General features: G+C 33.1%; 2 protein-coding genes and 1 long non-coding RNA gene across 4 annotated transcripts; 2 read left to right on the top strand and 1 right to left on the bottom strand.

Annotated features, from left to right (window-relative positions):
- Nucleotides 1-25,283: 25,283 nt before the first annotated feature.
- LOC126715013 (uncharacterized) lies at nt 25,284-28,614 on the bottom strand. Of its 2 annotated transcripts, XR_007651731.1 has the most exons (4): nt 27,544-28,614; nt 26,528-26,563; nt 26,354-26,409; nt 25,284-25,769 (listed from the first exon to the last, which is right to left on the bottom strand). It is a non-coding gene; the product is annotated as an uncharacterized LOC126715013 (long non-coding RNA). The 2 variants fall into 2 exon arrangements; XR_007651730.1 differs by lacking the exon at nt 25,284-25,769 and having other exon boundaries at nt 25,998-26,409.
- Nucleotides 28,615-46,847: 18,233 nt separating this feature from the next.
- On the top strand, nt 46,848-48,532 carry LOC126715012 (F-box/kelch-repeat protein At3g06240-like). The gene is made up of 2 exons (XM_050415440.1): nt 46,848-47,040; nt 47,224-48,532. Exon 2 carries the CDS (start codon nt 47,284-47,286, stop codon nt 48,466-48,468), a length of 1,185 nt encoding a protein of 394 aa, XP_050271397.1. The 5' UTR covers nt 46,848-47,040; nt 47,224-47,283; the 3' UTR covers nt 48,469-48,532.
- Nucleotides 48,533-52,358: 3,826 nt separating this feature from the next.
- Nucleotides 52,359-57,678, top strand: LOC126715011 (putative F-box protein At4g17565). The gene is made up of 3 exons (XM_050415439.1): nt 52,359-52,456; nt 55,301-55,484; nt 56,327-57,678. The coding sequence occupies exons 2-3, from the start codon at nt 55,310-55,312 to the stop codon at nt 57,550-57,552; spliced, it is 1,401 nt and encodes a 466-aa protein (XP_050271396.1). The 5' UTR covers nt 52,359-52,456; nt 55,301-55,309; the 3' UTR covers nt 57,553-57,678.
- Nucleotides 57,679-72,089: the final 14,411 nt, after the last annotated feature.

Genomic DNA, 72,089 nt, shown 5'->3' with positions numbered 1-72,089 from the left:
AGGAGTTACTAAAACTTATATTTATTGAAATTGGATTTCAATAAATGTGAATAACTAAAAGATTAAACCAGGTACTTAAGAATAAAATAGTTGTTTACAAAGTGACAGTTCATTATGACTTTGTTCACTATGGATATTTCATAGAAGGGTCAAATGATATCATTAAAGTCTTGGGATATAATTTATTAATAAGGCCTAGAGTGCAATTAAATTTATATAGTGGTATTAAATATAATTAATGGTAACTTTGGACTTGTCAAGAGTTGACAGAAAAGCCCAAGACCCATTAGAGCTAGAATCTTATTTGTTCTCTTTGGTCCCATCTCAAGCCACAACTAAAGCCTAATTGAGTAAGCCCAAAAGGCTAACCCAATTAGATAATCTGTTATGTATAAGGAGAGAAACATACAAAATTTTCATAAGTGAAGATGGAAATGGTGTATATGTGACTGTAAGCCACTCTCTTATTCTCCCTTGAACACATACATGAAAACTGATTGAGAGACCACACTTCTTGGGCATCATGTAGAATTGAGATGATGATTAGAGGTATTCTCAAGTCTTGGTTTTGAATTTCACTGCATCAAGGTACGCTTTCTATTCTTTGTTCTAGAATTCAAGGTTACATGTTATCTTTCATGAATGAAATAGATCCATGATTGTTGCTTCCGCTATGTGTTTTGTATGAGATGCAAAACCAGATTTTCCATAAATAATATGGAGGAGTGGTCTCTTTTCACAGAGCTGGAAAAAATCAGACTAAAATGACTAAAAAGAGTGTTTTCAATAATTAAAGGGTTCGAAAAAACACTCCCCTCACTGGTTTTAATCTACAATATTCTATTCCTAGCTCTTCTCTGCCTCACAATGGTCAGAAAGTACCTTGTGTTCCTATCACCCAGAACAATTCCCTTATTTCTGGCTTTTTGAGCCCATTTCAATTCCTCCCTATGCATAAGAACTTCCAACTCTTCCCTCAAAATGCTTTCCTTCCTAACATCCTCAGTGGTTAGGATAGAGTTTTGGAGATGCTGAAGTTCATTTTTTTCCCTACAAATATCTTTTTCCACCACACCAAAGAAATTCCTATTCCACTGGATAAGGTCCTTTCTAAGTTGGAAAATTTTGTTTTTAAATTGGAATGCCGTAGAGCCAGTGAATTGGGTATTCCGGGTCTTCAAAACAATATCTCTACAAGAGGGGTGAGTTATCCACATATGCTCAAAACGGAAAGGTCTATTCTTAAAGGGCAAAAGAAGATCAAAATCCAGTAAAACTGGTCCATGGTCAGAGTGTAAAATGGGTTGATTCTAAGCCCATAATGAGGATAGGAATTTATCCAGTCAACACTAGCAAAAGCCCTATCCAACCTTTCCATTACAAAATCCTCTTCCAATCTATTATTCATCCAAGTGTACCTTTAACCAGAAGGTGCGAATTCACATAATTCTAAGTCAAAAACAAGCTGTTAAAAGGCATCCATCCTAGTAGTTTTACAACTAGTAAAAGAGAATTTATCATTTACAGACAAAATTTGGTTAAAATCACCTATGCATAACCAATTAGGGTGGGACAGCAATTTAAGTTCTCTAAGTTTAGCCCACACAGGGTCCCTCTTGGTGTGATCAAGATGCCCATATACAAAAGTAATGGATAAAGGATTACCTATGTTGTCCACCAAATCAGTATGCACCAAGTTCCTTGATTCAAAAATGATGTGAAGTTGTTGTTTGGGCCTCCAAGCTAAGATCAGACCACCACTGAAACCCTCTCTAGGAAATTCCCAACCACAAGTAAAACCACATTTCTACCAAATTCGTTCACCTTTATCTTTAGCTAACCAAGTCTCCATGAGAAAAAGCATATTAGGTCTGGACTTGAGGGCTTTTTTCTTGCACTGTAGAACTGTAGAGGACTTGCCCAAACCCCTACAATTCCAGCTTAATATCCTCATGGGTGATGGGGAAGCTGATGAGAGCCAGCTTCCCAACACCCAACTTAATATAGTACTACTACTATTTGAAAATTTTTGAGAAAATTAAGGGTGCTTTGGAACATCATTCTCTCCCTGAAGAGCTCTTTCCTTCAGTTAGGCTTCCGCCGGTCTGCCTTGTGGCAGCAACCATAGTTTAATTCTCTAGGTTCTTTTGTCCACTTCCCTTTTCCTTTTCTTCTAACTAGTTGTACTTCTAGTTCCTTTTGTCAACCGTCCTTTTGTACGTAGTCATTACCTATCTTTTCCTTCAACTACCAACTTACTTTCCTTTTATTATTCTCGTTTCTTGCACATCTGGTGCATGTGTGAAGCGTCTCCTACCTTTTCCAGCTTCACAATCATCAGATTTCTCTTGGTGTCGTCCTTTTTGGCTCCTTCTTCCTCTTATCTTTGACTTTCTCTGAGGTCCCCCCTTTTTTTTTCTTTCCAGTTCTGCAAACTGCTTGCAGGCAATAGTTTTGTTTCCTGTTTCACATGGATGACTTTTTTAATGCTAGAGAATTTGGATGGACTGAGAGTAGCAACTCTGATATCGCATTGATCCTCTGGCTGATGATCTAGAGTCAGATTCTGGGTCCAATGGGGGCAATGAGGTCCCCTTTGCTTGGCATGGGCCTCTAATTGAAGTGGATCCATCTGATCTATCCAACCAAAGGGAGTTTTGGGGCAACTGTGCCATAGGTTTCATACTAGATTATAGGAAATTCTCTATGGGCTACAACATATTATCAACTTTGCATGGCTTATTAAAGGATCAGTAACCATCGTTGGCAAAGATTCTTACTTCTATATCCTGCATTTTGAACACATGGATGATCTTTACCATGTCTGTACCGAAGGTCCTTGGTCTGCGGATGAAGCACTGTTTATTCTAGAACAATGGAGACCGAACCTGGTGTTGGGAAGACTGCAACTTAACTTTGTCTCTCTGTGGGTACAACTTCATGGTCTTCCCCTTGAATATCAGTACCCAAAACTCGCTGAGCGTATGGGGGCAGCTCGTGGGCATTTTTGAAGATAGACTGCCACGTAATATACATTTTATGACATCTGCTCAATAATGATTTTTATCAGACCAAAACATCAGTTTTTTGTGTAAGTACATAAGAGTTAATGGAAGTTAGTCCCATGGATCCATTTTGCAAATATGGAAACCTCAAAGAGTTATAAATAAGAATTGAAACCCTAGGAGTATTTTTGCAAATGACCCAACCCTATCAGGTGTTTTTGCAAAATAAAATTTTGTTAATCATAAATTCCAGTGCGTAAATTATAGGTTTACATATACTATTAATGTAATCTTACATTGTATTTTTTTTAGAAACAAAATCTTATATTGCCAGTACAATGTAAACTAAGAATTTTCAATTTTTCAATTCAAATTATATATGTTCAAGTTGCATAATTTCGTTTTTATCCTTTTATTTTTTGGGTCATTGTGGTTATAAGTCAAAACATTAATCTATAATCAGAACTTATTGCAAATGTGTACAATATTGTACGCATTTGTTTACATATAATGTAAATCTTACGTTACTAGTACAATATAAATTAAGAGTTTTCCAATTCAAATTATAGATGTTCAAGTTGCATAGTTTCATTTTTATCCTCTTCTTTTTTGGGTCAACGTGGTTATAAGTCAAAACAAAATTCTATAAACAGAGCCAGTAATAGTTAACTCTGTCTCATTATCTAAAACATGCACATTTTTTTTAATTAAAAAAAAAGAGGAACAGGCAATGAAAATAAAAGGATTAATGGAAAAGACAAAAACATATTTGCAATTAAGATATGCACATTCAAGTGTAAATTATGTGGAAACAGATCTATTAATACCAGTAAACAAACAATTAATTAGAACTTAGTTGGCAATTGATGAATGATTATCCATAGAGCCCAGATTCAGATGGTTAATTAGTCTCCAAGGAGACACTTCTGGAATTGAGTTTTCACCCAAAAGTAACTGAGAGTACCAAATTCATTTTATGTACCAATATGTTGAGATTTACTGAACAAGTTTTCAGTTTGTCTTAAGTAGTTTAAAATCTCTTTATGCCATTTGATACTCTCCTGTGCTCCGAAATTTGATGCAATATCTTACGCACTTGGGTCCAGCCAACAGATTACATAAGTACTAGCTCAAGAATTACTCTTATGAGAATCATCCAAGTTTAGTGAAAACTGAAAACATGGAAACTTCTTTGTACCATTTAAGACTATCTGAAAGTCATGAAGAAGTAACAAGAAAGTTGATTATGCAAAATCAAATCAAATCATGTAATGGAATTCAGTGCTATGCATTTCCAAATGACAATGACAAGCACATACAAAATGGCCAATTCGACAAATTCGTGTTCATCACCTAACTCTAACAATGTGATAATATAAAATTCTTTGCTCTTCTGCAAGAATCCATTGCCCGAGCTGAAGATTGGCTAGGAAGGGAGAAGAAAAAGAGTCCAACAATGATATGTCACATGCTCTTATGCTCACTGCTCAGGTATAAATATGACCAAAAAAAAAATCACCCTTTTAAATTTCCAAGTAGAAAACTAAGACAAGCTTATTTCAAAAAATCTGTATTGGTCCGGGACGTTCCAGAATATTATTTACATGTTAAGATTCAATTATCTAGATTGAACACTGGTTCCAAACACAAGTATGAAATGTAATTGGCATTACCAAGCTCTTACTATTCCCCTGCCAGCTCCATAAGTACCATTCTATGCAATTTTTTTTTTTTTTTAGAAAAGTCTCCACTTTAAATTGATATTAGAACAATAGAATTATACTTGCACAATGTGTAACTATAAATAAGCATTGCTATTACAGTTCAAATATAAGTGGAAGGAAGAAAAAAAATGCTATCTATATAATATTTAAAAGTTGAAGTTTAGGATTTAATAATACCACTCTCCTATTGAGCCACAACATCTGCCCACCTCACCATTTTTTTTATTGATTTATTCCTCTAATTTTTTGGATAATATTAAATATAGTAAACTATATTAATATATATACAAGATGAATGTGTAAAATTAATCAATTAATATATTTAATATTATAAAAAATTAGAAGAAAAAATCAATAAAAAAAATTAGGCATCCAAATAATATTAACAAATTATAAATACACAAAATCATTATTTCTTAATACATTAAAATACAATCATTTACCAAAAAAGATATAAAAAAAATGTTTTATTTTTATTTTAATACTAGGCTAGCTATTTATTTATTTTTTTGAAGTTAGAGAATTTACAATAGTGGTGCTAAAAAAATTAGTTTTTAACACATCAAAAAACTACTTTATCTATTTTTACTACCTCACTTTACAATACACTCAGCATCAAATGTTCTATTTTTTTACCACTTCATTTAAAATAATACAAATAACTCATTAAAATAATATGGATGAGAGAGAATTTGAGTTTTTAAATTGAAAGAAGAGAGATAATATTAATAAAATATTTTATTTTATTTTTAACAACTTGCTATAGTCAACTAGTATTTATATTAGTTTACTATAGTTGCAAAAAATTTAGTTTTAGTTTCTCCAATAACACATGGTTTTTTGGTTCTTTGGTGGTCAAATAGTTTTTTTTTGCTAAAGTACAATCACCATTGTAAATGCTTTTTATTATTTTTGTTAAGTTTTTGGGCTGGATAGTTGCTAGTTGTGCTAAGCCGGCTAGGCAAATCGAGGAGGAGGGGGAGCTAAGGTTTTAGAAGGGGGGGCTAACTACAAAAATGAAAAATAGCATCTGTAAAAAATAAAAATAAAAATAAAAAGAGCTTGGGGGGCCTGGGCCCCCACCTGGGTCCGTCCGTAAGACGAGGTTACATTCAAGTTGTAAAATAGGGTGTCTATAGAGTACAGATAAATTTTGGTTGAAGTTGCTCATGGATGTCAGCTAAGATGAATAACAATGGATGGGCAATTATGCATAACTTTTGTTATGGTGAAACTAAGAATTTTCTAGTTAGAGGATTTCTAGAATCCAGATTGGTTTCATGAATCACGTACAGAGAGTTTTTTCTTTTAGAGAGTTTCAAACTATAACGTCTGCTTCAGATGATAGCTCTTTATTATCAGATTAAGACACCAATCAGTTTTTGGTATAGGTAAAGATTGAATCTCAAATCTCTTATTCAACCATCAAAAGTTTTACCAGTTGAGTTAACTGGAACTCACCACGTACGAAGAGTTTAGTTTCAATCACTAATAAAAATGCATTTCAAAATTAGTTTGTAGTGCAGACACAAGGTATAAGCTCCCAATTATATGCATGTATGGGAGGAAGAGCAAAAAGAAGATGGCCCAACCAGTGGCCTTATAGATGGAGCCTATTAATTATTGGGCTTGAGATTAAGCAAGTCCAAGCATTTAATAATTAGGGTTTCTTTATACATTTTATTGTTAACTATTTAAGCACTTTTTCTAATTATTGTAAGACAGCTTTTGAGAATTATTAAAAACGTGTGTTTTCTTTTCACTAGTGCCGACTCCAGTTTTGCTTGGTGCTGATTCCAAGCAGCCCTTAGGTGCTGATTCCAAGGGTTTATCCTTTTGTTCTATTGTTGTTTAATTGCTCCGTTGAAACAGTGTGGTTGCCCTACGTTAGTTTGCCTTGGCTAGTGGTGGCTCTAGGAATTTGTTTAAGGATGATCATTAAGAAACTTAAATTATACAAAATTTAATAAAGAGACAATTTGAATATATCAACATCACCAAAAAAAAAAAAAAAAAAAAAAAACACACGCAAATATATGAAATATTACAATTTTTTGAATTAACAAAGAGAATAAGAAAAAAAAATAAACTAATAAAAGATAAAGTGCAAATTGAAAATGGTGATATGATAATAATAAAATGACCACAACAATTTCATAACAAATCTTATGCAACAAGTTGTCAGCCTGTTATTAGTGAGTAAAACATGTCAATATTGAACTCGAATTAGATTAGTAATAATTTACCATATAAAATTTATTGTGAAAATGTAGTTGTCAGCTTGTTATTAGTGAGTGAAACATGTCAATATTGAACTCGAATTAGATTAGTAATAGTTTACCATATAAAATTTATTCTGAAAATGTTGTAAATGTAGCATTACTCTTATATTTATTGAACTTAAATTCTTATGAGTCTCAAGCAAAAGTGTTCAACATTTTTGTTAGAGTGGTCAAAATAGGTTAATTTAGTAAATAATATATATTTTTGAAGTATATATATATATCCTTTACTCTTTATTTTTTTATCTTTTTGAAGAAGGGCGTCCTTTATTTTTTAATTGGTAAATTAAGAAAATCTACAGAATATATATTTTTTAGTATGAAAGTTAACTTTGAAAAAGAATGGCTGTTGGACTTCTTTATCCAACTCTCCAAGAAACTAATTCATATCATTGTCATTAGCACCACAGTCATAAAGAGTGTTTTAAAATTATTTGCTGAGGATATATTTGGAAGACTATATTCCAACCATCTTCTCCTCACCTCTCTTTTCGTCTTCCTTCATCTAAACATAGGACGAAGTTATTGAAAAAAAAAAAAAAAAAAATGTAGAATCATATAAATGTTGGAAACTTGAAAATGTCTTAATTTCCCATATAAACTTAAAAGTTAAGTCAACAGTTTTGGTTAATGTCAACTTCTCATTAATATAAACTTCTTTTGGCACCATAATTATTATTTCAAGTGATAACTAGTGAATTAGTGATAATGACATCCTTTATAGTGGTGCCTCATGTTTGTGGTTCGAGCTGAACCCCCGCCCCTACCATAATTACAAATTATTGATCCAACAAATTCTTATTCGATCTTATTTTTGGCCCACTAGTAAATTTTTTTTTTCTTACAAATAACCACTTATTACATCGACTATTTGTAAAATGAAATAGTTTGTAATTTTAGTATTGTTTTATTTTTATTGTACACTAATCCCAAGCATAGGATTTTTTTTTTTTTTTTTTATACAAGATAGAAATTTTACTCTAACCTAATCTAAGTATATATGTGTGCAAAGCTCCCTCCTTAAAACTTAAACCCTGGCCCTTCCCTTAAACCCTACACCCTACAAGCACTTATATTTGTGGAGTGATCATCACGCCAATGATTGGCAGTAGCAAGAAAGTTCAATATATACATAATTTTTACTCAATAAACGAGTTGTTTGGTAGTTGGTATGCTCATTTATATTCGATGGTGTTAATAGTAGTACTACCACTGCATTATTTTTAGGTCAAGACTTAGGAATAGTACTTAGGTGCTATTCTCTAGATTCACTTCTTAAAATTCTACCATGTGGACTTTTTCTCGTGGGATGGAAGTGTATTTTTTAGTAAACAATCATTACATCGACCATTTGTAAAATAAAATAGTTTGTCACTTTAACATTTTTCTATATTTACTCTACATCAATCCCAATGTAGAGGAAAGTTTAATATATACATTATTTTTCCTCACGTTTATTATGTTGGTAAATATGAAATTCAATAATTATGATCAGTTTAATATATACATAATTTTTCCTCACATATATTATGTTGCTAAATATGGAATTCAATAATTATGATCATTATTTATATTAATAGATATTTATTATGATTTGTTTATATATGAAATTATGTATTCTAGCATTAGACATTATTATATAGAAAATTCTACGGCTACAACATTTTATAACACTTTCATAACAAATTATAAATTGCAAGTTGTTATTGGTTCTAATTTGAACTCACCATTAAAATTACTTTTTTGCTACTAGCAACAATTAATAACAACCTGCTACTTAAAATTTACTCTAAAAAATGTTGTGAACGTAATATTTCTCTTTTTGTAGTAGTTATATATTTGTGCTGCGGTGGGGACATAAGTGAAATAACCTTGTGACAGTGGTTTGTTTAGTGTATGTAGGATTCTAATAGCCCACTAACCACGACAACTCCTAAACTCTCGATCAAGGTTTTTATTTTTTCTTATTCTTTTTTTTAATAATTTGTTTTGTATAGGATTCTATAGTTCACTAACCACAACTTCTCGTCAAATCTCAGCCACAGTTTTTCTTTAAAAAAAATATAAAAAGAGATATATCTCGCACGCGTTTGATATAAATATATATATATATATATATCCTAAAAATTAGGACACACTATCTCTATTTGAAAATATCTCACTAGTCTCTTTTAAAGTTTCTCTGCACAGCCTTTTATATTATCTCTCCATTCATTCCAACGCTCATTTCTCTTTGTTGCTAGAGTCTGTCTTTGGTTTTTTTCTTTATGAAATTTACAATTGTGGTTGTCGTACTTAGTTTACTATGTTAACAATTATGAATTTTTTTCCCTTTTTTTAAAATTAATTTTTATGAACAAGTAGTGAGTATAGGATTGCATTGTTATTGGAGTCCAATATGCTATATAGGAAGTAAAGATGAGACTGTGAGGGTTTGGAAAATGTCTTGGTAGGATGTTATCTTCTTTTTATTTTGTTTTTTTTTGTTAGAAATACTGGAAGAATGTATTGTATTTCATGATCAGAGAATATACATCAGAGCCTTATATAGGAGGCGTAAGTGTGCGGTACAAGTAAAGTGTAGTACAAGTACAAGTATGCTATACAATAAAGGTAATTGGGCCTAAAGCCCATAATATAATATAATATACATTAACAGCCCCCCTCAAACTCAAGGTGGATGTGAGACCAACTTGAGGTTGTCAACCAAATCACGAGTGCGTCCCTTAGGAAGTGACTTGGTGAAGATATCTGCAAGTTGATCTTTGGAGGAGACGGAGAAAAGTTTAAGAGCACCATGGACAAGATGATAACGGATAAAATGACAATCAATCTCGATGTGTTTAGTCCGTTCATGAAAGACATCATTATGAGCAATATGAATGGCACTCTGGTTGTCACAATAGAGGGGAGTAGCAGAGGAGGTGGACACACCCAAATCCTTAAGGAACCATCGTAACCAAAGGAGCTCAGATGTGGTATCAGCAAGAGCACGATACTCTGCTTCAGTACTGGAGCGGGCCACAAAAGTTTGTTTCTTACTTCGCCAAGAAATCAAAGAAGAACCAAGGAGAAAACAGTAACCTGTAGTAGACCTGCGATCAGTAGGATCTCCTGCCCAATCAGCATCAGAGAATGCACGGAGTACAAGAGGAGACTGAGCTGAGTAGAAAAGGCCATGAAAGAGGGTGCCCTTCAAGTATCGAAGAATGCGCAGAACAGCAGCATAGTGAGTTGATCGTGGAGCAGACAGATACTGGCTCACCTGATGAACAGCATAGGAGATGTCTGGACGAGTAACTGTGAGATAAACTAGGCTGCCAACCAATCGTCTGTAAAGAGAAGGATTAGACAATGGTTTCCCCCCTGAGGGAGTCAGATGCGCATTAAGCTCAACTGGAGTGTCAACAGTCTTACTATCAGTGAGTCCAGCTCGAGACAAGAGTTCAGAAGCATATTTAGCTTGAGTAAGATAAAGTCCATCAGTAGAATGAGTGATTTCAAGACCCAAGAAGTAGCTGAGATGTCCAAGATCTTTCATCTCAAATTGCTGACTGAGAAAATTCTTGAGTTCTTGAATGCCACTGAGGTCATCACCAGTTATGATCATATCATCCACATACAGGAGAAGTAAAATAGTGCCTTTGTCAGTGCGACGAAGAAATAAGGCAGAATCATAATGACTGGCCATGTAACCCAAATGAGAGATGGTGGAGCTGAATTTGGCAAACCAAGCTCGTGGAGCTTGTTTAAGGCCATAAAGTGCACGTCGAAGGTAACAAACTTTATTTGAGTCAACAGAGAGACCAGGAGGAGGTTGCATATAGACTTCTTCATGTAAATCCCCATTAAGGAATGCATTTTTGACATCCATCTGAAAAAGATCCCATTTACGGGCAGCAGCAACAGCTAAGAGGGCACGGACAGATGAGATACGAGCAACCGGAGCAAAGGTCTCTTCATAATCAATCCCATACTCCTGTGTAAAACCTTTTGCAACAAGACGAGCTTTGTAGCGCTCAATGGACCCATCAGAGCGAGTCTTAATCTTGTAGATCCACTTACAACCAACCACAGATTTCCCGGGAGGGAGTGTCACCAAATCCCAAGTATGGTTTTTAGATAATGCATCAAGTTCCTCTTTCATTGCAATCTGCCATAAAGGGTCAGTGGAAGCCTCACGATAGGTGTGAGGCTCATGTAATGTAGCAAGAGCAGTGTAACAATGATAGTCAAGTAAATGTGTAGGAATAGATCTTACTCGAGTTGAGTGACGAGGTGGAATGTCTTGTGCAAGATCTTCAGGCGGAGCAGGAGCAGGGGACCCAAGCTCAGGGTTGGGGTTGGGTAGTTCGTCTTCAACCTGTTCATCTTCCACCTGTTCATTAAAGGGTGAACTAGGAAAGGGATCAGTGATATCTGGTGGTTGGACAGAGAAGTCTACAAGAGAATCAGGAGCAACTACAGGAGGATCAGGAGCAGCTACAGAAGGAATATGTGCCTCATCTGGAAAAAGATCTAAAACAGAGGAGGAAGATAGGGAGGCACGAAAGTGAGAGAGCTCGACAAAGAGGCGATGTTCCCAAAAGACAACATTGCGGGAAACACGAAGACGATGAGAGACAGGGTCATAACACCGATACCCCTTTTGAGTTTCGCCATAGCCAAGAAAACAACAAAGCCTTGACCGAGGCTCAAGTTTGTTATGCTCATGTGGCTGAAGAAGAACGAAACAAGCAGAACCAAAGGAGCGAAGGTGGTGATAGTCTGGAGATGACCCAAAAAGGCGCTCATATGGAGTTTGATTTTGGATAACCGGACTCGGAATGCGATTAATAGTATGAACAGCATGAAGAGCAGCTTCGCCCCAAAAAGGAGCAGGAACTTTGGCAGAGAGAAGAAGAGCACGAACAGTGTCAAGAATATGACGAAGTTTCCGTTCGGCTCTACCATTTTGCTGAGAGGTACCTGGACAAGTTAGTTGATGAACAGTGCCATAGGAATGCAAAACAGCTTGGAAAGCATATTGAGTATATTCAAGAGCATTATCAGATCGAAAAATTTTGATGCGTTTGGAAAATTGAGTTTCAACCATTTTTGCAAAATTAGAATATACTTGCAATAATTCAGAACGATGTTTCATATTAAAAATCCAGCTATAGCGAGAGTAATCATCAACAAAGACAACAAAATATCGAGACCCACCAATACTAGAGACAGAAGAAGGGCCCCAAACATCAGAATGAATAAGGTCAAAGATATCAGTGGATATTGATTCACTAGTATTGAAGGGCAAAGCTGGTTGTTTTCCTAATTGGCACGAAACACAATCAAAATTTTTTGTAGACACTGAACCTAACAAACCTCTAGAAGCTAATTGTTGTACCCGAGAGGAGGATGCATGACCAAGTCGAGCATGCCAAAGTGCAAGGGAAGGAATTGAAGAAGCTGTAGCAGCTGCAGCAACAGAAACAGGAGCAACAAGTGGAAGACGAAGGTTGTCGACGGGAAACATACGCCCAACTCTGGGACCAGTCCCAAGCTCCTGTCCCGTCCTCGGATCCTGCACAATACACCCAGAATAATCAAAGATAATGCGATAACCCAACTCAGCTAATTGTCCAACAGAAAATAAATTATAAGAAAGGTCAGGAATATTAAAGACTCCAGGAACCGAGAGATTGGAGGTCATAACGGAACCTATATTATGACCAGACATTGTGGAACCATTTGCTGTGCGAATATTAAGAGGGTGCGGTGCAGGTTTAAGCTCAGAAAATAAGGACGAGTGAGGTGTCATGTGATTGCAACAAGCAGAATCCATAAGCCAAGAGGTAGGAGACATACCAGATAAAGCTGAGAGAGAAGAGGAGTAAGATGCATTACCAACCGTACGAATGACATTGGCGATGATATTTATAAGGTCATCTCTGGAAATGGTGAAAGTGGATCCAGAAGACTGAGACTTTGCAGAGACGGGAGCCATAGGTTGGACACTCTCAGTGTTAGCAACAGTAACAGCAGAAATGGAAACAGCTGATTTGTTGCGTTGATAACAAGTCTCAATATTATGGCCAAAACGTTTGCAAAAATTGCAAAAACGTTTGTTGGATTGTCGGCGACGATTGTTACAAGAGGTAGAAGACTTGTCCTTATTCTTCATTTTGAAGCAAAATATGCAAAAATGGAGCGCAAAAATGAAATCTACGCGAAAAACTGGGCAAGGAGAACCTGGACTGAAAAAGTCAACCCTGGAAAAGTCAACGGTCAACGGTCAACGACCAGTCAAAGTCAACGGTCAACCTGAAGTCAACGGTCAAATCCAGATTCAGAAGGTGACGTCAGCGGATGACGCAAGCAGTGACGTCAGCAAGCTGTTAGGGCTGACGTCAGCGATGACGTCAGCGAGGCTGTTGAGGCGCGTGGAGGCGCGTGACCGCGCGTGGAGGCGCGTGACGGCGCGTGGAGGCGCGTGACCGCGAGCTGCTGGCGCGTGGTGGCGCGTGTGGCGCGTGATCGGCGGCACAGCAACTTTGAACGGCGCGTGGGGGCGCGTGCAGTCTCCGATGGCGACGAGGCTTCCACGAGTGTGTAGATCGGCGCTGGACGATCTCAGTGGTACCTTCAAAATCGTAATCGGAGCAATAATTGCAGCGGAGCAGTGGTCTGTGCAGTGTGAAACTCCTTAACGACACCGGCTGCAGGTCCGGAACCCAAGGACGACGGCTGGATGACGTCGGAAGTTCAACGGCGAGAGGCTGCAGCGGCAGTGTGATGGCGGAAGCGTTGTTAAAAAGAAAGCCACACTAATGAAGACAAGACTGCTAAGAAAAGGTCAGAGCAGTGGCTCTGATACCATGTTAGAAATACTGGAAGAATGTATTGTATTTCATGATCAGAGAATATACATCAGAGCCTTATATAGGAGGCGTAAGTGTGCGGTACAAGTAAAGTGTAGTACAAGTACAAGTATGCTATACAATAAAGGTAATTGGGCCTAAAGCCCATAATATAATATAATATACATTAACATTTTTTTTATTATATTTCATTTTATTACTTAATTTTGGTTGAAAGTGTACATTTTTCTTCTACAGTGATAGTTTTAAAGTCAAATATAAAAGAAAAATCATTACCACCAAATATCTGAGTTGAAAGAAGTTTGAAACTAAATGCAGCTTCTTTAACTTCACTGAATTTTACTACATCTTTAGTGTTATCCAACTGCTCCCACAACAACTGACACAGGTTTATAGGAACTTCAATGAGTGTGATAGAAAACTTCCTTTGTTCTTTCCGTGAAAGCTGAAAGGTGGCCACAAAAATAAGCATCTTCCCCTTGGTAGTAATCATATTGTCATCACCACAAGAAAAAAGCTATTTTGCAACAAAGTTATTGCAACAAAAAGACATTATGGTGGTAATAAGCATAAATATGTGTATATTACTTTTTGTTGCAATAAGGACTTAAAATACCAATATATTGCATCAATATTTTATTTGTTGCAATAACTTACTGTTGCAATAGACTTTTCCCAATTGAAAATAACCCTCCCCTTCTATCATGCGCACAAAATTTCTAAGTTGACCTTAGTGTTTAGATTGGAGAGTGAGTTTAGGGTTTGGAGAGAGTGAGATTCCGAGAGTGAGAAGTCACCTTGAGATGGCGGTAGTTGGTCATCATGGCAGAGCTAGGAGGCCATGGTGGTCCAATTTAGAGAGAAAGGGTTGATGAGGTTGAGGAGCAAATTACCACAGTTGATAGCAATGATGAGCTTGAGTGAATCGGCCATGGTTACCTGAAAACCCAATTGGAGCCTCTTTGGTCTTTAAATAGTGGTTCAAAATTGATATATAAATCTATCTCGTAAGCATAAAGGCTTCAGTTAAAAGCTGGCCCATGTATACCTACCATGTATTTGCAATCACAGGCAAGAATGCATGAGCATGACAAGAGATTGCTCAACTTCATGGAGTGGATCAAGTAAGACACGGATTCCCCGTTAGCTTCAATACACATGTACATAGATCTGTTTTGCACCCCTTCCACCATTTCCCACTCCTCATTCAGCTTTTCCACTTCAGACCTAAGGAAGTCCATAAGACTAGAATAGAACAACTCTATTAGAGATTTTTTGGAAAAGAACAACTCTAATCAAATCCAGTACAAAATTAAGTAATCATTCAAATAAATATACTCAAATCAAACAAATTCTATGTTTTTTTAATCTAAACATTAGGGTTTTCTTAAAAGAAACAACTTAAATCATTCTATCTCAAAATCAAACACAGAGTCAAAATATCATTCAAATTAACATTCTCAAATCAATCCATTCCTATTTTTTTAATCTAAACATTAGGGTTTTCTTAAAATACAAACTCTAATCATGAAAAGAACAACTCTAATCATATCCCAAAATAGAATACAAAATCAGTTCTTAAATAAACTTTTACTAATTTATAATCTAAACAACAAAAACATTACATTCCCTAATGAGAACTCTCTAGAATCATCAACAATCACAAAAATATAAAAATCATGACTTAATCAATTGCTCCAATATCTATTTAATGAGAAATTAATTGCTCCAATATCATATGACTCTTAGACTTTGTGTTATCCTTTTCTTTTGAAATTAATCAATTTTATTTTTTCATATTTAATATTATAAATTCAAAAATACTTTGTGTGTCATATCATTAAAATTTTTAAATAGCATGGCACTTTCTACATTGTCAAATTCAAGAATAAAATCTCAACCATGAAATAGACAGACTCCATTATTTCAAATGAAACTACGGCAAAGGCAAAAAGTCTCCCCCACTTCATAAAAAACGTTCTACCCCATTATCAAAATACCTAAATATAATGATGATAAATTTTTTAATGGTTGTGCACTATTTTTCTCTTAAGTGATATTAGAGATATTACAACCTTTTTTTATAATAAAATATTACAAATTTTACTACATAAAGCTTACAAATTGGTATGCCACCAATAATAATAAGTAATTCAAACATTGTTGAAATTAACCAATCATATTCATTACCACATCAATTTATAAATATTTTGTAGTCAAAATTTGTAGTAGTTTAGTTATTTTCTTTTTCTCATCTCTAACAATGTCTCAAAATGCTATATCAATAGAAACTTAACTCAATTGAAATCTAGCAAGCACCTGCACCGATTCGGGTGCTATCGCGCTTATTTGTATTGCTACAATTATGCTTACCGATATGCAACTGACTAAACAATATATATGGCTAGGCAGGATAGCTTTGCTTAAGACTGGAATGCTACCCTCGCTTGAACTCTAGAACTAAACTCAATTCCTTGCTCATTCCCACTCTGAGGCCCTTTTCTAGTTACTATAATGTAGCACCTTTATTTTTAGGGCTTACTTCAAAGAGTACCATTGCTATTGTTTGAGTATAATCTTGGCATCTTTCTACAATCGTCTTTGCGGCTCCTGTTGCTGCAAAGCCTCTGTGCTTTTGGTTTTACCCTGCCCGGTAACAAGTTCTTAAATATTCTTAGGTTTTGATTATCGACAAAAAAACTAGCTAAGTTCTTATTTATATTTTATATATATTGCTAAGAATTTTTTTCTTCATATAATGGTAAACATATATCAATTTAAGACCAATAGTAGATAATAAAGTGAATACATAACCATTACATGATAAATCAACAAAAGGAAAAAAGCAATCAACATATTTTTTACTTATCAAAAATAGAAAAGAAATCAGCATTTTTTTTTCAATCAAGAAATCAACTCAAAATACAACTTATCAAAAGTAAATGGTGAGTCCAAATGAGAACCATTAACAACTTGTTACCAAAAATTTGTTGTGAAATTTTTGCAAAAAAATTGTGCTCATAACACTACTCTTTGTATAATAAAACCTTTTAGTTTTAATATTTGTTATATAAAATATTTATGCACATACTTGGAAGTTGTGAAAAAAAAAAAAGGTGGTAGCGGATTGTAAGGTGTAACATAAACGTGGGTGCCTTGGGATTGAAGAAAGAGAGAAGGAGGGAGAAACTGCCGGCTTTAAAAAAAAAAAAAAAAAAAAAGGTTTGTTGGGGACGCACGTGCAGCCGTGTCCAGGCTGCGCATTGCATCCCCAAGAGTCCAACATTGGTGCAGCAACTAAATTGCTACACCCGTGCTTCCCAAATTGAAATTCTAAACAGTTTAAGAAAATTATTTTAAAATGTGCCAGATTATCAATGAAGATTAATTTCTCTTAAGAGTTTGAGACTTTAATTTTTAATCTAATTAAAATAGTGTTTTGGAAAAGAGTGTACAATGACTTCCAACAAGTCTTGAGGTAGATAGGAGTAGGACCTCGACCTCAACCTAGGGATGGCAATTTAGATCCGACTCACGGATACCCGGTCCGGCCCGACCCTAATGGGCCGGATTTTACCCGGCCCGATAAAGAAAAACTCGAAGCGGGTCCGGGTCGGGTTCGGGTTTTATTAAAAAAATCCGAAACCCGACCCGGATAAGACCTGGTTAAGACTCGGTTACCATAAAATTACTAAAAAACCCCCCTATATATATAGCTATAAACAGTTAAATACTAACCCTAACTCCCTCATTTCTCAGCTCACGCCTCCAGCCTCCTCACCCTCACTCCTTCATTTCTACTCAAACCTTTTCAGTCCCCACCCTCGTCCCTCACTGCCTTACACAGCACACAGCCTCACACCTCACGTAGCCACGCTCCGTCTCACGGCCTCACACCTCACGCTCCGTCTCACGCATGGTCGTCGCCCCCCTCACGGACTCACTCTCACCCACCCTCACGGCCTCACTCTCACTCTCCAGGCACAGCCGATCGAACCAGATCCTTCAAAGCCCAGCGGATGTTTTTCCTTGTTGGCTGAGTGTAAGACTCATCTAGTCATCTGTGTCAATCAAAACAGTGATGTCTTCCTCCGACGATCTATGCAACCTAGCCTCAGCTGCGCACGCTGCCGCGGCGCGTATGTTGCTCGGCGACATCGACGAGACGACGACGATATCAGATACGAAAGAATCAAAATAAGGATTTATTGATTTTGTTTTCTGTTTGTGATTTGTGTTTTTTTTTTCTTTTAGTAAAAAATATGTATTAACAGAGAAGAGCAAAAAAACAAGCTAATTTATGTTTCTGTTCATGTCTGGGATTGTGATTTGTATTTTTTATTTTTTATTTTTTTATGGTGAAAAATCTGGATTAACAAAGAAGAAAAAAAAAAAAAAAAAAAAAAAAAAAAAAAAAAAAAAAAAAAGAACTGATTTGTTTCCTCTTTTTTTTACCAAAAAAAAAAAGGAAAAAAAATCTTACACTATGGCATAATGCATATACTTATACTCAAGATCTTTACACAAGCTGATTTGGTGTGAGATTTTTTTTTTTTTTTTTCCCTTCATATTTTAAGCTGGTTGGGCCTATTTTTGGCATCTGGGCATTAAAAAAAAATTGATTGTGATTGGGCCATGATTTGGTCCGAGAATTAGGCCCAAATTTGGCCTAGCTGGACGGGGCCCGTGGAGCCCGGTGGGGCGGGTCCGGGCCGTGGGTCTTGGCCCGCGGGTCGGGTCTGGGTATTGAAAAACCCGGCCCGAACCCGACCCGTTGCCATTCCTACCTCAACCTCCTTGTGTTTATTGATTATTTTTTCATAAATTATTCTATAACATGCTCACTATTGAAAACGACTATACAGACTAACTCTAGAATTAAAACCATAAGCTAGATAGTGAGATAAATTTTTTCCAAACATTGGCACTAACCATCCAAGTTTTAGTCAAGGAATCCAAGGTCATCGCATTTCCAAGCTATAATTGCAAGTAGAATCAAGAGTGCTCATCATCCAACTCTAACTGAGTGTGATGAAACGAAATTATTTAACACGTTGAACAAGTGTTAAACAAAATTATGCAAGGATTCAAAGGACAAAGGCTGAAAGGAAGAAGTGTTGAACAAAACGTGAAAATGGTAATTATATCATATGATGAAAAATGAAATATCAAGAAAAACTATAAAAAGCTCTACTGCACAAACTATTTTACCAAAACTAGCAATCACAAAGGTTCAGACAACCCAGCCAAGAGCTTACACGACTATTTGAAATAATAAGACAAAACCTATACCGTCAAATACTCTCTTGATATACTACCCAAACCCATAACCAGCTCTCACTCTTAGATGCACAAGTTGCAAGCCATTGCCGAGTGTTCATGAAGCTTGATTAATTTGTCTCAACAAGTAGATTTACAATCAAAATGTTGCAAATAATTTTACCTCCCCAAACTTCTATCACAATTCCAATATTGCATTATAAATTAACGATATATTGATTTAGGCTAAATTGTAAATTGCACTTTCTAAGTTTCTTTCAAATTCATTTCAGTCATCTAACTTTATTTTCATTTAATTGAATCATCTAAATTTCAAAATTATTCAATTCAAACTTTACATTCAATTTTGTTAAAAATTTTCCATTAAAAAAAATATTTTTCTCACATGAAAAAAAAAATCTATAAAAATATTTTATAGATTTTTTTATGTGAGAATATTTTTTTTCAAAAAAAAAAAGTTAATTGCATGCTTAACAACAATTTTTTAACAGAATTGGACAAATGCCTGAATTAAATAAATTTAAAACTTTGAGGACATAATTGAACAGAAGAAAATTAGAGGACTAAAATGAATTTCAACTAAATGTAGAGAATGCAATTTGTATTCACTAACATAAGTATTTTCATTAATTACATTAACAAAATATTCTAAAATTTAAAATAATTTCATTTACCAAACCTTAACCACGGTTTGGTGATAAAGAGCAACATTTAACCAAAAAAAAAATTATTCACTAACCATGATTAGGGGTTGATCAAGGGAATCTTATCAAATTTTGAAATATTTTGGTACTATTATTAATGGAAAGACCAATGTGTCAATAGAAATATTTTGTGTAATTTACATTAAATTTAAATTAGCAAACCAACATTTATCACTGATTTCATGCCTGAGGACATTGCTTCTCTTGTAATCTTTGACATTCATTGAGTTGTTTTTCTTGTGGAATAAAAGCCCAGGCTACTGATAGTCTGGTTTCTCAAAAAAAAAAAAAAACATTTATCCTAAGGCTTTTTTTTTCTTCTTCTAAAAAAAATTTTCATGATCACGATTTTTTTTTTCTTTTTTTAAATTATTCTTCATGTGGCGGAATAAATTTCTTTCGCCTATGCTTTCCTAGACAATGACCATGAGATTAGGATTAAGTCCATCTCGTGTAACTTTTGGTCAATGTCTCATTTTTCTTAATACTCAAATTTTCCTTATATAATTAATTAATTTTAGGAGCAATTTAATTAAACATATGTTTTATAAAATATATAAGTAAGTCCGTTCGTTATAAACTCTTTTATATGTATTTACAGGTTTAGAATGCAGGAATATAGGAAAAAAAAGTTAGAAATGCAGGAATGCCTGAAATATTTTCTTTTCCATAAGAGAAAAAAGATATTATGATTTTTATGGTTAAAAGTTTGTGGTAGGTTCTGCTTTCTCATATATAAACAAAATTTTTTTAAAAAAAATCATATAGTATTGTCGTCATATTTTTCTTATGTTAAATTGTATACGTTAAGGTAATGTAACATTTATCATTTAATTTATCTTTTTTTTTTACAATCATTATTTAATTTATCTGAAAAAAAAAAAAAAAAAAAAAAAAAAGGCATATCTCCAATGGCCTTGGACTTTTGTTATCTCATTAGTAATTACTAGCTCAAAGTTAACATTAGTTATATTTTGTTTCACCATAAAAATATGATTGCACTCTGACTTTTATTTAATCACACTGTATTAATCTTCTCCTTAAAATAGTCCATTATAAAATAAAACAAAAAAAGGTTAATGCCATTGTAGGAGGTAAAATTTTAAGCCAATTATAAATTGCCACATCAAAATTTAGTGACAAATTCTAAATTAATTAAATAAAATGATGACATGTGCCATCCAAATTGACGTCACATTGGCATATTGAAATTTTCTACGTGTCATTTGGCCCACAAGATAAAGATAAATTTGCTATTCAAAATTGATGGATAATTATCTTTATTAAAATAAATTTCCTATTCAAAATTGATAGATAATTATCTTTATTAAAATAAATAAAATAGAAATAATTATTTATCTTTGTTGATTATTATCTTTATCCAAACATGATCTTTATCAATATAGATAAATAAAGATAATTATCTCTAAGCAAAATTTGGGTCAATCAAGAGTCTACTACATATCTTTATGCATATCAATTCAAAGTAGAGCTTATCCCCTGAAACCACTATAAATAGATGACATCCCCTCTCATTATTTTCAACACGAAGTTTTCAAGAAGCCCAAGCTCTAGAGATTGTACTCACTACTTGATTAATACAAAATTATAATTGTGAAACACTTTTCAATTGTTTGATTTTCAAACTTCAAGAAATTTTGTGTATACAACCATTTTATTGGAGCCCAAATTTGGTAATGATGGGGTATAAAACTCATATTTGACACCATCTAATAATTAATTGTCACATCAATTTTTTACTTAAAACTCAATACATCTTACCACACCTAATAACATCTCAATAAACTCTTAGTTGGGTTGAATTTTTAGATGGGTATTAGAATTGATGGAGTGTAGTTGTGTCTATTCTTTAATATATAATATGATGATATGGTATATTGGTTTAAGAGGGTGTAAAACTTGGGTTTTACACCACATCCTTATAGAATTAAATCTCATTTTATTGACACTACATGTTGCCAATTCTTCTTTTGGAATCTAATTCAATGGAACATAAAATTTAGTGACACCTTACTAAAATGGAATGTCAATAAGAAGTCTTCATTTCTATGATCAAGACTAATTATCATGAATGCTATGCATGTTATAGTCTTCTTAAAGAATTCCTAATTTCATCACTAACTATGAACTAAAATTTACAACTTTAAAAGGCAGTGCTATTTAGATCTTCTGTGTGTGCATTTTATTCCTATACCCATCACATACAATGCATTTCATGCTCCATTCATTAAATGAACGCATAAAATATATTGTTCATATAATCCTCAAATAATAACACACTTTATTAATTAAATAATGTCATGCAAATAGGATTTTAGAGCATAAATCCCAACGGGACTAAGGAGGGGGTTCTAGCGGAGGCCTTATGTATTATTATTTTTAAAACATAAACACCTGACTTGCAAAAAAAAATTTAATTTATTAAATTCATTATTATTTTTAACTTTAATGGTCTACCACTTATATTTGATTGGTCATGCCAGATCTCCGTCCATCGTTTTGACTAGCGCCTTTGGGACTGAGTTATTTGAGAGTCGTTAAAAAAAGAAAAAAAAAAAAAAAAAAAAAAAAAAAAAAAAAAAAAAAAGAGAGAGTTATTTGAGAGTCCACTCAATACTCTTTTAGAGTGAGCTAGATTGGGCATTTCGTGGATGGTCCTTATTGGGGCAGATGGGTTGAGCCCCTACAATAGCAATAATAAAAATTTGAATAATCTAATAAATTAATTTTTATATACAAATAGGTTTAACTCTAAATATGTTTGGAGTCTTGGGCTTCAATCATGCACTAAAATAAAGATAGACTATATGTGTCTTATTATGTGCAATATACATGACACTCTTAGTAGTGATTAATGTCATCTTCCTATTCGTAGTTAAAGCTAAAGACTTTAATTATGTTTAAAGCCAAACTTTGTCATTTCATGTATAACAAATGCAATAAGGATTTCTATCTCTTAATCATGAAATCTACCATTTTCATTTCCTCTGAAAAGAAAAGAAAAGAAAAGAAAATACAAGGTGTCCATGTATCTGATACTCTAAAAGCAAAATACAAGGAAGGTTTTTTCAAAAATCAAGAAGGCAGTAGGTTTACTTATCTATTTATAGAATATATTTTTATAATGAGCTACGTATTGATAAGAGTAATAAGCAGGGAAAAAAATGATGCACAATCATTTATTTATAGGAAGATATACTCAAGCACACTTTAATATTATTTTTTTAAGGAAGATATATCAAAAAAGTCATTAATTAAATTTTAAATATAATTTTTTATTAATTTTAAAGTCGGGAGGGAATGATGGCCAATGCTTTAAGTTGTGCAAAAGAATAGCAGGTGATAATGAGTTTTAATCTCCACATTTTATTTAATTAGTAAGTGATGTGACCATCTCTTATTTAAACAAAATGAATTGTCTTTTAAAAAAGTATCAGAAGTAAACCAAATCCTAACATATAATTTCCTAGGGTAACAAATAAATGAAATAATTAACAATATACTCATACATCTCTAAATTCTAGAGATTGAACACCTTAATTAGGAGAACTTTATTACTCTTTATTTAGTTCCGAACTTCAGATATAAGATCCAGATACAGCTTCTGTAGATGGCTGGACGCAAGATTTACATAAGAAAGAGAACGTGGACTTGGACAGATACATATATATATATATAAACTCAAAACTACCGCTGGTGTAGTTTATATTCGTTACTAGAACTCTATTACACTTAATTCAGATAGGACATAAGAAACTTCCACGCTAGAGTTCATTCTTTCTCACAGAGAGTTCATCCTTCTCGTTAATTTTCTTACGCAACCTTATCAGGAAATTGCACCTTGCCCTGGCATACATTGAGCTGATAGTTCAGCAACACTGATGGACAGTGCATGTCTGCCAAACTAGTATTAACACAAAAGCTAATTTCGAGAAGTTTTCCGTTCTTGCACCATAGGCGTGGTGTAAAACCTGTATTCTGTTGAATGGCTGCTGTGATTTTACTGTTTTCGTAGCGTGCGACCGTATCTGGTTTTATATTTGCTTTCGCTAGAGTATCTAAAATATCAATTTTTTTCATCAATGTCAGTGTAGTTCTGAAATATTGTAATTGATCATACTTTGTTTCTGAACAGGTACCGTGCTTCTCCCATTCATATCTCCAAAATCTTTCATGATTTCCATTCAAGTCAGGCCAATCATTTATCAAATTGGATTTCAAGTTTGAGATCTGCAAAACTCAAACTATATAATCCTACCATTCGAATATATGACCAAAAAAAATGCATTACACATGTAGAATAACGAAGAGTATTTTGAAAGTGCATCTGATATTTACGTTGGTAGAATCAAAGGGACTCCCAGTGCATTTTGGAGCCTGAGTTTTGGAGGAGTCACTCGGCCAAAGTCCATGTATTGTGAACTTCAATGGGGGGCTACAAGTCGATCCTCCACTGACATTACAATATGTCGGAGGCCATTGTTGCACAAGCTGGAAATAATCATACGTTCCAGCTGCATAGACAATAGGGAGAAAACAGAGAAACCAAAAGAACCCTTTCATTTTCTTGAATAGAAACCAAATGAACACTTTCAATTTCTTTTTTCAAATCAAGAAAAGATTTAAACTGATCATCTCCCGCATCTGAACATCCTTTTATAAGCACCCAACAAACCCTTTTTCGTCTAATATATTGTTGTACAACTCTTTTTAATATTTATTTTCTCTTATTTATGGTACATCTATTAATTTATTTTCTTCATTGGTTCCCCCATTTGCAGTCGAGATTACATTTGTGCACAACTACTTTTTCTAATACTGGGTTTGGCTTACCTCAAGTACTTTTTTAAAAAGAAATTCATCTTGTTTTAATGAAAGATTGCCACATTACCCACTAACTAAATAAAATGTGGAGATTACACTACAAAAAAAAAAAAAAAAGGCTATAGCCACATTCGCAAAACGCAGCTATAGCCTATAAAAAACGCAGCTAAAGGCTATAGCTGTGTTCCCAAACACGGCCTATGCAGCGAGGCTATAGCCCCCTGCAGGGACCTAGAGCTGCGTTTTCAAAAACGCAGCCCAAACCGGGGTCTGTAGCTGCGTTTTAGATAGCCTAGAGCCGCGTTTTTTTACAACCCCAGATGCGGGACCTATGGCCGCGTTTTCTATAAAAAAAACGTGGCAATAGATGCAACATAGAGCTGCGTTTGAAACGCAGCCCAAAAGGTGTCTATAGCCGCGTTTATTTTCTCCTATAGCCGCGTTTCTACACAGTGCATTGGTTCGGGACCTATAGCTGCGTTTTCATAGAAAACGCGGCTATAGGGCTGCTTGGGCTGCGTTTTAAGTCTAAAGTGTGGCTATAAGTTTTTTTTTTTTTTTTTTTTTTTTTTCCTTCCTCAACACATTACTGCCCAAAACAAAACCTGTAATTCCACATACACATTCCTGCCAACACTCAGATGCAACAATACTGAACCAACAAAACAAATTGCATATATGAAATCATTACCAACTGTTGAATAAATGCTTCTTTGGCATAATTACCCTTTAGAACTATAATACCAGCCATGCCAGCATTAAATGCAGAGATGAACTTCAAATGAGAAAAGGACCCAACTATAATTAATCAAGGAGGTGGGGGTTTAACAAGCAGCCTAAGAATTTCTTAAGTCTATTTCTTATGTGGACATATCCTGGCACTAACTCATGCAACACAAAAAATAAAAATAAAAAAATAAAAAATTACAGTCAAACAACTTGCCCTGCATGTCAAGATGACTTACAAGTATTGCAGATTTAAAAGCTGACCAAGTTGTGGAACCAGTTGACTAGAAAGATTTGCAGTAGCCAATTCACAATAACCAAGTCAAGCTATTAAATTCTTAACCTGTATATAGAAAAAGAGATGGAACATAAGTAACATACAAGGTTAATTAAACAAAATCAGAAAACATTCTTCAACAGTGGCATAAATCCATACTTCCTATTTAGAGATGGAAAATAGGCCTCATAGATTGAAAAAAAAAATACTAATACTAAATTGAAAATGATAGCACTAGTACGATATATATAATTAACTAAATTGAAAATGATAGCACAATTACAAAACCAACACATAAGCATTTGAGACCCTGAATTTTACTTAGTTAAACCTTTTACCACTACAATAAGACCTTCATAGACAGTATTGCACTGCTTCCTATCACAGTTCAAGCAAAAAAGAGGTTTAAATTCAATATTTTAATAACTGATTACATTTTTCCCAACTGTAAACCCATTAACATGTCTTACTTTCAGTTTCATAAAAATCTTTCTTATAGTTAAATACAAATTCATCAACCTCAAAAATCTTGTGTCACAGGGCATACAATTGTAAAGAAACTAAAATGTACCCCTTATTTCAATTTTTTTTTTCCTTTTTGTGGGGGTCGGGGATACAGGGAAGGTTACAAGGCAAGCAGTGTTATATACCTGCCGACAGCATCAACTCTTTTCAAGGCAATCCTTCCTTTGGGAGCTGTTGACAACTGCCAAGAGTTCAAGTATAACCCAAATCAGCTTAGTTACAAAATAATAATAATAATAATAATAATAATAATACCAAATGGTAACAAAGTCCAGAAATGAATAGCTTCTGATACCAACCTGTGAGGCAACATCAACACCTATTTCATCTAGCACCTGCAAGAGAAAATAAAAAGAAAATTTTGCCATTACTCATTCCAAAATCCTATAATTGGTGATTTATAAAGCAAATAAACCTAATAAGGTGTCCATCTAAACTTGTAAGAACTTAGGATATCTGACATCATTTCTTCTCAATCTTTCTAGCTTTACCACCAGAAACTCAGAAGTCTGTAACTAGTGGCTCAAAATTATCAAGTTGGTTCAAATCCATTGCATGCATTTACAAAATGACAATCAAACTCAAACAAACAAGCCATTTAAAAAATATTAGGGACATCCCTGGATAAGTAAAAGGATTAAACTACTCCTAAATTTCATAAGTCCAATGGTAATTCACTTAAGAAAAAAAGTATAAACAAGTGCAATTATTTTACAAAGTACAATTAATAAATGCAATTAAAGAAGCCTGCTTGATTTGTGAGCAACAAGCTTCTTTTCCTAACATGATTTAAAATTATGTGAGAGATAACAACACAAACTTATAAAGAGGAGATGAGGATAATTTGGAAGCTCTTCACATACTTCTAATTGCAATGCTCCAATTTCCTTTTCTATAACTGAATCCACATGGAAAAACAGTAAAAACATTTATTCAAGAATTGATAAATTGCCACAGCCACAAAATTTACCAATGAACTGTTAACACTACTTAAAAAGGCAAAAAGAAAATGTGATTTGATCCCATAAAATAGGGAGCTTAAGAAGCAGTTGCAGCAAAATGATAAAATTCCACATCCCAAAAGAGAGTCACATACCCTTCAACCAATTTTGATGACTTGTCAGATTAATATAATGCTTTGTGATAAGGCTATGTTTTCCCATCTACAATATCATGGGCATTCCAATATCCAATGTAAAACAAAATAATACTGTAAGTACAGGTAAAAGACTAAGTCAAACAACAAACAATACTTCTAAATCAACAAGAAACAACTCATTATGCAGAGTAACCTAACTAAACACACTAATCTTACCAATGTAATGGATCCACAATGTGGTCCTCCTCCTTTGCCAATGCAAATATAACATCACTTGGGGATGATAAACTTTTATTAATGGCCTGTTATAATTGCAAAACATAAATAAATATCAGAAAATTCCACAAAATGAATTGCAGAAAAGAAATAGAATCAAAATAGTTTTACCAAAATACTTGAGTTTCTTTAAAATTTAGTTTAAAGTTTTTTAATTAAAAAAAAAAATCAATTTTATTCCTCCAGTGTGACTAATAAAACCTGACACCCCATTTTTTAAAGCCAAATTGAATCAACCACGTATTTGAGGATCTAAAATCAAACTAACAAGATATTGAAGAGGCCAAAATCAAAACAAAAAGTCAAAAACTATAAATTGAAAAAAAATAATAAAAAAAACTATTTAAAGAACCATCATTGAACTACATAGAATTCCTTTTTATCTAAACTCTAACATCGGTTAGTCTCTTTTGTTATCTCTTCCGCTCTTCGTCTAGAAGCACTATTCGATTAGGAGCTACATGACTCAGTCTTATACATACAGAAAGTATAGTGGCTACTAGCTTCGGATAGCTAGATTAAGTAATTACCCACCAAATAATCGATCAAAGGTATGATTTTTACCCAAATAATAATCAAAAACCCAGAGAAGATTAGAGGGCACGAATTAAAAACTAATTTAATTAAACTTCGCTTAGAGCACATCTCACAGCGCTCGAGATTGCATGAGTCTGTTCTCTACTCCTTCAAGAAAAGAATATAAAATCAATAATAATCAACTAAAAAGAGAAAGAAAGAAAGAAAAAATTTACATCACGCAAAAAAATATGAAAGTACGAAATTTCACCTTTTCACAATTCCCTTTGACCTATGATGGCTGACAGAGAGGTTTGACGTGGCGGTGGTGGCAATCGGCTCTCGGAGGTCGCGGTGGCGTCGATGAGAGGCGGCGGTAACGAATGGTGTTGAGAGTGATAGAGAGCGAGGGTTTGTATCTGAGTTTGGTGGTGAGAGTGAGCTGAGAGTTTTTTCAATTTAGGGTTTTTTTTTCGTTCTTGTGTCCTATTGAGGGTTTTTTTTTTTTTTTTAAACAAGCCCAGAGCTGCGTTTTATAAAACGCAGCTCTGTAAAAGTTCAAGCTGCGTTTACTATAAAACGCAGCTCTATAAAAGTTCAAGCTGCGTTTCGAAACGCAGCTTCATGCTCAGGTTTTAGTCGCATTCTACAACACAAGTAAACGCAGCTTCATGCTCAGGTTTAAGCCGTGTTCTACAACACGTAGCTCAATTCAGCCATTTAAGCTGCGTTTCATAAACGCAGCTTTGGGATATATATTGAAAAAAAAAAAAAATCCCCAGATGGGTCTATAGCCGCGTTTTTAAAAACGCAGCTTCAGTCCAACCAGGAAAAACGCAGCCTCAAGACCTATAAACGCAGCTTCAGGGCTGGTCTATAGCCGCGTTTAGTAAACGCGGCTATAGGTCCAGTGTTGGAGCCGCATTTATAAAAAACGCAGCTCAAACACCACTTTGAAGCTGCGTTTTTTTTAAACGCAGCTCCAGAGCCGTTTTTAGTAGTGTTAAAACTCACTACCATCTGTCATTGTATATTTAAAACAAAATGACATATCCAATTTAAAAAATACTGGAAATAAACCAAATCTTATATGTTATATGCTATATACTAGAAGTTTGGTCCTCCACGTCCTACTTATGCCATGTAGTCGACTAAGAAAATAAAATTGTTAGTTTAATTTGCTATATTTAAGTTCTAATACCAAAATTTTAAGAAAACTAAAAATAGAATTCTGATTAAATTCTCTCCGCAAAAGTTCCTACAAATTTAAAAAGAAGTGTCATTATTTGATAAATGGTTTTTGTTAGCTACACCATAATATTTTGTTTTAATATAATTTAACATTATAACACCAATTTACGACTTTTCAAAATAAACTGCTGATGGGTAAATTGGTTTTTCAATGCTAAATTCCATTAAAGTTAATAGAAAAACAGACGGTAAGAGTTAAGTGTAAAGTATTTTCAAGTTAGGGAACTGATTGTGCGTTTCAATAGGTTATATGGTTAGGTGTAATCGGGATTAGGGTTATAATTTAGGTGAAAAAGTATAATTTGTCCATGATTGTATTACCACAAAACCAAGTTCAAACAAAGTGTTACAATAAGTGGCTTGAGTTTGTACATATTCTGTTAAAAATATATGATACGTGGCTTGAATATGCGCATTTCCTGTTATGCTTAGGGTCCGTTTCGATTGAGCTTATTTTTGCTGAAACTGAAAACTGAAACTAAAAATACTGTAGCAAAATAATTTTTAAATGTGTGAATAGTGCTGTGGGACCCATTTTTAATGAAAAAGTTGCTGAAAAGTGAAATTTGTGGGTCCGTGAACAATGCACAAATGCACTGTTCACTGTGCAAAAGTCAACAAATGCGGGCTGAACCAAAAAAAAAAAAAAAAAAAAAAAAGAGAAAACCTCATAACGAAAACGCAGACGCCAGGAAACAGGCAATCCAAACGGGCACTTAGTCTAAATCCCTTTATTTTTTTTATTCTTTTATTTTTTACAGTTTTTCAAGTTTCTGTAGATAGTTTTGGGATCAAAAGTGTATTTTAGTTTTAAAAAATCTTTGGCAGAACTGAGCTTGAGGAGTGAAGATAAGGATTAAATGTTAATATTCTTTTTTTCTTTTCTTTTTTAATATTTATATAAATGAATCAGATACTATTTTATTGATTGAAAATATCTAAACACAATAGTAGTCAACCTACTCTACAGCGCCAATATAAACTGGAAATAAACCCATTAATGCATTTACAATTCAGAGAAAAAATTTGGCATTTGCAATTCATTTCCTTTGAAGTAAAATATTTTATTGAAAACATTTTCATATTACAGGTTACAAACCTGAAAATGACAATAAATCATTTTCAAGTATTTGTTTTATAGTAAAATGAAAACAATTTCTTAATCTCATATTTGCATTGAGCTAAAAGAAATTTATAAATGAAAATTTATGACACTAAATTAAAAAAATAAATAAATAAATAAATTAAAAAAAAAAAAAAAAGAAGGCCTCATTTCACATCTCAAGTGTGACAAGACTAGTTTGATATAAAATACTTTTGGCCGCACCCACCGTTTGTTCTGTTGAAAAGACTGTTGAATGAGTTTCAATTAATACTCCACGGAAGGAGCCGTGAAAAAAAGCTAAAATACAACTGATTTGGTATTTTACTGAGCCCCACATCCAGTTCAGTGATGTCATTTTTGCTAGTGAATTGTGACATCAGTTTTTTTTTTTTTTTGGTTGAGGATTATTAACCTAAAAGTTAAGTCAATAGTTTTGATCAATATCAACTTTTCATTAATGAAGCCTCTTTCCAAATAAATGCCTAATCAATATCTTGAAATAGGAGGCTAGTACAGGTAAATTCTTGCATTCACAACCAACCTACTTAATAATTTAAGAGAGCCTATTCCAATAATGCCTTTTTGGCATAAGCTAATTGTAATTTGTGTATATTGTGATACACCTAAGTAATTAATTTTGTGCCAAGTTTCCGATATTTTTAATTGAGATATTCAAAGTTTAAATCCTCAACCTCCAATTAAGAATGGATACATTTAAAAAAAATTCCTCCCTCCAAAACCAATGACAAATGTGTAAATTAGTTTTTCAATGCTAAATTATAACAAAACAAATAACATGAGGTTAAGTGTAATTTATTTTTAGGTTTTTTTTGGGGGTGGAGGGGGGAGGAATCTCAATAGTTAAACAGGTATAATTAGGATTATGTTTAGGGTATAAAAGCGTAATTTACCCTAATTAAAATAATAATAAAAAACTAGGGCCTTTAATATGATAATGAACTAAAAGTATTTCAATAGAAATAACAAGAAGATTAGTATTTAGTACAATTGGTCCCAGTTCCGTATATGAGCACAATATTTTTTTTCCCAAACACCAAGTAATTAGTACACCATGTATTCAAGAGTCCTGTAATTCAATCAGTTGGCACCTTTTGGTGCAACCATTACATTTAGGGTTCAAATCTCCATCTGAACTCATTGTAACTATCAAATTATAAATTTTTTTTTAAAAAAATTGAATATATTACCAGTCCTATAAATTACTCGGTTGTAACTTAAGGTTATAACTTGCACTAAAAAAATTAATATTACTATATATTTTGAAAATCTAATCATTGGATTGTATGTTGTTTATATTCTCAATACACATGTCAAATTTCATGTCAATCAGATGTTATTTACTCATCAACTTACTTTTTATGCATAATTTTAGATTATAAAAACTCAAAATTTAAACATTTAATTGATAAAATAGCTATTGATCTTTGACTTTAGATTGCAAGTTTGTTGCCAAAATTTTTCATAAATTACTACCCCAACCAACCAACAAATACATAAGTGCATTGAACAATTTCACGGCTAAACAGTCACCAAATCAGCAGTTCTAAATATTACTACCCAACTAATCAATAAATACCCAAGTTATTAGTGTGTCAGTCTCCAAAGACTCTTTATAAAAATGATGCACACAATTTTATTAATTTTGTTATTAATAGATTGTTAATTCATTAGGAGATGAACGTAAAATTCTTGATTTTCTATGTTAGCTTTGTTTGTCTTCATTTAGTCAAGCATGCAATTAAGTGCTTCAATATTTTTTTTGGGAAAAATGCAAATTAGACCACTAAAGTTTGGAGGTATTGGATTTTACACCATCAAGTTTTAAAATTTGGATTTTACCTCCTGACGTTTGGAGATGTTTGGATTTTACACTCTGACGTTTCAGAATTTGGATTTTAGCTGCTATATTTTAGGAGTGTTTGGATTTTACCCCCCTAAAGTTTGGGGGTGTTTGGATTTTACATTCTAAAATTTCATAATTTTGGAGTGTAAAATTCAAACACTCACAAACTTTAAGAGGTAAAATCCAAATTCTGAAACATTAGGGTATAAAATCTAAACATCCCAAACTTTAGGGGGAAAAATCTAAATTTTGAAACTTCAGAGTATAAAATCCAATCACACCCAAACTTTAGGGATGCAATTTGCAACTTACCCTATTTTTCATGTTAACATACATGTGATGTGAGTGAGGCTAATTATTGGTTTGCATGTTATTTATATTGTTAATATACATATGCCAAATTTCATGTCAATCGGACGTTATTTACTCATAAACTTATTTTTTATGTATAATTTTAGATTACAAAAACTCAAAATATAAATATTTGGTTGATAAGATAACTATTGATTTTTGGCTTTTTGAAAATTTTGCAAGTATGGAGGATATAAGAAGAAAATGTATTCCAATAATGGATTATCAAAATTCACATTTAGTAAAAAGATAATTTTTTTTTTTTTGATGAAATTAGTAAAAATATTTTACATGAAGTAGTAACCTTAAATTACAATCAAGTTTGTTGTCAAACTTTGTCATAAATTACTACCCTAGCTAACCAACAAATACATAAGTGTTTTGAACAATTTCACAGCTAAACAGGCACCAAATCATCAGTACTAAATATTACAACCCAACCATTCAATAAATACCCAAGTTATTAGTGTGTCAATTTCCAAAGACTCTTTTAAAAAAGAGTAATGTTACAATTACAAACTGTTTTACAACATTTTTACAAAATGTTGATATGACCAATTTCTTATTGGTTTTCATGTAAGCCCACCATTAATATCACTTTTTTCATTTACCAATAATCACTCACTATATTAACAATTTGTATCTCTAGCATTATTCTTTAATAAAATAATGCACGCAATATTATTAAATTTGTTATTAATAGATTGTTAAACCATTAGGAGATGAACGTAAAGTTCTTGATTTCTATGTTAGCTTTGTCTGACTTCATTTGGTCAAGCATGCAATTAAGTGCTTCAATATTTTTTATGTTAAGGTACATGTGATATGAGTGTGGCTAATCATTGGATTGCATATTATTTATATTCTTAACACATATGTTAAATTTCGCGCCAATTAGATGTTATTTATTCAAACTTATTTTTTATACATAATTTTAGATTACAGAAACTTAAAATTTAAACATTTAATTGATAAGATAGCTATTGATTTTTTATTTTTTGAAAATTTTGCAAGTATGAAGGACATAAAAAGAAAATGTAATCCAACTGTGAATTAATCAAAATTCACACATAATAAAAAGATATTACATGAAGTAGTAGTCTCAAATTTTAACCAAGTTTGTTTTCAAACTTTGTCATAAATTACTACCCAACCAACAAGTTAATAGATCTCTCAAAATAAAAAAGGCCTTGCTCTCCCATCCCCAATTATTCAACATGGGGCCATCATTTTATTTATTTATTTTATATTTATTACTATATTTTAGAGGAACAAGGGTACATCTCTGAATCCTAGTTTTATTGCCCAACAGCATTTTCAAAAAAAACAGCCCAACTCTTCTAGTCAATGAGACCGCATTACCAAAAAGATTGTCTTGTCTTTGCACCCCATTGGGCTATTTTACTCAATACATCAATTACCAGATTTGGGTTTCTTTAGACCAGATTGTGCTTTACTATTATTATTATTTTTTTGTTATCATCCAAACATTATTGTAATTTTTTTTGAGGCAATTGGGCAAAAGGGATAGAACATTTATATTTTGGATTTCGCCAGCCAATTTATAATTTTTTGGGGGGAGGGGGCCAAGATTACATATTTTGGGGCAAATTGAAAATTATTTTTATGTATGCACATGCTAAGCATTTTTTTCCCAAAATTTATTCCCTCCACACCCCCCCCCCCAGCCCAAGGCTAGGTCCGTCTTTGCCCTCTTGCAAAATTGAACCCCAGGCTCTTTTCCCTCTCCCCATCCCATCAGAATTTATAATTGTGAAATAACCATTACGCCAAAAGTATATGATAGTAAAAAGAAAGAGTGCAACACAGAGACTTTACAGGAGGTCAATCATCCCCACACTACTCTTGCCCATCATTTTTTTTTTTTTTTTTTGAACAAATAGTAGAAAATTTTTATTAACAAACTGAAACTTATACAAGTAGTGCCAAAACTGAAATGTTTGGGCTTGGGGGATTCTGTCAACATCTCAGACATATCCCCATTGACTTTCAATATTTTCAATACAGAAAAACAAGCTCAAAATCCTTGAGTAGTGTTTTATATAGATTATCCCTACCCTGCTTCCAAAAGAGCTTGGTACTCCATTATCAGATTCGTGGCGCTCTCCAAGATAGACTTTGGCTCAAGTTGAATGTGCTCAAAGTAAAACTTGTTTCTTGAGTTCCATATGGCCCATGTCGTGGCTGCCCATCTGTCCAAGTCTTCATCATCCAGCACGTACTGTAGGTGTTTAAAGAGGAGGAAGAAATCCTCAGTGTCATTGCTACATTTCTGGATCCAACCCTTGACCAATGCCCAAACATTTCTTGCAAATGGGCACGTCCAGAGTATATGCGCCACTGTTTCAGTTTCACTTCTACAGAACTCGCACATTGCTTCGACTTGTATCTTCTTCTTACATAGATTGTCTCTTATTGGCAGACAATTACTACATGCTCTCCATAGAAATGTCCGAATCTTTGAGGGGATTTTGAGCTTCCAGATTTTTCCCCAAGTTGCATTATGGGCACGTGCCAATGAGTGCTCAGGCCTTTCTGATGTCTTCAGTTGTAGGGCTATTTGATAGGCTGATTTCACCGTGAAACTATGGGTCTTATTTGCTGTCCAAATCAGGGAGTCTTATGAGTCTAGCTGATTGAGGGGGTTGGCTAGAATGTCTGCACAAGTTCTTGGGGTGAAGGTAGCTGCTATTTTACCTCGGTCCCACTGTCTTGTACTCTGATCTATCAATCACACTCCTTCATATCTCCCATGGGCTCATGTAGGAAAATTGGTGTGTTTGGTAGCCATTTGTGTGTCACTACCCCAATCTGTTGGCCATCACCTACCCTCCAAGATGAGCCTTCCCATATTACATCCCTTGCTGCCAGGAGAGACCGCCAAACATAAGATGGGTTTGACCCCAATTCTGCCTTCAAGAAGCTACAGTTTGGGAAATACCGTGCCTTGTGTACCCTATAGAATAGCGAGTGATCTTGGTGGATGAGTCTCCATGCTTGCTTAGCTAGCATTGCCAAATTGAATGCTGAAATGTCTCTAAATCCCATTCCTCCCTTTTTCTTTTGTGTACACAATTTTTGCCAATTTATCCAGTGGATCTTCCTCTCATCCTTCATTTGTCCCCACCAATAATTGGCCAGGATCGAGTTGATCTTGTCACATATGGCCTTTGGTAGTTTGAATAGACACATGGAGTAAGTTGGAATGGCTTGGGCCACAGTCTTGATCAAAATCTCTCTACCTGCCTTTGAAATAAGCTTTTCTTTCCACCCCATTACCATTTTGGTTATTTTTTCTTGGAGCTCCTTAAAAGTGTTCACCTTGGATTTTCCGCTTGCCATTGGTAACCCAAGGTATTTCTCCCCATTGGACATAATTCTAGCACCCAGCATTTGTTGGATGGCTCTTTTCACTTCCAGTTTAGTATTAGTGCTAAAAAACAAGGATGTTTTTTGTCTGTTAATTGCCTGGCCTGAAGCAGCTTCATAAGTTTCCAAAATGTGGAGTAATCTTTGGCATTCCTCAACAGTTGCTCGGCAGAATAAGAGGCTATCATCAGCAAACAGGAGGTGGGAGATACAAACCCCATGTTGGCTAGATTTTACACCTCTTAGTGAGTGTCCCTCTTCAGCTTTTCTTATCATGGCAGACAGACCTTCAGCACACAATAGGAACAAATATGGAGAGAATGGGTCTCCTTGTCTAAGACCCCTTGAAGGTGAGATGAAGCCACGTGGTTCCCCATTGATTGGGACTGAATATGATGCAGTGGTAACTGTCTCCATTGCCAACTTCACCCACCTAGTGTCAAAGCCTAGTTTGATCATCATTTGTCACAAGAAGCCTCATTCCACCCTGTCATATGCTTTGCTGATGTCGAGTTTGACAGCCATTTGACCCAGTTTGCCTTTTCTCTTGTTTCTCATCCTGTGTATCAACTCATATGCTACAGAAGTATTGTCAGTAATGAGCCGGTTAGGTACAAAAGCACTTTGGGCATCAGATATCACACGGGGGAGTACATTTTTTAATCTATTGGCTAGTACTTTGGACACCACTCTTGAGATCACATTCGCCAAACTTATTGGCCTAAAATCAGACATGTATTTTGGCTCATTATTTTTTGGGATTAAAACAATATGAGTGTAATTCATTTTGTGCAACATATAACCAGAATTTAAAACTGAAAGAACTGCATTTGTAACGTCCTGACCGACTATGTGCCAATACTTTTGAAAAAAATAAGGGGACATACCATCCGGTCCGGGAGATTTTGATGGGTGCATCTGGAATAGAGCTTGCTTCACTTCCATTGGGCTATACCTTTGGAGTAAGGTATTGTTCATTTCTGGGGTGACAAGGTGATCTACTGAGTTCAAGACGCCTCCATAACCTGTTGGGTTGGATGTTGTGAACAGATCTTGAAAGTATTGTTTTGTTGTGTCTGCTATCTGATCATCAGATGTGCACCATTCCCCAGATTGGGAAGTGATACCGGAGATATGATTTTTCCTATGACGGTGGCTGGCTCTTTGATGGAAGAACTTTGTATTCTTATCACCCGCCTGTAACCATATGGCCCGAGATCTCTGCCGCCAGAAAATTTCCTCTTGGTTAAGCAAAGTATTAATCTCCCCTTTTAGTCTTTTGATTGCTTGCAAGTTATCTGGATTATTTTTTATGGACAAGTCCTCCAATGCCGACTGCTTTGCCTGTAATTGTGTCTTAAAATTCCCAAAAATATTCCGACTCCATTGCACCAGTTCAAACCTGCACTTTTTTATTTTTTCAAAGAGACAAAACATGGGGCTGCTAGCAACATTTTCGGCTGCCCATGCTCCTCGGATCACCCCTTCACAATCAGGATGATATGCCCATTTCTCTTCAAACCTTGTAGGAATTTTCTTCCTTCTACCAATCTGATTCGGTTGAGACAAGGTGATCAAAATCGGATTGTGGTCTGAGTAAGAAGATTGGATATGAGTGACCTTTACGTGTGGGAAAAGTTCTGACCATTCGGATGTTGCACAAGCCCTATCCAACCGTTCTTGAACAAAAGTATCCCCCGGTCTTCCGTTGTTCCATGTAAAAATGTTGCCATGATAGCCCATATCTACCAAACCACAATGGAGGAGAGCTGATCGGAATTCCATCATAGGTTGAGGTTGTCTTGGCAAGCGTCCTTGCTTCTCGGAGGAGTGTAGGATCTCGTTGAAGTCACCACAGCATAACCATAGGAGTGTGCTTCGTGTATGAAGATGTTTGAGAAGTTGCCAAGACTCCTTTTTTCTCTGTTCCTTTGGCCATCCATAGAAACCAGTTAATCTCCATGGGGGGTTGGATCCATTAAAGATGAGGGCGTCAATATGATTAGGAGAGAAGGTTTGTATATGAAGATCCACCTCCTCTTTCCACAATAGTGCCAAACCACCTCTCCTTTCTATGCATGGTACTGCTAGCATACATCGGTAAGGTAAGTCTGCCTGTATCCAGCGCATTTCTTCCACTATTCTTTTTGTTTCCATCAAGAACACCACTTTGGGATCTTTTTCCCTCACAAGGTGAGAGAGAACATCAACTGCACGTTGGTTCCCATCATTTTAGGCATGTGTTATTTGTTCATTATATTTATCGGTTTCACCAATGGCTTTCTCTATTAAAAGCTTCATTGTATGTGCCACTGGCTTATTATATCTCTCGGGTCCACAGTATTTTGGACCTTTGGTTTGTGAGACAACTTACTTCTCATGAAACATTTAAAACTGTTAGTATAGTTATAAATAAATAAATAAACACTTTTATGTACAATAAAATTTTATTAAAATTTACTATATTTTCTCAAATAATTTAAGAAAACCAGTTATTTTGACAAAAGCACAGTCAATTTTTTGCAAGATCACAAATTTTAGAACCAAAAATGCCTCTCATCTCCTCTACACTAACAAAAAATAGTAAACATAATATATAAAATTTCTTGTACCACACACTTTTACACATTTTTCCACGATTATCTTATGTGACAAATAGTGATTGGTTATTTGTTATTATTACATAAATCCATAAGTTTTTTTTTCTACTATTCATAGTCTATCACATAAAACATTATGGCAAAGTGTATAAAAAATAGAATTATTTTATTTTTTTGATCTATAACAGAGTTCTATATGTTTTTGCTGATGCGGGGCACAAGTGAAATAAGCATGTAAGAGTGATTAGTGATTTGTTGGGTGTAAAATCGGTGTATATGTAGCAAAATGAACTGAAAGTATTACCATAGAAACAACAAGAAGATTAGTGTTTAGTATAATTTGTCCTGGTACAGCGTATGAGCGGCAAGATTTGTTTTTCCAAGCTCCAAATAATTAGTATATCCTGTATGTTTTGTAGTTGAATTGGTTGAAACTTTCTGTTGAGTCCATTTACTCTATTATGTTGAGTTTTGTATATAGCCTAGTTGTGTTTGATTCTGATTATAACCGCACCCGATATAATAAAAGTGCTACAATTTTTAATGAGATTTTTCTATAAGGCTTAGTTTATGTAGTGGAGGCTTGAGTAAAATTTTTGGCCCATTTTTAGCCCATTATGAATTATGTGTTCAGGATAGAAAAACTATTATTTCAGATTATTAGGGTTTTGGTGTGTTGTTTTGAGAAAAAAAATTGTATTGCAACTTTGTGGACTTGGACAAATTATTGAACCACATAAATATTGTCTTGTGTGATTTTTTTTTTTTTTTTTGTGCATATTTTTCTCCATTTTTGCAAATTTCGGTATATATATTCCTTACACATTACATCCAAGGTTCAAATTCCTCTCGACCCAGTGTAACTATCATATTATAAATTTTTTCAAAATTAAAAAAAAGCTGAAAATATTCCAATCCGATATATTACTACCCCAACCAACCAACAAATACTTAAGTGCATATATTGAACAATTTTACAGCTAAACCGTCACCAAATCCTCAGCGCTAAATATTAATACCCAACAAACTAATAAATAGCCTACTTAATAGTCAGTGTCATTCTCCATGAGCTCTCTTTAGTCAGTGTTGAGGTAGGGGTACAGACCTAGGATTTTAAGTTAGAGGGACCAAAGTATAAGCAAAAAAAAAAAACTCCAAATAGGCATCCAAATAATATTAACAAATTATAAATACATAAAATTATTATTTTTTAATATATTAAAATACAATAATTTACCAACAAAGATTAAAAAAAAAAGTTTTATTTTTATTTTAATACTAGGCTAGCTATTTATTTATTTTTTTGAAGTTTGAGCATTTACAATAGTGGTGCTAAAAAAATTAATTTTTAGCACATCAAAAAACTACTCAACTCATTAAAATAATATGGATGAGAGAGAATTTGATTTTTTAAATTGAAAGAAAAGAGATAATATTAGTAAAATATTTTATTTTATTTTTAACAACTTGCTATAATCAACTGATATTTATACTAGTTTACTATAGTTTCAAAAAAATCAGTTTTAACTTCTCCAATAACACATGGTTTTTTGGTTCTTTGGTGGTCAAATAGTTTTTTTTGCTAAAGTACAATCACCATTGTAAATGCTTTTTATTATCTTTCTTAAGTTTTTCAGCTGGATAGTTGCTATTTGTGCTAGGCCGGCTAGGCAAATCAAGGAGGAGGGGGAGCTAAGGTTTTAGAGGAGGGGGATAACTACAAAAATGAAAAATAGCATCTGTAACAATAAAAATAAAAAATAAAAAGGGCTTGGGGGCCTGGGCCCCACCTGGCTTCGTCCCTAAGATGAGGTTACATCCAAGTTGTAAAATAGGGTGTCTATAGAGTATAGATAAAGTTTGGTTGAAGTTGCTCATGGATGTCGGCTAAGATGAATAACAATGGATGGACAATTTTGCACAACTTTTGTTATGGTGAAACTAAGAATTTTCTAGTTAGAGGATTTCTAGAATCCAAACTGGTTTCACGCATCACGTACGGAGATTTTTTTCTTTTAGAGAGTTTCAAATTATGACGTTTGCTTCAAATGATAGCTCTTTATTATCAGATTAAGACACCAATCAGTTTTTGGTATAAGTAATGATTGAATCTCAAATTTCTTATTTAATCATCAAAGACATTATTAGTTGAGTTAATTGGAACTCACCACGTACGAAGAGTCTAGTTTCAATCACTAATAAAAATGTGTTTCAAAATTAGTTTGCATTGGCCAGTGGCGGCTCTAGGAATTTGTTTAAGGATGGTTACTAAGAAACTAAAATTATACAAAATTTAATAAAGAGATAATTTGAATATATCAATGTCACAAAAAAAACACACAAATATATGAAATGTTACAATTTTTTTAATTAACAAAGAGAATAAGAAAAAAATAGACTAATAAAAGATAAAGTGCAAATTGAAAATGCTGATATGAGAATAATAAAATGACTACAACAATTTCATAACAAATCTTATCCAACAAGTTGTTAGTCTATTATTGGTGGGTAAAACATGCCAATATTGAACTCGAATTAGAATTAGTAATAATTTAACACATAAAATTTATTGTGAAAATGTTATAGATGTAGCATTACTCTTATATTTATTGAAATCAAATTCTTATGAGTCTCAAGTAAAAATATTCAACATTTTTATTAGAATTGTCAAAATAGGTTAATTTGGTAAATAATATATATTTCTGAAGTATATATATATATATATATAATATTTTCAAGTTAGGGTGGTTCAAAACATATTAATTTAAAATAATTATTTATATAAATTTTTTTTAACAAGTGAGGGTGGTCCTCACATACAAGTAGAGCCGCCCGTGACCTTGGCCACTAAATAATTATTTGAATACGATGGCCTTAGCTGCGAAAATAAACAATAATTTACAACTTTCTAGTTTCTACAACTTTGTACGACCATTGCATGGGAGCCATCTTATACGGTTGGATGCAATTTCAATATACCCTTTATGTTTTAAATTTTTTTAAAAAAAAAAATTTAAAAGAAGGGGAATAGTAGTTTCATTAATATAACTGATCAATTACAATCGTCAATTAATTCAAATTAATACAAATCATAAAACTGAGCCTGACGAGCAAGAGTTTGAGCAGCTTGTCTAGTTATCGCATCCTTTACTCTTTATTTTTATTTTTTTTTAGAAGGACGTCCTTTATTTTTTAATTGGTAAATTAAGAAAATCTACAGAACATATATTTTTTTAGTATGAAAGTTAACTTTGAAAAAGAATGGCTGTTGGACTTCTTTATCCAACTCTCCAAGAAACTAATTCATATCATTTTCATTAGCACCACAGTCATAAAGAGTGTTTTAAAATTATTTGCTGAGGATATATTTGGAAGACTATATTCCAACCATCTTCTCCTCACCTCTCTTTTCATCTTCCTTCATCTAAACATAGGACGAAGTTATTGAAAAAAAAAAAAAAAAAAAAAAGAGTATAATCATATAAATGTTGGAAACTTGGAAATGTCTTAATTTCCCGTATAAACTTAAAGTTAAGTCAACAGTTTTGGTTAATGTCAACTTCTCATTAATGTAAACTTCTTTTGAGACCATAATTGTTAGAGGAATTATATGTCCACAATATTTTTACAACAAATTTTAAGTGGCAGGTTGTTACTAGTTATTATTATTGGGGCAAAAAATAATCTTAGTGTTAAGTTCAAATTTGAACGAATAACAATTAACCACCTATGATTTGTTGTAAAAATGTTGTGGACGTAACACCTCTCTAATTTTTATTTCAAGTGATAAATAGTGAATCAGTGATAATGACATCTTTTATAGTGGTGCCTCATGTTTGTGATTCAAGCTGACCCCCCGCCCCTACCATAATTACAAACTATTTTATAATCCCTTTGTCCCACTTTTTTGTCATCTATTTCATTTTGAGATGTCCCAAAATATTGTCATGTTTCTAAAAATAAAAGTCATTAATTTATTAATATTCATATTATACCCTTATTAATTTACTAATTCAATTTTTTGAAGGGTAGTTTTGGAAATTTATACATTTTTAAAAGGTAGACAAGACAATAAATGATGTTCCCTTAAAAAGTTTGACTTTTTAAACAGGACAAAAAAAGTTGGACGGAAGGAGTAATATTTTTACAAATTATTGATCTGACAAATTCTTATTTGTTCTTATTTTGGCCCATTAGTAACCTTTTTTTTTTTCTTACAAATAACCAATTATTACATCAACTGTTTGTAAAATGAAATAATTTGTAATTTTAGTATTGTTTTATTTTTATTGTACACTAATCCCAATGCATAGGATTTTTATTTTATTTTATTTTATACAATATATAAATTTTACTCTATTCTAATCTAAGTATATATGTGTGCAAATTAAGCTTGTGGGGACTATGGCCCAAAATAACAGGTTGGGCCTTGGACCCGTCCAAGGACACAGCCCATCTGAGGAGTTAACATAGCTTAAGTAACTCACGTTAAACATCGCTGGAAACAAAAAGAACAAGTCCGAGGAGGAATTTCTCCTCGGACACTGAAAATCCGAAGCGAAAGGACATCCCAAGCGCTAAAGCCCATCCCCTAAATACATGAAAAGGAAGGAAATACAAAATATCTAAACAAAAACTGGTACCGCCACATTGAATGCACTACAGCTACTCTCCTGGCCGCATTAATGTGGAGAAAACCCCTGAACAGTACTGCCTTGGCTACCGCAACTCATAAAGAGCTGAAAGAGGTGTTTGATGGGACAGACGTTCAAGTGGAGGTTTGGATAGTCGACAAGTGTAAAGCCCAGATGACAGGAAAATGCCTATATAATGTGTAAAAGCCCCCATAAGAGGGGGACGAAAAAAAGGAGGAGAGAGGAGGGTAACATGCAAAGGAACCCCACTACATTGATTCGTATATACAAACTTAGTGTTTAGCTCTAGGAGATCGCGTGATCTTTCAATATAATGGCTTTTATTCTTGTTCGTGTGTTACTTCATTCCATGCAATGCCCCGTTTAACTTACTAAAACCTAGTTCTTTGATCCATACTCTACAAAAAACTCATTGTGTTTGGCTCTTTGGACCAAGACTCACAAAATAGAGGTTTGGGCTCCAAAATCGTGTCCCTACAAAGCTCCTTCCTTAAAACTTGAACCTCGACTCTTTCCCCCCACACCCTACAAACACTGATATTTGTGGAGTGATTATCACGCCAAGAATTGACAGTAATAGGAAAGTTTATATACATAATTTTTACTCAATAAACGAGTTGTTTGATAGTTGGTATGCTCATCTATATTTGATGGTGTTAATAGTGGTACTACCATTGCATTATTTTTAGGTCAAGACTTAGTTACAATACTTAGGTGCTGTTCCTTCGATTCACCTCTTAAAATTCTGCCGTGTGGACTTTTCTTCATAAGATAGAAGTGTAATTTTTAGTAAACAATCATTACATCGGCCATTTGTAAAATAAAATAGTTTGTCACTTTAACATTTTTCTATATTTACTCTACATCAATCCCAATGCAAAGGAAAGTTTAATATATACATAATTTTTCCTCACATATATTATATTGCTAATATATGGAATTCAATAATTATGATCATTATTTATATTAATAGATATTTATTATGATTTGTTTATATATGAAATTATGTATTCTAGCATTAGATGTTATTATATAGAAAAATTCTACAACTTCAACATTTTACAACACTTTCATAACAAATTATAAATGGTAAGTTGTTATTGGTTCTAATTTGAACTTACCATTAAAATTACTTTTTTGCTACTAGTAACAACCAATAATAATCTGCTACTTAAAATTTATTCTAAAAAATGTTGTGAACATAATATTTCTCTCTTTTGTAGCAGTTATATATTTGTGCTGCAGTGGGGACACAAGTGAAACAACCTTGTGACAGTGGTTTGTTTGGTGTATGTAGGATTCTAATAGCCCACTAACCACAACAACTCCTAAACTCTCAATCACGGTTTTTATTTTTTATTTTTTATTTTTTTAACTTTTTTTTTTTTTTTTTACAATTTGTTTTGTATAGGATTCTACAGTCCACTACCCACAACTTCTCGTAAAATCTCAGTCACGGTTTTTCTTTTTTTCTTAAAATATATATATCTATCCTAAAAATTAGGACACACTATCTCCATTTGAAAATATCTCACTAGTCTCTTTTAAAGTTTCTCTGCACAGCCTTTTATATTGTCTCTCCATTCATTCCAACACTCATTTCTCTTTGCTGCTAGAGTCTATCTTTGGTTTTTTTTCTTTATGAAATTTACAATTGTAGTTGTCGTACTTAGTTTACTATGTTAACAATTATGAATTTTTTCCCTTTTTTTTAAAAAATTATTTTTTATGAACAAGTAGCGAGTAGGATTGCATTGCTATTGGAGTCCAATATGCTATATAGGAAGTAAAGATGAGACTGTGAGGGTTTGGAACATGTCTTGGTAGGATGTTATCTTCTTTTTATTTTGTTTTTTTTTATTATATTTCATTTTATTACTTAATTTTGGTTGAAACATTGATAGTTTTAAAGTCAAATATAAAACAAAAATCATTAACACCAAATATCCGAGTTGAAAGAAGTTTGAAACAAAATGCAGCTTCTTTAACTTCATTGAATTTTACTACATCTTTGGTGTTATCCAACTGCTCCCACAACAACTGACACAGGTCTATAGGAACTTCAATTACTGTGATAGAAAACTTCCTTTGTTCTTTCTGTGAAAGCTGAAAGGTGGCCACAAAAATAAGCATCTTCCCCTTGGTAGTAATCATACTGTCATCACTATAAGAAAAAAGCTATTTTGCAACAAAGTTATTGCAACAAAAAGACATTATGGTGGCAATAATTAAACATAAATATGTGTATATTCCTTTTTGTTGCAATAAGGACTACTAATATATTGCATCAGTATTTTATTTGTTGCAATAACTTACTGTTGCAATAGACTTTTCCCAATTTCAAATAACCCTCCCTTTCTAGCATGCGCACAAAATATCTAAGTCGACCTTAGTGTTTAAATTAGAGAGTGAGTTTAGGGTTTGGACTTTGGAGAGGAGAACATTATACAATCATGTAGCTTCCTAAAATGAGTAGCAACCAATATTCCTGTTAACTGGGCAATCCATAAATTAGTGTCACACAATATTAGTCAGGCTATTGTTGAAAGTAATGCTTAGATTGGTGTAGATGCTATTAATGGACCATCCATAGCAATTCCATGGAGGATCTAGGTTCTATGTTCAGACACTACTAAGTTGGCAGTTCTTTGTCAATCTATTCAGTTCAAATGGGCTCCTAGAGAGGCAAATCAAGCTTCTCATGTTTTGATTTTCTGGTCTCTTAAAAATAAGTACTTACGTTTTTTTTTTTTTTTTTTGTTATTAGCTCTGCCGCTTCTGTTTTTTGTGATGTATTAGTTGTTGAGCAAGCTAAGATTATGGCAGGGGCGGCGCCACCTTAAGGCCAGGGTGGTCCTGGTCCTAGGACCACCCTAGCCTGAATTTATATATATATATATATATATAAATATAATAATTTAAAATTTTTATTAGTCTACCATTTAAAAAAATTTGGAAACACCCTCAGTTTTTTTATGTTAATAAAATTAAATTTTGTTCCATAATTTGTTCTACATTTAGTGGATGAATAATTGTTTGGTTATGTACATTGAAAGAGACGTAGTTTGTAGTATTGATAATGAAATTATCATGCAATGACTTTAAAATATGAAAACTCGTAGAAAGCAATTGTAAACTTTATGTATTTACGTATTTTTTTATTATTGTTGTTGTCAATATATGAATTTCTCTTTTTATTAGATTATATAATTTATACTTCTTAAAAAATACCCTAAAAAAATTCTTAAAGCCACCACTGGATTATGATTTCTAGTTTGTAGTTCTTGTTCTTTGTTTTTTAGTTTGTAGTTACTGTTCCTTTGTTAATAAGATCCGTTGATTATCAAAAAAGAAAGTTATGACATTAAAAGAGATTGAGATAATCCTCTCAAAAAATAGTAACAAATTGAAGAAAGGTCCACGTGTAGGACTTGGAGCAAGTCAGCAAACTGACCCTGTTATAAAAAGCAAACTAGTTCTATCTTTTCTCTCCCAAAAGAATAAAAGAAAAAAAGAAGAAGCAGACCGAGTAACTAGCGAGTTCGGACGCCAGAGGGAGAGAGAGGAAAGGGTAAAGATTCACCTGTGGTGTGTGCCGGATGTGTTGCTTTATCTGCGGAGCCTAGGGGCGCCGTCTGTGACTATGTGATGCTGTAATTTTTTTAATGATAAATAAAGAACAACAGGCCCTCCGTCAAATTCAAAGTAAGTAAGTGAATTTTTTTTTTTTTTGGTTATGAGAAGGGAGCAAAAATTACAAACTTTTTTCTTCTTTTATTTTTATGTAAAATTGTTAAAATAACATTTAATTACAGTTATATACTTATATATACAATCAATCACTAATTGGATCGGATTGTAAGTTTGTAACCCTGTATTGAATTTCAGAATAATAGAATAAAATTTCAGCTTGCGCCGTCCTATCATCATCATCATCAATAATTCAACATGGCGAGCGCAAATCTTCCAGAAAGCTTGGTGGAAGACATCCTGTCAAGGCTTCCCGTGAAATCTCTGAAGCGATTCACGTGTGTAAACAAGTCATGGTCTACTCTTTTCCAAAACCCAGGTTTCATTGCCAAACACCACCGTCATTTTTCTCAAAAAAACCCAACTCTTCTTGTCAGTCATCGAGAACTTATCACCAAAAACACTGTCTTGTCTTCGCACCCTGTTTCTAATGATAATGGCAGTCTTGATCTCAATCTGGAAACCCCTTTTTTCAATGATGACATGCAGGAACTGAACATATTGGGTGCCTGCATCAACGGGGTAATTTGCCTCTACGATCGTCCCTTTCTGATTTCTAATCAACATCCCAATGATGATCTCTACCGCATAGCCTTATGGAATCCAGCAATCAGAGAATTCAAGGTCCTTCCCACACGTCATGTTCATTGTCCATCTCACGTGGACTACACATATGAAGGTTTTGGATTTGGTTATGATCACAAATCTAACGACTTCAAGGTGGTTAGAATCGTCTCATTTTGGGATGATTCAATTGTAGGACCAGACCGTCCTCCTCTAGTTGAGGTTTACACACTAAGTACTGATTCTTGGAGGCAGATTGACACCGTTTTAGATGCTTCAATCTTAAGTGATCCTTGTAAATCTGAAATATACTTGAATGGAGCTTATCATTGGTTGGCTTATCGCAGCGAGCAACCTTGGCCACACGGTGATACTGAGCTTATTATATCCTTTGACATGAGCAACGAGGTTTTTCAAATAATAAAGATGCCAGAGTTGGAAGATGTTTCTGGCATGATTCTGAAAAATTTTTCTGTGTTAAATGATTGTCTTGCTTTGATTTTTTATAGTGCAGAAGAGACTGTGACGGCGAAAAACTTTGATATATGGATGATGTATGAATATGGGGTCAAGGAGTCTTGGATCAAACAATTTGTAGTAGGACCATTAGTTGGAATTGAGAGGCCATTAGGATTTGCCAAGAATGGTGAGCTTCTTTTGGTGGGTAACAATGGACTGGTAGTTTTGTATAACTTTGGTTCTGGAGAAACTAAGAAACTTGAAGTTGGAGGGCTTCCAGACTCGTTTCATGCATTGCAGACTATAGCTTATGTGGAGAGTCTAGTTTCAATCACAAGTAGAATTGTGTTTCAGAATTAGAGTTCCTGGGTTCCTAATTATTTGTATACCATAGGTTTTGCCTTTTTAATTTCATTTTTGCATTATTGTTTTTTATGCATTGGAATTGTGATAGAATTTTGGGGGATCGAAATTATGTGAAAATTTTTTTTATTTATCTAGCATTGTTTATATTGCGAAAATCTGTGCTACTCGTGATTTTTGGTCAAACTAGAGTTGGATTTATTTAAGCAATTGGGTAGACTTTTGTGCATAACATTTCAACTATTACTTGCTCTCTCAATAAGACCCAGTTTGATTTGGGTGATTTTGGTAGAGATATAAATGAGGGAGAGAAAAGTGAAGAGAAAACAATATTTTGGTGTGTTTCATTAGAGAAGAAAATGGGAGTGAAAACTGATGGGACATGGGTGCCTTCTCCCCGAACCCCCCAAAATGCAATCTTCCCAAAATAGGTAGAAAATTGGGGAGAAAAGGTAAGGGACAAGAAGTCCCCTTGTGCAAAATTGTCTTCTATTTCTTCTCATTGCTTAATAGTTCTCGTTCTTTTTTTCTTCTGTTTTGGTGGTGGTGTTTTTTTATCCGTTTTTTCTCCATTATTTTGTTTTGGATTCTTGTCTTTTTTTTCCTTTAAATTTTAATAATGAAGTGGCATCTATACACAATTTTTAATTAAAAAAAATTAATGTGACGGTTTGCTTCAATGGATGGAATGGAACTATGAACTTCAAACAGGAGAATCCATTTCGAAATTAATAGCTTTGTGCAGCCAAACACCTGATTGTTATGGTTTCTTTCATTTTAAGCACGAATTGGCAAGTCTAATCATCTCTCTTTTTGGATTCGGAGTGACTCAACGGCAGCCTCATTACTGGCCAATCGAATCTAATAAGATCTGTTGGTGGCGCCCCTCATGCCTGTCTGCTTTGTGAGGCACATAGTGGGGAGCCTAAAATTTGTCTTTTGGCGGACAAAAAAAAAAAAATAATACTAAGCATTTTCTTTCATTGTAGAATATCAATTTCTATAATGTGTAGTCTAAAAAAGTACTATAAACAAAATTCTAAATTTTTTTTAAAAAGGTTAAATGTTGAAAAGGCGAAATCTGTTATAAGTGATTTAGAGGTACTCTGCGTTACAATAATGACTCTAACTATTGAATCGGATCCAATTCCGTTTTGGAAATGAAACATGTATAATTGCAATCGGGGACTTTCGACATGTGAGAATCAATTGTTTATTGAAGCTCCACAGACTCTGAATAGAGGTGTTCTTCATGTCTGCCTCATGCATATACACAAACATGATAAAATTAGCCGTAATTCTCCATTGTCATTTTGAATGCTTCGCTATTAAAAGTCTTCTTTGTTTGTTAGAAGTTTGGCACAAATACAATTCTGACTAAATATTTTACAGAGTGCATGAACAAAGCCTAATTATTTTTGATTTAGTGCCCTTTTTTCTCAGAATTAATTGAAAAATAGGTGTTTGATTACTATTGTGTTTAGGTGATTTCAATCGATAAAATAGCATATGATATACCCATGCATACATCACCATTTTTGTAGAAATACCGTTATAATGCCCACTTTTCAAAAAATTCATGTCATGCCCATCCATACTATTTTTTTTTTTTTTTTTTTTTTTTTTTAATAAAATAGGCATACCTTGTCCATTTTTCAAAAAAAATACATGACCTCACCATTTTCGTAAAATGTACCCTTACCATGCCCTTTTTTTCAAAAATACATTTTTGTAAAATACATCTTTTCTCTTTACATCAAAAAATATATATACCTTTTTCTTTCAAAATATATGTATGTATATACATGTGTATGCTCATATACACATGTACTTATGTGTATTTAGATACATGCAATTATACCCATAAATACATGCATGCCACTTTTATACAATTTATATATATATATATATATATATATATGTAAATACTCATTTTTCACCCAAAAATTCTTATTTTCTCCCCAAAGCTTTTTCATATATTCATTATTTTCCTACCAAAAAAAAAAAATTAGAAAATAAAAAGTTTTTGTGTCCATGGGTTTTGTAAAATATTACTCCCACATTTTTTAGAAGTACTTGTATAAAAACACAATTCTTTGTCACATTTCCTGCATTAACGTATCATGAATCATCTTAGAAATTCACCTAAATAAATAGCCCAATTTTTGGAGCTCTTCCCATTTATTTGTAAAAAATAGGAGCATACTTTTATTTCTTAAACATGATCTCACACAAGTTTCTTTTCTTGTTTCCCCATTTGACATCTTTCCAAATGTATCCCCTCTCTCCCTTACCCCTTTCTTTGGGAATGGCTTCAGAAAGGTTACCCACTCATCAAAATCATCAAAACCATCAAACGAAGAAAAAAGATAGCTGTGGCGATTGGCGAGAGATCAGGGCGGTGGCGATCAGCATCGGTGGCGAGAGATCAGAATATGTTTATATATGGATACCCATTACCTAGGCCCAAATAAGGTAACGATGAAATTCTTACATTTTCATTATTCCTATGATCCCAAAGCAACAGCAATGTTGAGGAAAAGCCGAGTTCTTCGTCAGCCACGATCTCTCTAGTTTCCCCACAGAGCATGAACCTTTAGACCCTTTTCTCATTTGGGTGTCTCTAGTTTTACCAAAGAAAACAATATACACACTTCTAGCAGCCAAAACAAAGCTCTGCTGAACCTACGGTAATTTGTTTTAGTTCTTTATCAGATGGTTTGATGATTTGATCCAATGAGAAAAAAAGGGAGAGTGAGAGCAGCCAGAGGCAAGGAGAGAGAAAAAATGACTAAAATATAAAATCCAAGTGCTAATGCACGGTTGCAATGGTCTATGTACAATTTTACATCCACTGCTGTAGGTATTTTTTTGGGTCAAAATGTGTAAAATAAAAGATTTTTTGTAGTTTGGTGGATGCTCTAACCTTGCTTATATACATGGTTATTGTAGTTCGTGCATTTAATATTTTTTGGTAGTGTTGGGTCTAAAGAGAGAGAGGGGTAGTAAGTGAGGAAATAATAAAAAATTGTAAATAAATTAATATTTTATTGAATAGATGTGTAGAATAGATAGATTAATGTTGATATTTTGTAAAATTAAGTGTGTAAAATATAAAAAGTTAATTTTTTTTTTACAAAATAGCGGGAAAGTTTGGATAAGCTTATGCCGTTGGTCTTAGAGGGTGTTTGGTTATTGATTTCAAAACATATTGTTTAGTGTTTAAACACTAAACAATATTGTTCAAAAACAAAAAAAATATGTTTGGTCATTGATTTCAAAAAGTATTGTTTAAAAAATATTGCTCAAAACATATGTTTCAAACAATAGTTTTTGAAATCAGCTTGGGAGTGATTTTGAACAACAAAAAACATTGCTGAGTGGCATTTTCATAATTAAGGTGAACAGTATCGGTCAGCTTTTTCACACACAGTGAACAGTACCGGTCAGCTTTTAAACAATATTTTATATTTTTTTTGTACTTTGCTGATTTAAAAAATATTTATTTTGTACTTTATTCAGCTTTTTTTTACCATCTAACACACACATACCAAACACATATTTTATGTTTTTGAACACTGAAACATGTTATTTAAACCATGATACCAAACACATTTTTTTGTTTTATAAACACTAAAAACATATATTTCAATAACACTTTTTAAACTACAATTTTCACATCTTTTTAAACAATAATTTTTGAACTCTATAACCAAACGGGCCCTTAGTTTCTCAAAAAAGTTTAGACATTTTTTGGGTTTATCCAAAAATCAATGCCACGAAATACATGGCGGGAAAACTAGACCAATGAACCGCCAAAATTGAAAATTGAGCTGCATTTAGCTGTACTTAAATCAGTTGTCATAAGCAACATAAATCACCAACCAAAACCAAAAAACAAAAAACAGAAGCTACAGTCACCTGATCATTTTACTTCAGGAATTGAAGGTGTTCGCTTGGGTTTTCACATAAAACTTCGAAGCAGGTTCTTAACCAAATATTTTGTTTCTTCAAAAGCTTTTTAATATCAGATTTTTTTATGTACATTCCCTCTGTCTAGGGCTGAGATAATTGAATCTTTATGTCTGAAAAATTGTTTGAATAGAATCTATGTCTGAAAAATAAAATGTAGCTCAATAGTTAATTATTATTATTATTATCATGACTTGTACATCAGAGCATGTCTTAAGTATCCGCTTATGTGTGAAATTTTGAACTTGGTTCTGTGTTTTTTTCTGCTGCTTGAAATTAGTTTTGCCTGATAAAAGTGTTGGACTTGGATGCTGATATTATGGTCCTCGAGCATTCACATTGGGAATGCTATATGCCATATGTTGGTTCAATTTGGCATAAAAGTCCAAAACAACCTCTGCATCCAGACTAGTAAAAAGCTACTATTGCAAAAATATTTGGAATTGTGCTACAGTGCGATTCTACACTGTAGCTGAATTGTAAAACAAAATATGATATTTTATTCTAATATGTCTTAATCTGATAAAAAAAAATGCATTCATCATAAAGTAGACTCTATATGTTGAAATTCTATTTCATCTATAAATTTTTTTTTTCTAACCTTTCACAAAGCCAAGGAAACAAAATGTGTGTAAAATAAGTACTAAAATGGAGGAGCTCAGCCCATTTTTGTGAACTGATTATATTTCACTTGAGGTAACAGCATGATTAGAGCGCACAAGTTATGCAAATATGGCACATTATCAATTGATTTGAGTATATCCTTAGGGAAATATGTGTTATCATGGTTCAGTAACCTATGTGGCAACAAATGGTTATCATGGTTATTGGTTAGAGTGCTCTTGGATATTTTAGGGTGTGTTTGATGACACATAGGAAGTACAAATATTTATCATGCTCATATGATACATAATACATACCAAGCATTTTATCACATGTAATTTTGGGTGTAGGAAGTCCTTTGTTTTAAGTCTGTTTAATTTTGTTTTAAGGGTGTTTCTTTGGCTGCCTGAAGTCTTTTTTCAGTTATATGCTTCTGAAGTCTGGTAGCTATTTATGTGGCTGTTTACTGCTGTTTATGTGGCTGTTTTTATGTCTGTTTCAGTGGCAGAATTTGTCAAATCTGTTATGGGGCTGCTTTAAGTATGTTTTAAGCTATTTAAGTGTATTTAATTTTTCTGGTTGCTGTTTATGTGGCTGTTTACTGCTGTCTATGTGGCTGTTTTTTTATTTTTTATTTTTTTGTGTTTGGCTGACTAAAGTAGATATCATTTCGGTTACCAAAGCTGTAAAGTTAATGCCCTTTCTAGATTGTATACACGGTGTTATTATTAAGTATTTGGATGCTCTTTTTGTGATGAATCATACATCAGTATGTAAAGTTTATATAATAGAATATGTAAGTATTCTATTCATAAGTCTTAACATCAATTTTTTTATAAAAACTGTATTCTAGATAGGAACATACTGTATATTTTATAAGTTGTTAGAGCATCTCCAACAGCTACTGTAAAACCAAATTTGGACCACCAAACAGCACTGTTCATGCTCCAGCAGATTCTCCAAACATCCAAATTCTCCAAATTTATTTTTGAAGTTGCTACAGTGATTCTCTTAATTTAGAGAACACTGTAGCAACTCCAAACCAATTTTTCTGCTTAAAATATTATTTCAGTTACTATTATATCAATTCTTTCTCTCTCCTCCGGATTTTTTTTTTCTCTCATTCTCTCCGTTTCTCACATAATCCAAACACAAAACTCAAAACAAAATCCAAATCTTAAAATAAAATTGTATCAGAACAAGCAAATATGGAAAAAAAAAAAAAAAATTCACAACAATTCTTTCTCTCAAACATCTCTAAAAACTCAAGCATAATCAAAATACAACTCAAAAACATAATCTTAAAATTAATCAAACCATAACAATAAAAGCTAAAAAAAGAAAAAAAAAAAAAAAAAGACACAAGCTGCGTTGGGAGGAAGACGAGCGGCAGCGGCAGTGGACGACGAGCGGCGGCGGCAGAGCAGAGCCATCTAACCCATCTGTTCTTTCTCTCTCTACCTATTTCTCTGATTCTTATTACAATGAAAAAAAAAGTTGAGAAAGAGAAACGGGAGAAAGAAGATGAAAAAAAAAAAAAAAGTTGAGAAAGAGAACTGGAGAAAGAAAGAAAGACAGAGGGAGGTTCTAGAAAGTGGAAAGTAGAAAAAACAAAAAGGGAGGGGATGGGATATATGGGTATAGTGTGTGGTGGAGAAAAATCAAGAGAAAAAAAAAAAAAAAAAAAAAAAAGAAACGTATGGATGATAGAATAGAAAGAAAGAAATGAAAAAAAAAAAAAAATGATAATTTAGAAATTCTACCACAATATTTTCACAATAATTTCACAATAAATTTTAAGTAATATATTGTTATAAGCTAATATTAGTAATTAAAAATATAATTTCAGCAGTGGGTTTAAATTAGAACTAGTAACAATTTTTCACATAAGATTTTGATGTGATTCTTATGAAAGTATTGAGAAAAATGTTGTGAATATAACACTTTTTATTGAAAAATATAATTATTGGGAATGAATATAGAAAAAATAAATGATGATAAAAAAAAATAAATAAAGAATGAAGAAATAATATTTAAATGAAATAGAGAATGGAATAGAGAATCTGTTGGAAAGTGTATTTGAAAAAGTGAGTAGATAAAAGTTAAATGTCACTGTTCATTCTCCAAACAGTACAAAAATTTGGAGAAGCTGCTGGAGATGCTCTTATATTGTTAGTTTTATGTTCTCTAAACCTTTATTAATTATTTTCCTGTTTAATAATAGTGATAATTTCCTAATACTGTTGTCTTCAAGGTTGTCTCTATGGATCGCTCTCTTTTTCGCAATTTGCTTTTTGATGACTCAGATGAGGATGAGATAATAAGGCGAATTCTTAAGGATTCAACATCACCACGTAAACGTCGTTGGTATATCGAACGTGATTGTTTGGCAAGCCATAAAAGACTTTATTTCGAACGTGGATTGCATCTAGATACAAGTATGTGGATTTTTAAAGTTAGCAGGTTGAGTACATTGATATTTGGCAGGTTGCATGTATATATACATGTATGTGGATTTTAAAAATTGGTAGGTTGAGTATATTGATATTTAACAGGTTGCATATATATATATATATGTATGTATGTGGATTTTTTAAGTTGGCAAGTTGAGTACATTGATATTTGACAAGTTGCATATATATGCATGTATGTGTATTTTTAAAGTTAGTAAGTTTGAGTAAATTAATATTTAGCAGGTTCTATATATATGTGTCCATGTGTGTGGATTATTAAAGTTGGCAAGTTGAATATATTGATATTTGGCAGGATGCATCTATAAATATGTATGTAGATTTTACATTGATATTTGGCAGGTTCTTTCTCGAAAAAAAAAAAAAAAAAAGGTAGGTTGTTTAGAATAGTTGTTGAATTTGAAAAAAAAAATGATTGTTGGAAAGAAATGATAAAAGCAAAGGAAAATGTGACCGTTGGAATCAAAATGACTATTGGAAAGATTAAAAAATAATATTTTAATAAAATGGTAAAATAATAGAGTTTTGGAATTTTTGGTATATTGTAAAATGGTATGGTATAAATAATAAAATAGCTTTTTGAGATAGTAAAATAGGATAAGATAGCATTCTTGGATGTGAATGCTCTTAGCACTCAAACTGGTTGTAACATGGATTTTGGCCCAAGTAGAACATGATATAATGTTAAGTTCAAATGTCTTGCACAAGTATGTAATGTGGAAAATTGGGTTAAAAGAAAATAAGATACTATTATGAATGTAGAACCATATGCACAACCTGATCTATATTTTCTCTTTGTGGCAAAGTAGGCATGGCGCAGCGAGGGCGCAGTGACATGAATCTCAAGGGTTCTAGAAGTAAGAAGAAAAAAATGGTTGACAATAGTAATTGGAGGCCATGGTCAGAGCTCCCTGTGGGTTTGCTTGATCAGATAACGAAGTCACTAGGTGCTGTAGGCCATCTAATGTTTGGCTGCGTCTGCAGAAGATGGAGGTTGTATGCTGTAGCGCACAGGCAAGAGTTTATGATATCCCAACCTCCACTTGTTGTCTTCTTATCAGATCACGCTCAGAGAGCTTGTTACTTCTATGACATCTTTGATCAAAGGTTGTACAAGGCAGCATTGCCTAACCTTGTTGGCAAATCAATTTCTGGGTTAACTTGTGGGTACATGATCATGAAAGATAAGAAAGAAAGGAAAGATTCTCCAATTTGGCTTCTGAATCCTTTTACAAGACATGAACTCCGTTTTCCTTGCCCTCCTAAGCCTTATTCTGCTATCATCCTTGCATCTTTAGGTACACCTTCCCAGGAGTTCATTATTGTAGCTATTAACCAATTTATACAATTTTGTAGATCCACAGATGTCAGTTGGACTGTCCATGATTTGAATGACACTTTTTTTAGCAGTTCTACAGACTGTTCTGGGCAACGATGGTTTGAAGATGGAGTTGTGTTCAAGGGTAAGATATACGTTTTAACTAATCTTGGTGAAATTGGGGTACTAAATCTGAATTCTCATCCTTATGTGACCCTGCTGGAAGTAAAACGCATTGGAGAATGGAGTTTTAGAATAAAGTTGCTTGCTTTTGATGACAAGCTCTTAATGATTCATAGATTTGAGTCATTTGACTCATTTCTGTGGAAATTTGAAGTTTATGAGCTAAATTTTGCGAAGATGAAATGGGTGAAGATGCAAAACTTGAAAGATGAAGCTTTGTTTCTAAGTCTTAGGACCTCAGGATATAGCAACGTAACCAAATGGAGTGGTAGCCAACAACCTATGAATTGCATTTACAATCTTTTAGTGGGAAAATACGAATACACCTTACAATTATTGGATGGTAATTTCTCAAACTTTCCCAAATCTTTCCCCCTCCTGAAAGAAGAATGTGATACTTGCTTTGCATTAGAGTTAGAAGTTCCAAGGTGCAGAATATCTCTCCCAGGTGCTAACTTCAATACTTTATCCTGGTATTTTCCAAATCTGTCTTGCAACGTGGACGCTCTCTCTGATAACTACTTAACTAGTTAAGATTTCTCATTGTTCATGATGCTGTCTCTTATGACTAGTTAGAATTACATGTTGATCATGTACCCTGCTTCATCAATCATTTTGGCAAGGCTTGAAGCTTATATGTATTTTGTTGCTTTTCATTTCCCTATTTTTGTAACTCATTGGTTATCATTGAGAGAATTTTTTGCAACTTGGGTAGCTAGAGCCTATTTTTTCTTTTTCTTTTTTTCAGTTTTTTATTATTATATATAAATCTTTCAGAAATTCGATTTTATTATTGTTAGATCAGTAGTCCTTCTGCTTTTGTGAGTTCACTACCACCACTCCACTTGTGGATGTAGATAAAGGAAAATAAAAAGGGGCTGGGGTCAGAGCTTTATTTTTGAACAATTTATGCTTGTTTTTTCTTTTTCTTTTTTTAATATGTAACAATTGTGTATTTGTTTTAGTTGAAACTATGTTTTCACTATAAACTAATTGATATCTTGGTATAATGATTAAAGAATAATTATAATAGAGTGGATGCAATAAATTAAAATTCTATGGTATTTATTTATTTATATAAAAAGTAGGAACAAAACAATCGTGTCAATAATCAATATTACAAAATGGATCATAGAGCGTACAAGATGGGACATAGAGCTGGGCAGCATTGTCTAATGACAGGCTAACAGCAAAGATGAAAGATGGAGGATTTCAAAAGTTCAATCAGCCTTCATTAATGCTCCCCTCTTTAGCAAAAAGATCAGAACAAAGGCTGACTTCTCCATAGCAAAAATGAGGAGAAACACTATAGAGATTAAACTCCCAAATACAAGGGAATTTTATTTAAACATATAAATAAATGAAAGATCTCAAATCCAAATCTAAATCAACCCCAATTTCTTTGTATTAAAAATTATCACATTTTGATCGAGTGGTATTATATACGTAAATACTAGAAGTAAGACAAAATTTGTAGAGAGAGAATACCTTCCATGGCTTTAAATACAAAATAGAAATTATAAGTTTAATACAAAATAGAAATTATAAGTTTCAGGGAGAGAGTGATTAAAGAAGAAATTATATGGTTTGATTGAATTTTTCTGGAATTTCCCTTATCTACATAGTATTACATTAATTTGTCCCAATTTGGTCCTTCATTAGCTAGCTCTTTTTACCGATTTTCTTCTTTTGGTCAAAATTATTGTGCTCAATCATATAACTTGCATGCATGCGCACGCACACACACGTAGAGATAAAAAAATCCCAAATTCAAATCCAAAACAATCTTTGAATCTGCAACTCAAATTACCAAAACTTCAAATGAGAAATAAAATTACCATATCTTGTTCAAACAATATTTGATATATATGAACTGGAAGCAAGAAAGAGACAAAGAAAGAATACCTTCTGTGGTTTTATTTAAAGAGCAAATATTATGGATTTTAGATCGAAATTGAAAAGGAAACTCTGGGTTAAAAAAAATAAATAAATAAAATAAAAATAAAAATCAAATCTGTAGTAAACCTTTGCTTTTTAAAATAGGAAAATTATTAGGTACTCTTGGAGTACCATAAATGTATACTCTTTTCTCTCACATGAATGGTAGTACGCATTTATGGTACTTCGGGAGTATATAATAATTTTCCTTTAAAATATATAAAATTTTAGGAAGTTATTTAATTTTAATGGGAGGGATTTTAGGAAGTAAGCAATTAAGTAATCTCCCTTACTTATTGTAACTATCGAATTTATTACATAAAAAAATAAGTCTTTCTACGAGATAAATTTGAAGGAAAATTATTGCGTACTTTTAGAATATCATAAATGCATACTCCTTTCTCTCACATAAATGGTGGATCTTACTAATTAAATTCATGGTGAGACCTATTATTCATGTGAGAGGGGAGAGCACGCATTTATAGTACTCCGAGAGTATCTAATACTTTTCCAAATTTAAAGTACATATAGATAAAGTTAAGGAAACCATACTAGCTAGTATGAGAGTTTGCCTTGAAATTGACTGTACTATACACACAATACTGTTAAAAACCCAACTTCGAGTATTTATTACCTTTAAATAAATTTAACTTGTACAACTCTAACATATCACGTTCACCACCAATATGGCTAAATTGCATGTACCATAGTTTGTTGTTTTCCTTGCTAAACTTTATAGGATTTGAAACTGTAGCTACTTGCAACTAATTTCTCGATCAACTTTATATTGTTTGTCTACTTTGTATCCGTTCCTTGTCACTAAGGATCATTTGGCTATTTTCATCACAAATAAGCACAATCTAATATAAATCATTCAATACTCTTTGAGATCCAAGGTATCCCAATGACCAAGCACGCTACAATATCATTGCTCATTAGGATCAATCATGCTCCCATTGTAAGACTAGTACTTGTTAGAAGTATGTGATTAAATAATTAAATTCACCATATTCCAATAGTTTAAACTTTTGGGACAATCAATAATTTAACATAGTATTATAGCTAGAGGTGATAAAAACATTCGAATCCAAAACCCAAGATTATAATAGTTTATTATTACATGATAAGACAAAATGTAGATGTGCATTATTAACCTCTTTGTAATATAATTTTTTTTCAGCGACCCAAAATCATTTCGAGGGTTTTCTTTTTAATTTTTTATTAATCTTTACATGCATATCCTGCGCTGGATAGTAGAGGATAAAATCCTTTTATCTTGTTTTTGGAACAGCTGAACAGCCAACACGACACTATTGATGTGCCACAAACTTTGGGAAATAAATACTTGGAAAGTTTGAAGATTTCTTTTAAACTAAAACCAAAGATACACAAGTATAAGTGCTGTGGGGTGTGAGGGGCAAGGGTTGAAGTTCAAGTCTCCAGGAGGGAACTTCACACACATATACACTTAGATTAAGCTAGAGTATAATTTATATATTGTAAAAAATAAAAAACCAAAGATACACAAAAAAACAAAAAAAGTACATTTTTTTAATCTCAATTTTTTTTTAATGGCCTTTCCCTCTGTTTATTTGAGCATTGGTTTTAAGGTTTTTTTTTTTTTTTTTTGGGGGGGGGGGGGGGGGGGGTGGTGTGAGCATTGGTTTTAAGGTTTTTTTTTTTTTTTTTTGGGGGGGGGGGGGGGGGGGGGTGGTGTGGACATATTGTCTCTAAGGCCTTTCATTTTCCTACTACCATCTGTCATCTAATTAATGTTGGGTTTTATTGTGTCAATATGTCATGTTCAAGTTAAGGTGCATGCATGAGTAAATTGTTTTTTTGTGTACAAAGTATGTGTACTATGTGATTGAAGAAATGTCAGAATGAGTAGAATTTATATGGTGCTCTTATTGTGATACTTTTGCAGCAGCAATTGTGCCTAAAAAAAAGAAAATGTAGCTCAATAATCAGTTTTGTTATGCCTTGTATCTCAAAGCACGTTTTAAGCATCTGTATATATGTGTAATTTTACACTTCCTTGGTGAGAGGTTGACATCTTCTAAGATGAATAATATAACATGCTATAAGTCTAAATGTGTAGCACAAGCGTGTAGATGTTTATTTAGATTCATAAATAGAATCTGATCAATATTTCTTTTTGTGGGAAGGTAGGCAGAGAGTCAGAGACATGAATCTCAAGGGGCAAAAATTCCTTTATTGCATTTTGTTTATCGAAAAATTTCCTTAATCACATTCTTTTTCGTTCTGTGTATCAAAAAAATATATCTTCTTTTCTTAATTACATTCTTCTTATTTCGTTTATCGATAAAACTAGACCCATTATTTTTTTAGTTTATCAAAAAAAAATTTAAGCCACGAAATGAATGTCAGTTAAATTGACGACCACCGATTCCACTAAACTTCCAAACCAAGTTATCATATCAAACCTAAAAAAAATTAAGTCTGGTTTGAATTTTGATTGCTTTACGGCAATAATGCATCTTATAAGCGGGTGACATGAAACAAGAACATACCCCAAAACAAAGAGTCATAGACAAGACTAGCTATAGCCACCGGATCATCACTACAAGACGTTAAGGTGAACCCCCTCCCCCATTCTAAATTTTCCTTTTGGTAAGTCCCCATTCTAAATTTTCTACATACTGTGCAGCTCAATAATCTACTTTATCATTCTGTTTACCTCGTAGCATGTTATATGAGTCGATATATCTGTCATTTTGCACTTCCTTAGTTATGTACTTACGTTTTTTCTATGCTTTTCTATGATGAGTATTTTATGGGGTTTTGGCAAATGGTGTGGTCAATGCTGGGGAAAATACTATGCTATACATAAGTGGGTGTAATGATTCTGAATCTATTAGTTTTTTTTAATTAGTGTTATATATGAGAAAGACCAGGGATACAACTTTTGTGCAATAATTCTAATCATAATTTTGATGTAATAGACTATAAGTGGTAAAGAAAATATGGTGGATTTATATATAAGTGATTGTCTACCATGCATAGACGTCCAATTCAACAAGTTGTGACAAATAGTAACGACCTAGAAGGATTAGTTAGGGGTGGCAATTCGTGTTTGCGTGTTGGGTTGAGTTGTAAGTATTATGTTATATGGGTCAACTCGAACCTGGCCTGTTTAATAAATGGGTCAGGATTCCTCAACCATAACACGGCCTGTTTATTAAACGGGTAACCCAACACGACACATTTAACCCGTTTAATTAGTAGGTCATAATAGGGTTGACACAAATGACTTGTTAATAACCTGTTTGAATAATAAAGCCTAACTAACCCGAACAACCTGTTTAATTAATAGGTTAAACTTAACCCGAATAACTTGTTATCAACTCTCATACATCTAAAATTATAATTCAACCATAAATCAAGTAATAAAAATTCAAATAATAACGAAAGCAAATATTCTTTCATTCCTTCAAAATAAAATTACTAGTCCAAAAGGTTCCAACCTCCATACAATCAAATTTAATAATATGTCAAAGTGCCATAATAATAAAAACCAAAATTATTACATGGCATCCAAGAGCCATATAAAAAACTTTAAAGACATTACATATTAAGAAATTAAAAACCAAAATGATTACATATATGGCATATCAAAATATGCATAATGGCAAAATCCAAGTGCTATATCAAAAAGTAAAAGTCATCATTGATTAAGGGACTGGATTCATTGAGGGTTCAATTGAAGAGGTGTCTTCCTTGTTCTCATCCTTATTGATATTCATGTTCATTATATCTTCAATGAGCTCTTCCAATTGTGATTGTGCAAGTTCTACATCAAAAAAATTTAATGAAACATTAAAAACTTATCAAATCATTATAAATAAGAAATTTAGAAATTGTGGATAATCAAGCAATTGAATCAATTAAATAAATAATAGCCATTCGCATAGTAGTAATTACAAGTAATGAACTTGTGTTGTCTACCAAGTCTGCCAAAACAACATCTATAAACAAATGTATTCTGCCAAAACAACATCTATACAACAATTTATATCCAGGGGAAACTAAGACCTTGGTTTATTGTTCTATACTACTATTTGACATTTTATGGAAATGAAGGTATCATATCATCTACTAAATTACCGAAAAACAAAACAAAATTAAAACCTATTAGAACCCAACACAAATTTCTAGTAGGTTTCTCTAACTTACTGTTATAGTGTTATACAAGACCAGTGAAAGGGGTATTAACAATAACATTTTCATTTAACATGAACATAGAAGAAAAAGTTGATCAGGCCAATATTCATTCTTTCCTTAATCTGTAAGTTCACTAGAGATTGGGTCATAAGTTGCTGCCATGACTCGTAACGTCAATCAGACCTTGCTGCCATGATTCATAACGTATATCAAACCATAAAATGGGTAGTGGAGTAGAACATTGAAAGGACAAATAAAGCATTCTACCAGATTTATCATCAAAATAAAATTTGACTTTTAAAGATAATAGTATGGAATGTTGTTTGCACTGAAGCACAATCAGGTGAATCATCTCACCTGAGACAAAGTTTCCCATTTATATCTATCCTATAATTAGAGTTTTATTTTCAAAAAATCATCATAAAACTTAAAACTCATTCAGCCAACATGTAAATAAAAAATACATTACCTATATCAGCATATAACTAGTCTCTTGTACAAACCAATGCCTCCACAACATCAGGCTTAAGTGCACTCCTGAATTGATCAATGACTCGTCCCCCAACACTAAAAGTGGATTTTGAAGCAACCGTAGAAATAGGAATGCTCAAAATATCACGAGCCATGGCAATAAGTTCTGGATATCGAAATTCATTTCCCTTCCAAAAAGCTAGTATGTCTAGTTTTGCATTCCTATCCACTCTTGGTTCATCCAAGTAGAGCTCCAATTGTGTTTTTTGTGCTTCCCTACCCACATCCATACTATGAAAGGAATCAAATTCCTACATATAAAAACAATATAATAAATGTTAATCTAAGTAGAATATAAATCTCATAATATAAATTAAAAAGAAAAAGAAAAGAATAATAATAAAATAACATACTTGCATCATAGACAAAGATCCCTCATTAGCATACTGTTCTTCAGTTTCTTGAGTAGCTTGACTAGCCATTCCGGAAGATGTTGAAGGTGTAGGAACATTACTCACATATTCTCCAAACAAAGCAAATAATTTCTCACGAACCTTCAAATATTGGAGTGAACTACCATACCCATAAAGCTTTTGATAGCACCAATCAATAAAAGGCAGCTTATACCTAGGGTCCAAGACCATTGTTACGGCCAAAACAACACTAAACTCTATCCAATACTTCTCAAATTTCACAAGCATTTGATCTGCCATTTTTCTCATATACTCATCCTCACTATCACTTTCTTTCTTCAAGGTAAAATAAACAATAAAAACTTGTGGAAAATACAAGTTAGCTGTTGGATATTTTATGCTAGAAAAGACTAATGTAGCATCATAAAAAACAGCCAAGAACTTCTTAATTTTTTCTGCCTTTTTTCACTCATCAACAGTAGGACAATGCTTAAAATTATAGTCAGTTAACTCTAGGTGTTGAAAAGCACGTCAATAATAGAGAGCACTTTGAAGCATTAAAAATGTAGAATTCCATCTAGTAGGCACATCTTGCCTTAAACCTTTCTTACTATCCAAATCCATTTGTTTAACAGATTCATAAAAACTTTTTTTTCCTCCCTTGTGAGCCTCTTACATACTTAATGCTCTCACGAATTTTTTGGACAACAACATCAATTTCTTTCAAACCATCTTGTACAACCAAAGTGAGAATATGAGCACAACAACGAAGATGAAAGAATTCACCATTACAAACAAGTGCTTTCTTATTTATCAATTGAGTTCTTAGCATGTCAATAGAAACATCATTGGAAGAAGCATTGTCCAATGTCACACAAAAAATCTTATTCTCAATACCCCACATAGATAGCAATTTATAGACCTTTTCAAACAAAGACACACCATTATGTGGTGGTGGCATATGACAAAAGTTCAACACTCTTTTCTGTAAGACCCAATCAGCATTAATAAAATGAGCTGTAACACACATATAAGCATCAGTAGCTATAGAAGTCCACAAATCAGATGTCAAACAAACTCTACCAGGAGCAGATGTCAAGACAAATTTCATCCTTTCTTTTTCCCTCTTATACATCTTAACCAAATCATTCTTAGCAGTATTTCTAGAGATATTAGGGACATCAACACACAAGTAAGAAAAAATTGCCCGTATACCAACATACTCAACAAACCGGAAAGGTAATTCATGCATTGTAATAGCAGCACATAACAACTCCCTAAATTTTTCAAGATCAAATTTAGGTGAACTTACAGACATTGCATTTTGGCCAAGTATAAGCTAGCCAACATCCCTTGTGTCTTTTCTTGGACATACATCCAAATGGCGCTTCAAATTTCCTGTACCGTATGCTCCGACAGCAATATATTCCTTTCCACACTTCTTGCATTTACATGTAGGCTTTTCTTCATCTTTTGTAGGAAGCAGCTCAAAGAAACTCCAAACATATGAAGTCCTCCTTTTTTTGTCTTTGTTATTTGTCTTATTCTTAGACTTAGTCTTAGCCTTCTTTGGCGGAGGAAGTTCAGCCACTTCATCAAGTTCATCTTCTAAGTCAATGTCCTCTCCTTCATACTTAATTTCAATAGGTATCATCTCATCACTTTCCATCTAGGCCAATTTAAAGAAAAATTATTGATTAGAAATTTAGTAATACTAAGATGAAAAAAACAAATAAACTTGAAAAGAAATCATAAAGAACGACAAATAAATTCAAAATCAACAAAACAATCAAACAAATCTACTATGCCTATTAGTACTAAACAGTGAACATTACAATGATTAACACAAAATACAAATTGATCTTCAATTATTTTATTTTAAGATTATTAAAACAGAAAATAATTGAAAAGAAATTAGAGAGCAAGACATATTATTTTAAAATAAAAAAAGAGATAAACATATCTGATCTCTCATTAGTACTAAAAATCAACAGTATGGTGATTAACACAAAAAAACAAATGGATTTTTCTGCAATCTGTTTTTCTGCACAGTTTTTTTCTGTCTATTTTTCTGCACAATTTTTCTACTATGTGTTTTGTTTTCTATGTTTTTTTTTTTTTTTGCATAGTTTTTTTGCAGTATCTGTTTTCTGCACAGTTTTTCTGCCGTGTTGTTTTATGCAGAAATAGGTCTGATTTCCCCTGTACTGTTTATTATCTTGTTGGTTTTCTGCAGTATATGGTTCTTATGTACTGATTATTATACTTAATGTAATAAAATTTCTATTTTCTTTTTTAAAAAGGAGAAAATAATCAACATGATAGTGATTAACAAAATAAAGGAACGGATCTACAATTATTTTATTTTAAGATGATAGATAAAAAGAAACTTGAAAATAAATCAGAACAAGACCCAATTATTTTAAAATCAACAAAAAAACAATGATTGACACAATAAAAAAGATCTACAATTATTGAAAATTCATTAGTAAGAAAGCAAAATAAAAATATATAACATATATTCCTTGCTAGTGGTGGATTTGGTGGTTGAAAGCTGAGGAAAGAGAACTTCTGAAGCTGTGAAGTCGTGAAGAAGAACACAAAGCAGAGAGGCCAGCCACGACTTTGAGGGGAAGAGAAACTAAAAGGGTCGGCTAGGGATTTGAGGGGAAAAGTGAGTAGAGGATTGAAAGACATGGGGAGGCTAGGGTTTTGATTTTATGTTGTAGATTCAATGTTTCTGTAGAAGTGTAAAGAGGATTGGTTGGAGTTTTGAGGAGAAGAAGAAGAGTCGGAGACAAAGAGTAAAGACTGATGATGAAAACGAAGAGACAATAGACTAAGAAAGTCGTGAGGTTAGGTTCTGACTCAAGAGAAGAGATGACAGATAAGTTTATATACTTAGGTTATAAGGGTAAAATGGTAAAATTACCTTTATAAGCTAATCGGGTCAAATAGGTTAAACATGTTAAACACGAACACGACTTGTTTAATAAATGGGTCAGCCATGTCAACCCGAATATGACCTGGACCCGTTTAACCTCAACCCATGACTTGTTTATAAACGGGTTAGTCATGTTGGGTTCGAGGGTTCTAGGTCATGTTGAAGTTTGCCACCCCTAGTCATGGGTTGAGGTTAAACTGGTTTGGGTCATATTCGGGTTGACATGGCTAACCCGTTTATTAAATGGGTCGTGTTCATGTTTAACCCGTTTGACCTGATTAGCTTATAAAGATAATTTTACCATTTTACCCTTATAACCTAGGTATATAAGCTTATCTATCATCTCTTCTCTTGAGTCAGAACCTAACCTCACGCCTCTCTCAGTCTATTGTCTCTTCGTTTTCATCATCAGTCTTTACTCTTTGTCTCCGACTCTTCTTCTTCTCCTCAAAACTCCAACCAATCCTCTTTACACTTCTACAGATACATTGAATCTACAATATAAAATCAAAACCCCAGCCTTCCCATGTCTTTCAATCCTCTACTCACTTTTCTCCTCAAATCCCTAGCCGACACTTTTAGTTTCTCTTCCCTTCAAAATCGTGGTTGGCCTCTCTGCTCTGTGTTCTTCTTCAGGACTTCACAGCTTCACAAGTTCTCTTTCTTCAGCTTTCAACCACCGAATCCACCACTAGCAAGGTATATATGTTATATATTTTTATTTTGCTTTCTTACTAATGAAATTTTCAATAATTGTAGATCTTTTTTATTGTGTCAATCATTGTTTTTTTGTTGATTTTAAAATAATTAGGTCTTGCTTTGATTTATTTTTCCAGTTTCTTTTTATCTATCATCTTCAAATAAAACAATTGTAGATCTGTTCCGTTATTTTGTTAATCACTATCATGTTGATTATTTTCTCCTTTTTAAAAAAGAAAATAGAAATTTTATTACATTACATATAATAATCAGTACATAAGAACCATATATTGCAGAAAACCAACAAGATAATAAACAATACAGGGGAAATCAGACCTATTTCTACAGAAAAAAACATTGCAGAAAACTGATACTGCAGAAAAAATGTGCAAAAAAACAAACACAGAAAAAAAAAACACAGCAAAAAAACTGTGCAGAAAAATAGACACAGAAAAACAGATTGCAAAAAAATGCATTTGTTTTTTGTGTTAATCACCATACTGCTGATTTTTAGTACTAATGGGAGATCAGATATGTTTATCACTTTTTTTATTTTAAAATAATCTATCTTGCTCTCCAATTTCTTTTCTAAAATTTTCTGTTTTAATCATCTTAAAATAAAATAATTGAAGACCAGTTTGTATTTTGTGTTAATCATTGTAATGTTGACTGTTTAGTACTAATAGGCATGGTAGATTTGTTTGATTGTTTTGTTGATTTTAAATTTATTTGTCATTCTTTATGATTTCTTTTCAAGTTTATTTGTTTTTGTCATCTTAGTATTACTAAATTTCTAATCAATAATTTTTCTTTAAATTGGCCTAGATGGAAAGTGATGAGATGATACCTATTAAAATTAAGTATGAAGGAGAGGACATTGACTTAGAAGATGAACTTGATGAACTGGCTGAACTTCCTCCGCCAAAGAAGGCTAAGACTAAGTTTAAGAATAAGACAAATAACAAAGACAACAAAAGGAGGAGGACTTCATATGTTTGGAATTTCTTTGAGTTGCTTCCTACAAAAGATGAAGAAAAGCCTACATGTAAATGCAAGAAGTGTGGAAAGGAATATATTGCTGCCGGAGCATACGGTACAGGAAATTTGAAGCGCCATTTGAATGTATGTCCAAGAAAAGACACAAGAGATGTTGGCCAGCTTATACTTGGCCAAAATGCAATGTCTGTAAGTTCACCTAAATTTGATCCTGCAAAATTTAGGGAGTTGTTATGTGCTGCTACTACAATGCATGAATTACCTTTCCGGTTTGTTGAGTATGTTGGTATACGGGCAATTTTTTCTTACTTGTGTGTTGATGTCCCTAATATCTCTAGAAATACTGCTAAGAATGATTTGGTTAAGATGTATAAGAGGGAAAAAGAAAGGATGAAATTTGTCTTGACATCGGCTCTTGGTAGAGTTTGTATGACATCTGATTTGTGGACTTCTATAGCTATTGATGGTTATATGTGTGTTATAGCTCATTTTATTAATGTTGATTGGGTCTTACAGAAAAGAGTGTTGAACTTTTGTCATATGCCACCACCACATAATGGTGTGTCTTTGTTTGAAAAGGTCTATAAATTGCTATCTATGTGGGGTATTGAGAATAAGATTTTTTGTGTGACGTTGGACAATGCTTCTTCCAATGATGTTTCTATTGACATGCTAAGAACTCAATTGATAAATAAGAAAGCACTTGTTTGTAATGGTGAATTTTTACATCTTCGTTGTTGTGCTCATATTCTCAATTTGGTTGTACAAGATGGTTTGAAAGAAATTGATGTTGTTGTCCAAAAAATCCGTGAGAGCATTAAGTATGTAAGAGGCTCACAAGGGAAGAAAATTTTTTTTTTATGAATTTGTTAAACAAATGGATTTGGATGGTAAGAAAGGTTTAAGGCAAGATGTTCCTACTAGATGGAATTCTACATTTTTAATGCTTCAAAGTGCTCTCTATTATCGACGTGCTTTTCAACACCTAGAGTTAACTGACTATAATTTTAAGCATTGTCCTACTGTTGATGAGTGAAAAAAGGCAGAAAAAAATTAAGAAGTTCTTGGCTGTTTTTTATGATGCTACATTAGTCTTTTCTAGCACAAAATATCCAACAGCTAACTTGTATTTTCCACAAGTTTTTATTGTTTATTTTACCTTGAAGAAAGAAAGTGATAGTGAGGATGAGTATATGAGAAAAATGGCAGATCAAGTGCTTGTGAAATTTGAGAAGTATTGGATAGAGTTTAGTGTTGTGTTGGCCGTAACAGTGGTCTTGGACCCTAGGTATAAGCTGCCTTTTATTGATTGGTGCTATCAAAAGCTTTATGGGTATGGTAGTTCACTCCAATATTTGAAGGTTCGTGAGAAATTATTTGCTTTGTTTGGAGAATATGTGAGTAATGTTCCTACACCTTCAACATCTTCCGAAATGGCTGGTCAAGCTACTTAAGAAACTGAAGAACAGTATGCGAATGAGGGATCTTTGTCTATGATGCAAGTATGTTATTTTATTATTATTCTTTTCTTTTTCTTTTTAATTTATATTATGAGATTTATATTCTACTTAGATTAACATTTATTATATTGTTTTTATATGTAGGAATTTGATTCCTTTCATAGTATGGATGTGGGTAGGGAAGCACAAAAAACACAATTGGAGCTCTACTTGGATGAACCAAGAGTGGATAGGAATGCAAAACTAGACATACTAGATTTTTGGAAGGGAAATGAATTTCGGTATCCAGAACTTGTTGCCATGGCTCGTGATATTTTGAGCATTCCTATTTCTATGGTTGCTTCAAAATCCACTTTTAGTGTTGGGGGACGAGTCATTTGATCAATTCAGGAGTGCACTTAAGCCTGATGTTGTGGAGGCATTGGTTTGTACAAGAGACTGGTTATATGCAGATATAGGTAATGTATTTTTTATTTACATGTTGGTTGAATGAGTTTTAAGTTTTATGATGATTTTTTGAAAATAAAACTCTAATTATAGGATAGATATAAATGGGAAACTTTGTCTTAGGTGAGATGATTCACCTGATTGTGCTTCAGTGCAAACAACATTTCATACTATTATCTTTAAAAGTCAAATTTTATTTTGATGATAAATCTGGTAGAATGCTTCATTTGTCCTTTCAATGTTCTACTCCACACCCATTTTATGGTTTGATATACGTTATGAATCATGGCAGCAAGGTCTTATTGACGTTATGAGTCATGGCAGCAACTTATGACCCAATCTCCAGTGAACTTACAGATTAAGGAAAGAATGAATATTGGCCTAATCAACTTTTTCTTCTATGTTCATGTTAAATGAAAATGTTATTGTTAATACCCCTTTCACTGGTCTTGTATAACATTATAACAGTAAGTTAGAGAAACCTACTAGAAATTTGTGTTGGGTTCTAATAGGTTTTACTTTTGTTTTGTTTTTCGATATTTTAGTATATGATATGATCCCTTCATTTCCATAAAATGTCAAATAGTAGTATAGAACAATAAACCAAGGTCTTAGTTTCCTCTGGATATAAATTGTTGTATAGATGTTGTTTTGGCAGAATACATTTGTTTATAGATATTGTTTTGGCAGAATACATTTGTTTGTAGATGTTGTTTTGGCAGACTTGGTAGACATCACAAGTTCATTACTAGTAATTAATACTATGTGAATGGCTATTATTTATTTAATTGATTCAATTGCTTGATTATCCACAGTTTCTAAATTTCTTATTTATAATGCTTTGATAAGTTTTTAATGTTTCATTAAATTTTTTTGATGTAGAACTTGCACAATCACACTTGGAAGAGCTCACTGAAAATATAATGAACATGAATATCAATAAGGATGAGAACAAGGAAGACACCTCTTCAATGGAACCCTTAATGGATCCAGTCCCTTACTCAATGATGACTTTTACTTTTTGATATGGCACTTGGATTTTGCCATTATGGATATTTTGATATGCCATATATGTAATCATTTTGGTTTTTAATTTCTTAATATGTAATGTCTTTAAAGTTTTTTATATGGCACTTGGATGCCATGTAATAATTTTGGTTTTTTTTATTATGGCACTTTGACATATTATTAAATTTGATTGTATGGAGGTTGGAACCTTTTGGACTAGTAATTTTATTTTGAAGGAATGAAAGAATATTTTCTTTCGTTATTATTTGAATTTTTATTACTTGATTTATGGTTGAATTATAATTTTAGATGTATGAGAGTTGATAACAGGTTATTCGAGTTAAGTTTAACCTATTAATGAAATAGGTTTTTTGGATTAGTTAGGATTTATTATTGAAACAGGTTATTAACAGGTCATTTGTGTCAACCCTATTATGACCTACTAATTAAATGGGTTAAATGTGTCGTGTCGGGTTACCCGTTTAATAAACAGGTCGTGTTAGGGTTGAG

The sequence above is a fragment of the Quercus robur genome, chromosome 2, assembly GCF_932294415.1.
Source record: "Quercus robur chromosome 2, dhQueRobu3.1, whole genome shotgun sequence".
In the NCBI taxonomy this organism is placed as follows: domain Eukaryota; kingdom Viridiplantae; phylum Streptophyta; class Magnoliopsida; order Fagales; family Fagaceae; genus Quercus; species Quercus robur.
This window is presented reverse-complemented; position numbering and strand designations above follow the sequence as displayed.

Excerpts from the sequence above, each read along its gene's own strand:
- LOC126715012 (XM_050415440.1), top strand. The coding sequence starts at position 47,284 with ATGGCGAGCGCAAATCTTCCAGAAAGCTTGGTGGAAGACATCCTGTCA.
- LOC126715011 (XM_050415439.1), top strand. The coding sequence starts at position 55,310 with ATGGATCGCTCTCTTTTTCGCAATTTGCTTTTTGATGACTCAGATGAG. Across the intron at positions 55,485-56,326 it reads TGGATTGCATCTAGATACAA|GCATGGCGCAGCGAGGGCGC; the intron begins GTATGTGGATTT and ends GTGGCAAAGTAG.